Raw genomic sequence first — 72,089 nt, forward strand, 5'->3', positions numbered from 1 at the left:
AATTATGATAATTGTCTTTAAAGAAAACAACATACACAGCTTCAGAAAAACTTATACCTGGAGAACCACAACCACAAAATAGTTTAAAATATGATAAACTGACCTGTTGTACTACCTTCCTCTTCAGGTGCTTTCACGGCGTTTGTCATTATCTTATTTTTGGCAATTTTGAACAAAATGTCAACAAACCACTTGTCAATAGAATATTTGCAACTAGCTGCTATTGCTAATTAAACTTCTTTTCACAGAAGCGTTGCTTCACCTACTGTTCTCTGCAAACCGTATCAGGGTCATTAATTTTAAAAATTATAATTTTTTGTTAAATAGCCTATTAATTAAACCATAGTATCAATTTTTTTAAATGTTTCCTGCTAATAACTACAATACAGGTGTCATAATGGTAATATGTTACTAATAATGTAAAGAAAAATATGCGTAAATATTAAAGATAAAACAATAAATATAAGCGGTTTCCCTTCACCTTGCCAGCCAGCAAATTAATTCAAACTTTCCATTCGACCCTCTAACCTTCATACAACCACGTGTGACGCTCTCTCCAAATCAGCTGACGCGAAAAACGCGTCGCGCGCGTTGCGTGTCGTGGTTGTTCGTTCGCTACAACACGCGGTGGAAGCAGAACACACAAAAGCCGGCGTCATCGAAGAACGAAAGGAAAAAGGCGCATAGGGCATGAGCGAATGAATGAAAAACAACGCGGCGTGAAATTCTGCAAAAAGGTGCCGACTACGTCATAAAATATATCGCTAAGTCACGCTCAATCGTACGATAGATGGTATTGTGACGTCACACAGGTGGATGGGATGCCGCGTTTGAGCGAACACTGTTCAAAGTATGCATGACTTCTCATGCAGTCGATTTAGTATGTGTAACTGAATATAAGTAATTCTCGCGAAACGGTAAACAAGAGTACGTACTTTTAATCCGATTTTGACTTTACTTTATCCTTAAAACAAAGCATTAGTTGGAATGGCTAAGCTACTTTCGATTCCTGGTTCGGTAATCGAAACCGAATGACACGCTCGCAAAAATTCACCGTAGAAAACCGGCGGTCACCGCCTCTATTGCGTATAAATGGAAAAGTTAAAAAACGGCCAATGCAATCGTTACAAGCATACGTAATCGACTTGTGCTTACGGCAACTTCATGTGACAAACTTTAACTCAAGTGGAAATGTACAGAAAATTTAAAAACGTGAAGAATTGTCCCGCCAATCATCGACGCGCTTAGGCCCCACCCCCTCTGACGTCATGGCGATAACACGTGACGCCAATAGTGACGTGGGCGCTTAGTTGTTCGACCAGTTAAGGATTTCGCAATGTTGCAACATACCGTGCCTTTTGGTACCGCCATATGTAAAAACATTCTGTTTTTGGCTTATCTGGTGTTTGTAATAAACGTTATTTGTATTCCAATGTTTCGTTTGCAATTCGGCAAGTAACACTACATACGGGTTTGACAACATACGTGTGACTTCATTTAGTATTGACTCTAGTCTAAATTATAACATGGACAAGTAAATTCAAACATATACTTTATTTCAAACATACGAACTGTAACTAAATGCTTGCCTTTACCAAAATAATCATATTTTGCATATTTTCTTCATGAATTTCGTTAACTTAACATTTTAAAAGCCAAGTAACACTGTATGTTAATACACTGCATTATGCTACTGACAACTGCAGCTGTTTTAACCCACTGCATGACTAACAACAATGTGGTCGCAAATTTTAAACCATAACAAAAATAAAACAAAGCAGTCTCATACTTTTAATGCAAACAATGACTTTGCAATACTAATACACCTCAAGCCTACATGTACTCCCTCGGCAGCGCGTTCCCTCTATAAGCTTAGCAAACATTCAGCCGGCAAGGACAAAACGTCATGACTTACATCGTTGTTTCATCATCTGTTTGCGCACGGTACGCTCTGACGTCATTGTGACCGCGCGACCAAAGTACGCTTTCGTCGCTTGTTACGTCACAAACAGTTACATAATCGAAATGCGCGTCTACGCGAGGTGACAGACACTCCAAATCGATCTTTTCTGGACAGCAGCAATGTAAACTCGGTAGTAAAAACACTTTACAACTCTCATGCTTGTATTGCCTGAGCGTTTCGTATTTGTTTGCACTATCCGGACGAATTACATTTAAACGCTTGGCTGGGCACAGCATGTTCGTTCTTAATTGACTGAATTAAACATAATAGGCCACTTCGCTACTCAATCGCTATGAACTAGGCTTTCCGTTCTTAACGGCGTTTTATAATCGCGGTTTAGACCTTGCAGTGCCGACATATGTGTCAATCAAGTTTAAAACAGCTTGGCTATGCATTGCAGCAATTGAAATCTAATTTACACAGAATGCCTGCCATATTAGCTAACTATATACTTATATACGTACGTTTTACGAAGCGTTTAAATTAAAAATGGCGTCAAATTGAATTTTCATTGTTTACCTATAACTCTGCTTATATAGATAAATTATAAAACACGAACCCGTACTAATGTATTCCTATCTGTATTTTCTAATTTTTCCTCTTGTTCGAGATTATTTAGTGCTGCATGAACTAAAAACACGTGTCTTATGTACAAAAAATTAAAACATATTATCTTAAGTAACAACCAAAAAAAAATCAAAAAAGGTGGCGTAATATTTTTCAGTGTTGCAAAACATATTGTTTGTCATTTTCATTTCTTTTCAAAAATGGGGACAAACGAATGTCTAAGATTAATGTCGTGCAATTAGTAACGATATGGTAATTTATAAGTTCCTTATAATGTTTATAAGGTGCATGTTATACGTCACATGATGTTGTTGACTGGCACTTCCTTTTGACGACATTTCCCTGTATGAGCAACCAGTTATAAACAACAAATGAAACAACGTGCGCATGCAGGAATTAAATTACTCTTTCAGTGAAAGTATTATGCCCACGTTAAAACAATAGAAATATATCGGAAGGGACAGCGGCGCAATCGAAGAAGCCATCAATATTAGAGGCAAGTAGACCAAATTTTACAAAGTAAGAAATTATTTTTGCAGATAGCCTTTACTATAAAAGCATGGTCGTATACTTCGGTGAGGTTACATGCAATATGTAACTACAACAAGAAGAAACGATTTCTTTTAGACATTTTTAACTTTAGAAACGAACAGCAAGCTCTCTAATCTAATCTTTAATGCGGGTTTATAAAGAATGAATTATTCTATTTACATTTTTCCGTAATTTACTCAGTGCCTCTTATTTTATCCAATGGTCGTCACGACCGAAATGGATGATTCCAACGATTATGAAATTCCGATATCTTTTAAAAAAGAAGAAAATGCTCCACCAGACGATGACGCAGACTTTGTTGACGTGGAGAATTTAAAGTTATGGTCACCGGAGGTTTGGTTTACATTTTGCTGTTCGATTCTTTATATTTTAACGACATAGTTTAATACTGTGTATTCCAATTATCCTGATGGTGTTTTAAAAAAATAACAACGGTCAATATAACAGTCGTGAGGATACGGTTTTATAATTCTTTGAATGTTCTTTCTTTATTAAAATAGAATGAAAAGGTGTCCCTTCTTTTCCTACCCTATATATATTATCGTAAAACCACAGTAAGTGCTACACACCACTTAACGCAAATTTTGGCAAAATATCTTGCGCTTGTTAGAAATATAGCGCTTATGTTACTTCAGCGCAAAGACAAATCACGCTGCAAACTTTTAAAAACACAAATATAGACACTGCTCAAAGAGGTATACCTTTAGATTGCATGCGTTCAGTGGTAAAGCTATATACCAGCTGTAGCAATACGTTTCATATTATTTCCGCTGATTCAAGAGACACCATTTTACTAAGTATCAACATATTGGTCCTGAAAGTACATTAACATATCAGCACTGCTCCCTGCATTTTTCTTGGTGATGTGACTGCACTACCTATACGTAAACTTAAGATGCATTCACCGTCTATTGTAGCGTTTTGGCATTAGAAACCCTATTTAAAGTGCGAACAAGTTTATTCCTTGTATTTACCAAACCCTAAAACACAATATTCAAAACGGTCAGTGTCACAAAATTTTTCCCACAAGCAACATTACTTTGGGGGAAGATGAGACACCTTTTCATTCTATATATTTTCGTCTCATTTAGTAGTAAACAAAAAGCATTTAAAACATTATAAAACCGTATCCCCACGACTCCCATACACCGTTGTTAATAGTTTGAAACATGATTAGATTATTTGGTTATTATTACTGAAGGTATCCCATCTTCCCCCACACTACACAGCAAATTATATCCTATAACTATTACCCTATCTTTACATTGCAACTGCATCTTCATAGGATAACCCCGTTTCTAATGATCAGAAGCCAAGAAAGGGAATATCTACAAATCACATAGAGAGGCAAGGGAAGTAAGATCAATAATATGTCACAATTTAACGTGGTGTGTTTACATTAGGTTTGGTGGTACACTGCCGTCGCCCGGACGAAATTTAGAGCCCACTGTTATACCGAGATCGGTGTCATTTGCTTCAAAACTTACGGTGAGAAAACAGTGTTTACGATTTATTTTGATAAATGACTATGTTGACAGTTAGATAGAAGTTTATATTTTCGCAGAGGCAACACTGCTACATTATGGCATTCTTCTCTTGTTTTAAACAAACGGGCTAAATTATTTAAATGAATAAATTTCAATGAATTTCTATTCTCGCGTCGCAGGGCAGCGACATTCGTTATAGAAGCTGTTCTATACCTCTTCACCTCGTGCCCGTTTGTTAACTTTGTTGTGATTCTTATAAATCATATGCAAACTGTGGCACGTACATTAGCAGTACAGCATCATGTATATATTATATATCGTTACATGAAGTTATCGTTTTCTTCCAGAATAGCGTGAATCGTCCAACGAATACAGCGAAACCTGAAAGAGCGTTTGTGACGTCAACTAAACGACAAAATGACGCGTTTGCCTACGTCATCGATTCAGTTGATACTACGTCACAACCCGGAAGTATTTCGTCATGCTTTTCCGGTTCACACGGAAACCTGTTAAAATTAAAACAATCAAGAGGTATGTAGGATCTTGTACAAATCATGTAACTTGTTCATGGATACCTAATGCTTGGCATATAATAGCGCCCCATTGGGTTTCGAATACTAGCTTCCAAAATTACAAAAGCAATATTAAAGTTATTACGTATGGTTTGTCACAACCTAGAATTACAAAACCATACAGAGAGATTATGTCACAAGGTGTGCAAAACAGAACACCGGTGTTTAACAGTCGTTGTCCCGCCATGCAAGGATAAACAAGTTACATTCATGAATTCCACCAGACATTACTTCAGCGCATTTATTCTCAGAAAGGAATAAAATCAACAGAAGCAGAACAGTCGGAGAAGCTGATTATAAAAGAAAAGTGACAACGTGAGTTAGTGGTGCATGTAACTATAATATAGTAATGGGTTGGGGAAAGATGATCGAGACATCTTTTCATCCCATTTTCTCACTTCATTTGGTAGCAAATAAAGAACACTCAAAGAATTATAAAACAGTATCCTCACGATTCCCATAGACCGCTGTTAATTGTTTAAAACAGGATTAGGATATTATTTGCAAGCTATGTGCCGAAGGTGTCCCATCTTTCCCTACAGTACTATTGTAACTGTTGCTAAATAAACATAAACCTTTCTCCCTGTATTTCCCAGTTAAATGGTGTAGGTTCTTTATGGTAACAAAAATTAACACTTTAACTTGGAGATATAACTATTTGTTTTATATAGTAGGGCGGGGAAGATGGGACACATTTTCATTCTAACATCTCGTCCAATTTGCTAGTAAAGAAAGAACATACAAAGAGTTATAAAAACATATTCTTACGATTCTCATAAACCGTTGTTAATTGTTTACAACACGATCAGGATATTTGGGTGTTACGAGCTAAAGGTGTTCCATCTTCCCCCTCCCTATTATAAATTATATAATCTAAATACTTGTACTCATGCCAGATAAGCTGGGTTTTTATACATACTTCTTATTCGAATTGGAACTTGTTGTATGAAAGTTTAATTTATTTTCAGGGATTTCAGCGCAACTCGTGGTCACTCCTTCAGCTGCGCAGCGCCGTCTAACGGGAAACTAACTATAGACGATGATCTGTGTTCGTTGGAAAATAGCGAGATTTACACAGCTGTTAGTTTAGCAGGTATGGCTTCATATATTGTAGCGCTTAGATTATTCTCTTCTTGGTATGAGATACTTAATTTATAGCAAACCATAGCAAGTTCACTGGTAAAAAAGAGTCACCTACAGGTGAAATAAATAAATATTTTTATATAACAGATACCAATTTTCTGTATCCTGTATTTTTCTTTAAAATATTTCTGAATCTTTGCTGCCGTAATGGAAGAGACAAATAAAGGTTATTATTAATATTATTGTTTTGTATGTATTTTTTGGAAAAGAAACTAAGCAAAGCAAACAAATCGTAAAATGTTGAGTAAGTTTAAAAAACCTACCAAAATATAATGAAATTTAAACGTAAATAATGCTGGAAAATTTCTAAAGTGTATACAATAAAAATAATTTTATTCAGGAACACTAACTCGCAATGCTGCACCATCAAAGTTTAAATGGCGATGGAACAAATATAAGAAGTTGTACGTCATCATTGGGGTGATGGGTGTACTTCTCGTTATCTCTACCACAGCAGCGGTTGTGCTGGCAATCCTAAGATGCTGAAAGTGCATGTTTCTGACAAGCTATTGATGCAACGAACATTTTGAAGACAAGAGCGCTAATGGTTATTGATTCCTGCCTTTTAAATCCACGACTTTCTGTAAAGCGGCGACTTAGTATTAATTTGTTTTCAGGGATCGTACTTTAGACACCGAAGTGTTCAGGTTAATGGGTAAGAGGTAAGGGGTTTCTATAGATCTTTTTGAGGCGTGGTAAAGTTTATTTAACATAATGTTTCAATTCACATACGTTGCCAAGCGAAACGAAGCATGTTGTTTTAAATGTTGGAATTTTTATCAGTTTGATGTTTGCCTTTTATGTTTCGTCACGACTCATGTAATATAATCAAAACACGCATTACACGAATGCCAGCCGAAGCAGTTGTTTACCTCATCAATCATGCGATCTATAACAATCAATCATCCGTATTGTGACAGGGGGCATCATGTGTTTTTAGCACTGCTCGTTTGGTGGAGCTAGGGCGGCGTTTTAAACAACTACAGTAAAAACTTTTTCGAGAACGGCGTTTCTCCGATCAAGTTACAAAGGCAGTTTATCTTTATCGAAATAGAGACGGCTCAAACTTGGACGTATGTTAAGTGCAGTAGATATAGGCTCAGTGATAAGCTTTTCAGTAGGGATTTAAATTACTGCGGTTAACGCTGCAATTAATTCACATAGCTGATTGATAGGTAATGATAGCGAGAGTAAACACCTGAGCACCGCATGAACAAAGGTTCTGTTTAATTGATTGTTACATGGCCAGCTAATGAAGGATTTGCCCTGCTACCGAAACCACTGAGACGGTTTAATTAGTTGAACCCAACCGGGTGAGACGGAGAAGGAATTCGCTGTAAAAACGACTCGTGCTGCGCGCGCGACGTTGATTTAAAAGGCACCAGTTGTGATCAAATGGTGCTTTCGGGTAATAAATTATGCGGTAAACCGATAGGAAGTTCAGGTTAGTTCCGTATATCGAATAACGGTTTGACGTTTTGATGAATACTCGGGATTCGTAATATACGCCAATGCTGGTTTAAGGCGGTTTTGAGTTTAAATTCAATCACATTCGAAGACAATCGTTGGTATCAACTTCTATTGATTCAAGTTCTAGAATAACAGGGTGTAGTGGGCCAGCCACGTGACCTTCACGCATCACTGACCATAGTCTAACCTCGAGATTTCGGAAGCTTTTAATATTTTATTCTGTCTTATCATACGAGCTTAAGCTTCACGCCAAGCCAGTGCAATTAAGCTGTTTACTTTGAGGTATTACGTAGCTACGGTGTTTAACGCTAAATAGACAGTCCTCCAAATTCAAAGCTTAAATTCCATATTACGCCATCGAAAGGCGATACTAACCGCGAAGCTATCTATCATAGAAGAAGGGAAAGTTGACAAAGAGCTGTTGTTATAAATGGCTCCAGATTCGACAGCTAAAGATACTTTGAGTAATTGGAATGAAAAAGGGATACAGACTTATTATTATTTATAAATGATTGAGCTGTTTATAAGCGACCTATCTTATGCGGTTGCTTCTGCGCTGTACTGTTGTATAACGAAGCAGAAGACACGTTTTACAATAACTTCTACAGTTATATATTGCCGGTGAGACTTAATTAAGGGTCGCTTTGTGACGGCTATATTACAGAATGTAAAAGTCGCATATAGGTTAGGAGACGATTTATTGTTGCGAAGAGGTAGAGAATCTTTATAATACTGTGGTGTAAGATAAATACTGTTAGCACGTAATATCTCATATTTTCTAATCGTATTTTAACAATTAACAACGGTCTTTTAGAGTCGCGAGGATACGGTTATATGATTCTGTAAATATTCTTTGTTCGCTAAAAATAGGACGATAAATGATAATGAAAACATGAACCGTCTCCCCTACATACTATATTATACACCAAATAGTCGAAGTCAAGTGACGTTTTTTCTATATTTTCCCTTTTTATTAACAAAGTTCCGCATAGCTTGTTTGAATATTAAAAACATACAGTTAGTCTAATACTACAGTATGAATCCAGTAATTTGCACCTATACTACTGTGGCATTTATTGCAATGAACCGGCGTTTATATTTAACACAGTAATAAATATTAATTCCTCGTTTCGATAAAGTTTAAATTTAATTTGTCATATAGTCGATTTATCGATCCGTGTCTCATGAAAACGAGCCATTCTTGTTTTGGGTTTTATTTTGACGTTTTATCTTCACAATTTTTTGAACTTATCTGGTGCAAATGAGCCCGCGTTTCGTATATGGGTTTATAGTATAGCCACATGCCCTAAATTTAGACGGTTTTATCCATAGCTTGTTTTACTTACAATCGTTTTGTTTTTAACTCCTAAAAATTGTTTGTGTTTTTATTTTCTTTCATCGTATCATCCCGTAAAAAAAAGAAATATTTATACAACCACATAAGCGACTTTAAAAGATCGTTGTTAATTGTTAAAACACGATTAGGAAAATGACATGTCATTTGCTAACGGTAACCAACTTAACCAAACCACCTATACCTGTAACAGAAATTTTGAGGAAGTCGCGAACTTTGTAAGATTAGTGGTTTAATTTCCGATATTAATTTAATAAAGAGAAAGTTATATCTACTCTTTACACGACCGCGTGTATTACTCATCGTGTATAAACTCACGTTCGCTTTTAGTTTCTATATGGATCCATGTTCAGGTTATCTCCAATTTAGTATATGGGTTATTGAACACGTTAGTGGTCATATAGATCCTTTTTCGTCGAACAGTTGTTCTTGGCTTTGTTGCTGTTGTTGTTGTTGCTGATAGGGCGATTATTTTCCGCACTTATCTTAATTCTTAATTCTAGTTTGCTTACTTTTAAGTTTATGTATGGTAGGGTGGAAGAAGATGCGACACCTTTTCATTCTATTTTCTCGTCACGTTTTGTAGTAAACACTAACTATTTTTATTATGTTTATCAAGGTGTAGAAATATTTGTGCATAATTTGCTGCTACGATAAACTGCAGTAAAGGTCATCTAAATTAACAATCCCTGAATGGTTAAAGGCAATCTTTTAAAAGGTGGACTTTACCCAAAATTAGCCTAACAGGTAAACTTTCACACTACACTAGATGTATCTGTATATATCTTTTTTTGTGTTTTGTTTTCTGTCCATGTTTTAACAAAATGGGTCTTACCGCACAAAGTCCACATAATATAACAGTTTACATCTGCGTATCCTGGTATTTATATCTATAAAGCTATATCCCTATAAACATCAAAAGTAGAATTTCTTATTTTCCCTGTGATTCTCTTTTTTGTAAGGAATCGTTTATTGGGGGTTGAGGCCAGGTTAAATGTTAAGATTTAGATGTAGGGGTATATCTCACACTGGCCTTATTGTGAGAGCAAAAGCCTAAGTAGTCTTTCCATTTGACCTGTTCCGATTATTTTAACATTTTTACAACACCACCGGATCGTAAATGTTTAACCGTCTATTCCGTTACTTTCGTTGTCAGGCATTATATATAGATTGTATGGTATTAATTGTGGGCTCAACTGACATATGAAAAGATAATTTTATTTCTAAACCCTGATAAAGTCTTGCCGAATGCTAGAAGAAACGTTGGAATAAAATCAACATTGTATATACCAGATGAGCTCAAAAAGTACTATACAGTGGGGTGGGGGAAGATGGGACACCTTTAACACATAATATCCAAATAGCCGGATCGTGTTTTAAACAATTAACAACAGTCTATGGAAGTTGTGAAGATACGGTTTTATAATTCATTGAATGTTCTTTGTTTACTACCAAATGGAAAGAGAAAACTAAACGAAAAGGTGTCCCATCTCCCCCACCCCACTTTATTTATTGATATATTTCAGACGACCCAACGAACCACTATGCAGTCGACTCCGTTTCGTCGACTACGAAAACAAAACAGTAGTGTTAGCGGCCGAAGCCATCGGTTCCGTGTGGCTGTGTTTGGCCAAGCTGGAGTCGGTAAAACAGGTAAATTACGAACAAAATTTAGTATTCGTTTCCACAGCGTTAAGCAGGATAAACTCTAACACAAAATGCGCCATAATTTAGGGTAATTGGATGACCATTAATCTAAACGTTAATTTCGGACTCAAAACGCGATATAGTTTAGGCCTTAATTGGCTGAATAAGTCACTGTAGAAATTTCTTATGGAGTTGCCATTTCTCAAATCGATATTTCATGTTCATACTACAACATGTATTGTAAATACACTTTATATAATATAGTATTGTGTGGTAAGATGGGACAACTTTAGCGCGTAATATTGTACAAATATCCTGATCGTGTTTTAAACCATTAACAACGGTGTATTGAAGTCGTGAGAATACGGTTTTATAATTCTTTGATTATTCTTCGTTTAGTACCAAAATGGAACAAGAAAATAGAATGAAAATGTGTTCCATTTCCCCCCACCCTACTATATAATAAAATATCGTCGCTCAAATTCATTAATTTCCTGCGTATGTTGTCGTCTAACCTCAGTGAAAGGAATGTTTGTTTTTCTTGAAGGGCTATCGGGTTCGCGGCTCGCAGCCATTTTTTAGTATACTTGATTACAGATGATTTATATACAAGCTGTTCGTTATCGGCCGATGCAGCAATATATTGTTTCTGCTAAGTGTAGCGTCCACGCTTATTTTTTTCTAAATAAATGTAAACAAGTTTTTACCTGTAAGCGTGTTTTAAACAGTTGTTTTGTCGCTATATACTGTCATTTCATTTAAAACATTTCTGAATCTTCGCTTCGTAATCGAATAGACAAATGAAGTTACAGTAGGGTGGGGCAAGATGGGACACTTTTCATACTATTTTCTCGTTCCATTTGGTAGTAAACAAAAAACATTAAAAGAATTATAAAACCGTATCCCCACGACTTCCATAAACCGTTCTTTATTGTTTAAAATCCGATCAGGATATTTGAATATTAGGTGCTAAATGTGTCCCAGCATATTCCACTACAGTACTATATTGTTATATTAATATTACATTTATAAAGCAGCTTGTTATTCGAAAATGTAACGTATTCTAATCCATGTCTTACTGCCGCTTTAATGAGAGTATTTGTGCATTATGGTTGATCGTTGCGCCGTGTGCAAGATATGCATCTCAAAATAACATCCATGGCAAGCCCTATAAACTGAGTATCATATATTGGCATATAGTACAGTCGCGGTTGCGCGAATACCTTTAGCACATAATATCCCATACTTCCGCAACGTGTTTTGACAATTAACAACGCCCTTTTAGACATTTAAGAATTATGTTTTATAATTCGTAAATATTCTTTGTTTACTACCAAATGGAACGATAAAATAAAATAAAATATGAACCATATTACCCCAACCTACTATATATAGTAGGATGGGGGAAGATGGGACACTTTTAGCACTGAATATCCAAATATCCTGATCGTGTTTTAAACAATTAACAACGGTCCATGAGAGTCGTGAGGAAACGTTTTTATTATTCTTTGACTGTTCTTCGTTTACTACCATATAGGACGAGAAAATAGAATAAAAAGGTGTCCCATCTTCCCCCACCCTACTATATCTAAGCCTAGTTTATAGAATTAGGGGATTTCATATAGTAATATATCAGCAGCATGGAGTCTTCTTGTTTAAAACTCTGGTTTGCTTAACAGTAGCATAAAGTTTTTAACAACCAGCCACTTAAATATTGCCAAGACCCAATTTAAGTTTACAGGCGTGGGTTTATTGATATAAATTAGATCACGGCCATAAAATGACCAAATTAAACTATAAAAACTCCTGCGGAACAGAAAACGGGGGGAGACGTACGTAATAAAGTTTTTTTAACAACTTCAGCAGCTCAACTGTGATTGACGGAATAAATTAAAGGGTGAAAGAATAAATGTAACATGTTTATCCTCGCGTGACGGGGAAACAGCAGTCGCTATAACACTGGTGCTCTGTTTCACCATAGTACACTTCAGTATACTATGGCTCTACACACCTTGTGCTCACTTACAAGTTAAAAATAAATTCGTTTTAGTTGTGGTAATAATTGAAACGTGATAATGATCATGAAACTTTATTTATCTTCGCGTGGTCGGACTGCTCAACTGGTTTTAGTATAGTTGTTCCGTTGTACATACACCACGATGGGCTAATGTATAGTAAAGTAGGGGAAGATGGGACACCTTTAGCACATAATTTTCAGATATCCTGATCGTGTTTTGAACAATTAACAATCGGTATATGAAAGTCATGAGGACATAGTTTCATATTTAATTGAATGTTCTTTGTTTACTACTAAATGGGACGAGAAAATAGAGTTAAAAAGTGTCCCATCTTCCCCCATCCTACTGTACAATGTGTTCTTGCTTACGAGTTACGAAGTTCGAACTCTGTTTGTGAAGTAGATGACAGAACAAACATATAATTGGATTTGGATTAAGTTTCGTACTGTGTTATGTACAGTTCACAATGTCAAGTGCCTACAAGATCTTTCAATGACTCATATTAATTAGTAATCCGTGTTTACTTTAAGTTGTTTAAACTTGTACTTTACCACTGTGGGAGTCACTAATGGAAGTGGAGATAGATTCTGAACGTCGATAAATCGTCAGAGGACCCTTATCGGCTTGTATATTGAGTTTGTGGTGCGGTTACTTTCTCACTGCCGAGTGATAACAACTTAATTCGAAGCTTCTGTCGCCTCCCCAGCGGTTTAAACATTCTATTAAATCATCCGTATAAATGTTGGAGTATATGTTCACAATCATTCATACATCTTTTTATTTGGCAATCATACAATTCATATTATTAATGAATCAATGAATGTAACTTATTTACCCTCATGTGGCGGGGCAATTTATATACAGTAGGGTGGGGGAAGACGGGACTTATTTAGCACCTAATATAACAAATCTTGATCGTGTTTAAACGATTAACAACGGGAAAATAGAAGGTGTCCCATCTTTCCCCTACTTTATATATATTTATTTCATAACCATTAATCCTGACTGGAATTTAGTTACGATAATATTCAAACTTTATAAGCACCTGTAAATCAGGGCTAGATTCGTGGAATTTATTAACGTTAAACCCATAAGTCTTCTTAACTTCCTATAGACTGTTTGTAAACATTCTCTGTCCGCGGGAAAACAAAACAATTGAATATATAGGGGTTTTCAGTAAATGTAATTTGTTAAGTCTGTTCGTTTTTTACTTCCCAGCGCTTTTTTGTACCGCGCCACACCCTTTATGGATAAAACTGCAGGGTTTAGCGGCAAGCTTTCATTTGTATAAAGTCGTATTTTGGGTCATTCGCCAAGTTATATACCACCGGTATTTTCGTTCGTTGAAAGTTATTTAGAGTCAATAGTCACGGTAGGCCTGCTCTAAAACTTTCTGCAAACATAAACTTAACTTGATCAGCTGTTTCGCGGTGACTTTAAGTGGATTTTCGAGTAGCGAAGGTGCCGAGTTGGCTCCTTACTGAATTAAACGTGCCTTAAACACATTCATTTCCTAATGGAAGTGTTTACCAAACAAAATACATGTAACAATCCACAGATTTGTGGTAAGAGCGACATGATTACGGTCAATGATGTATCACTAACAGGAAAAACAGATTAAAGAAACATAAGTATAAGCGCCTATTATTTACTAACTTAGCTGAACGGCGCCATTTTATCAGGATTTTCAACTTACAGTGCCCCACAGACATATAAACAAATATTACTCAATAGAATTTGTGTTATTTTACTTAATGTAGTTACATCAGTGGCTCCTTTTTATTTGTACCATATTATAGTAGGGTGGGGTAAGGTAGGACTCCTTCAGCACATCATATCCAAATATCCTGATCGTGTTTTATACAATTAACAACAGTCTATGGAAGTCGTGAGAATACGGTTTCATAATTCTTCGAATGTTCTTTGTTTACTCATGGGCGGAGAAAATAGAACGAAAAGGTGTCCCATCTTTCCCCACCCTACTATATCACTACACAATATGGCTTCTCATTAATGTTTGCAATTACGAAAGTGTTTTTATCGATAGAAAAAGAAAACTGTCCAAATATGTATGTATATATATTAAGCCCAAAACCTTTACCCCCCACTTTATACCCTGCTGTCGGTCTTGTGTTAAATTGTGGGGTGTAGGTGGTCAGATAATGATTAGCTATATAGGTATAGCTCGGTCAAGCCGCATATAACCCCACGTTTCGGAAGTTTAAAGCATCCGACACACGACTTTACCGCAGCGTACCGTCTTACTAATGGGGTGTGACACTGCTGGTGTAAAACTGTCCAGTTAGCGGTCTACAGCATGCTTAATCTAGCGTGCCCGCAACAGTTTGACCCCTGTTATTATGTCACTTTCAGCCACTTTATGTCGTCACAATCTTGTTTCTGACACAACACAAATGTTTTCACAGCTTTCAACGTTCGCTTTGTTACAAAGAGATTCATAGGAGAATACGACCCGACATTGGGTAAGATATTTTTGCTTTAACTTGCCTTATATACTTTGTACGTTACCCGTATGACCTCAGTTTTCAGTGGTAATAGTGCGGGACAGAATACCAAAACCCGCAGTTTGAAAAATCTCGGTATTTATGTACTTTTCAGTTTGACCGAAGCCAACAGCGTGCCAACGGCAGAGACTATTTTTTACCCCCACAATTTAAAATCTTTGTTTAAAACTTAATTGGCATTTTTTTGGCCACAAAAAGAAAGACAAGCCAAAACTTATGAATGCATTTAACTGAATATATCATTTATAGTAGGGTGGGGGGAGATGGGACACATTTAGCGCAGAATATCCAAATACTCTGCTGATCGTGTTTTAAACAATTAACAACGGTCAATGGGGGTCATCAGGGTGCGGATTTATATTTATTTGAATTTTCTTTGTTTACTTCCAAATGTAACCAGTAAATAGGATGATAATGTGTCCCATTTCCCCCATCCTACTATATAATATATAGGTTTTCTGAAATCCTAAATATTCAATTATAACAAAAATTGCCGCTAAATATGACGTTTTGTAAGATTAAATTATCTATGCTATGGTACATACGGGTGGGTTGGTCCATTTTTTATTTACCTTTATTGACTCATTTGGTAAAAAATACAACTTTTTTACAGAATTAAGTATAACCGTATCCCCACGACGCTTAAAAGAGCGTTGTTGATTGTTGTTAAAACACAAATAGGGAATACGGAATGTTATATGTGCTAACAGTATCCATCTTACTCTACAGAAGACAATTATTTTTCTCAACGTATGTTTGAAGTTTGAGCAAAAATATTTAACCACCAACGCCTTATATGACGTATACCTTGCTGACGTATCGTGCATGAATATATTTGTTGTGATACGCTGTAACGTCAAGGCAATACCACCAACGTATTTCTTACGCTCAAGCCTCCATAAAAAACACCCCACCAAAAACCAATATAAAACATTTTTCGTTTTATTTTCAAACACATATTCTTTGTTGATGGAAAAGTAGAACCACCGTCGCGAGAGGTTTCGTTATTTCCTTGTTACGTCACAGAAGGTATTATTTCGTCACTCAGTAGCGGTTTTGAATGTGACGCAAAAATGCTGGTACAGTATTCGGCCCCCGTGAAACTGTTTTCAAAAAAAAATGTGAAACTGTTTTCAAATCCTTACTCCCTACTATATTACTGTTGGGGAAGACGGGACACCTATAGCACATAATATCCAAAAATTCTGATCGTATTTTAAACAATTGAGTATAGTTTATGGGAGTCGTGACGATACGGTTTTATATTTCTTTGAATGTTCATTGTTTACCACCAAATGGGACGAAAAAGTCCCCACCCTACTATATTATCTCAAAACTACAACTCGCAATTTCTGAAGAAAAATGTACCAAACAAGTTTTATAGTCTATAATTTTCAAAATAAAGTGACAACCATAAATATAATAAGCGGATAAATTTAAAAGATAAAAATACCGAAAAGCCCTATTTCATATTGCGTGTTTTGTTATGTTGTCTCCTGTATGACATTGCAGGACTACCTATATGGGGCTAATAATGATAAACAGACTGTCAAAGCTTGTCTTTATTATTGTGGGCCCATATAAAACCAACGGCATGAAATACGTCCGGTGTAGGCCTCGTACAAAATACTCAGCGAGACTTTTTGACAGCAAACACAAACAAACCATTGAATTTCGTTATTAAATTAGAGCAATCACGTTTTTCCTAGAGCTTAACTCGGGAGGTACGATTTTGTGCTTTTGTTTTTTTAGTTTTGAAATTTTCTACTGAAAATTAAAAAAAATCAACGTTTAAATGCAATTCAAATCTTGATATATACATTAAGCTTGAAGCGTATAGTTGTATATAAGATTTGTAATTACAATGACAAACCTAAAGTGTTATTTATACCTTCTAGATAGCGTCATAAATATGAAATGTAACATTTTTATTTTTATGTTTTGAAACTTTCTACTGAAAATAACGCTGGTAAATATTTGTTTGCGCGTTGTAACAGTTGGAAAGGTTCCAAACTCCGAACAGCTTTGTTTTTTTGTTCAAGTAGATCGTTTCTCAAAAGCACAACTAACACCTGCTTTTTGGTAATAACAGCGTGTTATCAAATGGCAGAAAAAATCTTTTAACTCCTAATACATGGTTTGTAAGGTTTAACTCTAATCCAATGACGCAGACGTGGTTTCTTATTCAAGGAATTCGGTACAGTGGCCCACTGATCTTTGTTTAATTTACAAGTCTGATGCCTGAACTGTACACACCACAGTATAGCATTTAAGGATTTTGTCACCATATACCGTGAACACCCAAAACACCTCTAGGGTTAAAACAGCGTGATTGACAATCCGCTATATCGCATGGTGTGGTCACATTTTCAACTGATATCCTTTACAGAGAGCATTTACCAGCGGGCTTACATTGTTCCGCCGAATTATCCGGTTTTCTACGAGATCATGGACACTCCTGGCCAGGTAGATAAGACTTAATCCTTCACCAGTGGCTGCTAAACCGTTAAATGCCAATTAATCCTGTTAAAAATGTAACCTATGTGTTCCCACACGCATACTTCACATGTTACTAACATTTTTATCAAAAAAACGTAAGTGTTATTTATACCTCTTACAATGCGATAGCGACATACATTATCAAATTTCACATTTTAATTTTAAGTAGTTTTTTCCTTAATGACATCTAACAAATATACCTTTGCTGCATATTCCATTTGATCTCTTCACTTAATTTGATCTGTACTATTGTAATCGAAGAGGTAAACTAAATTTACGTAATTTTATTTATTTTTGTTACAGGAAGAAAATAACTCTGTAATGTTGGAAAAAATCAAATGGGCAGACGCGTTCGTCATCGTTTATTCAATCACTGACCGACAAAGCTTTGCCGAAATTCCAAGGCTTAAGTTCTTGGTTTCACATACGATCTCAAACAATGGGCAGAAGGTAAATGATCTATAAATCTAATACGCCACACATGTGGATTGTGTAGTAGATAGCATATATAGTAGGATGAGGAAAGATGGGACACCTTTTTAATCTATGTTCTTGTTTTATTTGCTGGTAAACAAAGAAACTCAGAGAATTATAAAACAGTATTCTCATGGCTTCCATAAACCGTTGTTAATTGTTTAAAACACGATCAGCATATTTGGAAATAATGTGCTAAAAGTGTCCCATCTTACCCCACCATACTATATTATGCTAGATGTAATTTTTTACTGGTGGTCAAATTAAAAAAGTACAGCTGATTTTTGGCAGTATTGGGGTAATATAGGCGAACACTAGCTGCTTAAACCCTTGGTCACCCAGCGTGCCTCGCCTTAGGACCTCACCCATACAAAAAAACGACAATAGGTGTTTTGGACTTGAAACTGCATGGGCATTCTTTATGGTCCTTTCATATTTTTGTGGTTTCGGCTGCAACAGTTTTGAAAAACCTACAAAGTGGAATTCAGGCCAATAAAGATAAATTGACGAAACCTTGCAGCCATAGCACACAGATAGTCAAAGGGAGTTTTATCTCCGACCAAATAGTTGGGTTGAAAACGCGGTATGCGCTTATCTCTTTGAAGTTATAATGAAGGCATAGAGGCGAGAAAATAAATTTAAATCTACGTTGAAATGTAGATGAACAAATGCGACTATACCCGTCATAGCGTTCTATAAACATATATGCTATGAAAACATATTTGAAAAAAACACTCATAACGGATATTAGTATAGTACTGCACAAAAAGCTGGATACCTTTAGCAAATATAATAGCCATGTTTCCTAAACAGATTTTTAACAATTAACAATGCTGTTTTATAGTAGTAAGAATAAGGGTATGTAAATCTTTTACACTAGGAATATTTAAATTGGGACACCAAAAAGCCAAAACGTGAACCGTCTTAACCTTTATACATACTTAAATCTTGGGAGCATAGAATAAATGATGCTGACTGCACAATACTTTACCCCACGCGTTGATATCACGATTGTTATATTGGAGAAATATACGAAACGCATAATTAACTACTAAAAACAGCAAATGCCTCATGTGCGCTTAATTGGACGTTTTAATTCCACATAACACCTGCTGCATTCAATCTTTCTTCGATCGAGCTTTCAAAACAAATGACGTTTATCCTTGCGCTTTTGTGACGTAACTTTTAGGCAATATATTATGGCGCACATGGTGCAGTTACCTTCTGCATTACACCTGCAATTAGGCAATTAATATAACTGTTACGTAAGCTATTTGTGTGTATGTGCATGTAGACCGGGTCACTATAGGTTGTGCCCATGTTTTCATTCACTTTTATCGTCCCATTTGATAGTAAAACGACGATTTACAGAATTTTTAACGCTGAACAATCATGTAGTATAATTTTTTGTAATAAGGTACATTGTTTTGGTTGATATTATCGTTTACTTAGTAAATCAATAGGAATATTACAAGAAAAAAAAATTACTTTGTCATTTTTCAGAATACACCAATCGTAATTGTTGGCAATAAAAATGACCTCAGCAGGGATAGAATGGTGTCAAGGTCAGAAGGCGAGAAGTTAGCCTTGGAGCTGGGCTGCAGTTTTTACGAAATCTCTGGTTTGTTTTCTTTTTCACGTAATTGGTCTCGAAAAACGTGCGCTTTAACTTTTTGACTGTCGAAAATTTATCGGGAATTTCTAAATTACCGGGTGGGTGTTTTAACCGTATTTTGCACTTATTTTTAACAGTGCGTGAATCCATCGACGAAATAGCGTTCATTTTTGAGCAGCTATATCGGTCATTTCGGCAAGTCGAACCTACTCTTCTAAACAAGGGGAAAAATGAGAAATCCACCGTCGATTTACCGATCATTCCTCACGTCTTTCCATCCCTACCTGCAAAGAAACGCATTAAAAGTTACAAGCACATTGACAAAATACGACGGTTACAAGGGTCGACAAATTTGTCCGTGTCCTCGAACCAAGTTTCCTACCCAAGCAGACCAACCAGTAGCTCATTTTCTCACAACCACAGACAGCCTTACTTATGTACCACATTAGAAGAAGAGCTCTACCAAACGGATACTCAAGAATCCGACGAACAACCGGTAGATGTCGCTGACGAACAAGTTTCTGAACCCAAACCTGATCTGCCACAAGAGGCTTTTGGGACAGAGACCGAAGACATTGAATCCTCCACATGTAGTTCCAAAGAGGACGAAGAACTTTCGAAAGTCGGCTCTTCCGATCCCGGAGAGAGTGGAGCTGAGTATCAACCTGTGGATGCAAGAAGAGCTGCGGAAGAATTCGCTAAAAAGATCATTTTATTAAACATCGGATGATTCGCTTTGTATATTTTCCTTATTTATGTTGTATTCTTGCTCGTGTGTCCTTACCGTTTTCGTCTTCATTGAATAAATATTTAAAAACAAAATAAAATCAAAAGGGGAATATAGTTTAGTAACAAATACATTGACGACTTATGTTCAAAATACGTGCCAAAGAATCTGACGAAATGCAAGTTCAATCCACTGATAGTATATATGTTAGCCTCTTCTTAGATTTGGCTATAAAGAACCAATACTCTAAAGTTAAAACTAGTTACCGAAAGTTTCGTTATTACTTTTATAGCATAGATTGAAGTTGGCCCTGACCTCTTTAGTATAAATATACGAATATATTTTATCTATGTGTTAATTGCATGTTTGTCCCCTAATATGTTCAAGTACAAGAACAGCTGGATTTAGTTTTATTGCAATTAAATCTACGGTGATTTTCCTTTATTATCAGCAAGGCTAGCTTTTTATTTTAAGCTTAAAAATGTCGGGAGTTTATTTTTATTTGAAAATGCCTTTCTACTTCACAATGAGGCTTGTTCTCCCATTTTTAGTAGGCCATGGTTCCCCTAAAAATATGTTTCACAACGCGAAGATTACGTAACGGGAGAAAATCGGCAATGTTATATAGCTGGCCCCTTCGTTTGTATGCATGCTAAAGATGTTTACACTATCACCCTAAAATAGGATGATACGCAAAGGTTTATGTAAAAACGAATACCCACTTCCGCCTCGTTTTAACATATAAAATGATGAAACAACAGTAGTAGGCCTATATACGAATATATTATAATCAAGGGCAAGGCTACATGAACTTTATTTATCTTTTTAAATACAGCAACGTAAACCCTATTAATTAGAACAGCGAATACAGGAAATTAGCAGCAAAACGAAAGTTAAACACGCTACGGTAAAAACTAATTCGGTTGAAATGTCAAATAAAAGGGGGACTGCCTAACCCACATAATACCTTGGTCTTGCGTAGCATGTTATTTGAACTCTGTCGCATTGGCTGCGTCTGTTTTGATGCAAAATGTGGATTACCAACGGGTAGCGGTATAGTGGTGCATTATAAATTCCTCAATATTGTTAATAAACATATTTCTCAATATTGTTAATAAACATATTTCTCAATATTGTTAATAAACATATTTCTCAATATTGTTAATAAACAAATTTCTCAATATTGTTAATAAACATATGTGCTATGACTGTGCGTAGGCGACTCGACATTAGAACATTGATTAAAGTTTGCCCTTCTCACAACAGCGAAATATAAACCGTAAGCGCGATCAAAACCTTACCCTTTGCAGAAGTGTTAAGTTTTGGTGTGTGTTACGATTTGCTCACCGAATTTAGAGCGTTTTTTTTTAATTAGCTGAATCAAAGTAAAGTAATGCGAAAGGATTAACCACTGCATGTCCCTTCTAGGATATTCTATTGAAAGGTTATACCAAGTAGTTGCGATCACGGGTAATGCATTTACGTTCCTAGATTTCGGGGTTACAGGAATTTGTCCGGTGCCGGTACTTGGAAAATAACTTCATTTTCCGAAAAGGGCGAGTGACATAATCTGTTCCGGTAGTTCCTGTTTTCGTCAGTAAAATAAACAACACAAGTTCATATGTGAGCAAGGGACGTAGTGAAACATCGTCATGACAACCCACGAACGTAGCTGGTTTGTTTAGAGGCAAATACGTCAATCTGACGATGATCAACAAAATTGCGCTACTGGTTTTCTCGAAAACATGGTGACGATGCCGTTATATTAATAGATATTACGGAATATAAGTTAACTGCTGACTAGTACTAGCAGCAAGGCGCTAGATTAAAATCATAAATAACAGCAAAAGTCCTGAGTACATACTGTGTTAAGTGCTTTAGCAAACAACGTTTCATTTTTGCGCATTGTCGAAACGATAAACCACTGTAATAATACGATAGGAGAAACGAACGTCCCATAATGTCTTGGAATTGTCACATTAATATCACATAACGGTACAGTCGACAATCGAGTAAATTTAAAGTAGTACTCACTCTATTATTATTTGCTGCTCATAAAATGTCTCATCGTAAAATATAGTGACGTATCGTTTTTGTGAATCTGAGTTAGATTAAAGTTCTAACCACCACTATTTTTATACCTGACTGTTACCCTATACAAATTCCTCTGCTGTTGCAAAGGTCAATATCACTATGTGTGCACAAGATTCTTGCTACCGTTATAGGCGTTTTTACATTGCCTTTGTGTAGCTGCTATTACAGCATTCGTGTATGGTTTATGAATCATGGTTTAAGTACGTACGCGTGTGTTTGTTCCGTTTCGTCGCAGAAGTGGATTTTGACTTGAATATTAAACGAGGTTCTCGGAAGTTGGCTTGAGTTACCCGGTTGCCTGGTGTTTTGGTAGCTGTTTTAGTTGATATTTTGACATTTTCAACACTGCTTTCGCGCACCGCCGCGACCAGAACCACAGGGCATTTCGCCTGAACAAGTGCTGACGTTATTTAACGTGTGTGCGTAGCGTGAGCAAGACCACGCTTGCGTGTGCCTGTGCGGGCGCAACGGCGCGTCACACATAATCGCGTAGTTCCGCAAAGCTATCGAACGTCGCGCACAGAGAAAGAAGTGCCTGCTCATATATTACACTGAGTTGCTGGAATATTTGACCATGGTGTAGACCGTGTGAGATGGTAAGAGTGTCAGTTGTAAAGAAAGTTTGAGATGTAGTTACCTTACGTTATTACAAGTAATCATGAATCTATCTTTATAAAGCTGTTGTCAGTCTTAGCAGATTAAAGCTTTTCTTAAGAATGACGAATATACATTGGCGCACTTGCGTGTTAGATAGACTAAGTTTGTGGTGTGGTGTGATGCTACTCCAGCATAACAACGATGAAGTAAGCCTAAACGTCGCTGCACCAGTAGCTGTAATTGGATACCAAGCGCATAAACATGTTTCAGCTACAATCAGCTGTTCTCTGTTAAAAGCCGGCATAGTTTACATTATAAAGGCGAATACGATTTCAGACTACTTTTAGCCGCAAGCCTGTTTAAACTTGTATGAATATTTTGCATGCAGACGTACTCACACAACAGCTACTAATGGCTCGTTTCATCACGTGAATTTTCTAGCGGAAAATTGGCTCTAGAGATTAATATGAACTCGGCTAAGGTTGACAAGTGATGTGTGTACATTAGTGGTTTGATTTGTAAATGGTTTACCGACAGCAATCAAAAACGCCAAATGTACTATGGGTCCTTATATTATTGAAATTCTACCTTATTATTTTTCGTATAAATGTTTCTTTTTTTCGAATAAACACCTAATTTATAAACTACATTCAGAGCACATATTTTATTTTAGACTAACATCCATAATATTTTTTACTTAATGTTTCTATCAGCACTAGGTAATGTACTGCACTCAATGAGGTATTCTTGTAAGAAAAATATAGATTACTTAACTTTTAACAGTATGAGACTGTATTCTTATAAGCATATAATGTAAAAGTTCAAATACAATTGCCTGATAAAAACGCTGTATAATTATACAACAATAATCTATATCTATGTATTCTCCAGGTTAAACCAATTGATAGTTAATAGGGTATGTGGTAGAATTGATAGCGGTATTGAATTTACAAGATTTGGATGTGTCATGCATCGGCGATTCTGGATCATTTAGAAAATAAGCATTGTTACGTCATTAGTCTCAAATATGGAGCAATCAAGTCCATCACCAAGTAACATTGTGGCCACTGCCATGTCCACTGCTAATTTAACACCACCAACAGGTTAGCATATACAACATATGCAATGAAAAACTATAATTATAGTTTAAATAGAAGAACTTAACTGTGTCACATTCAGTTGTACATATTAAATAGAAGAACTTTACTTAGTTTTGTAATGTGGTGTATAATGTTTTTTGAAAATACATACATGTTTTAAATAGTTTAGCAGTTTGACAACAGTTTTCTAATCATCGCTTAAAAAGTTGTAACATATAATCTAATAACATTTAATAGCAGGTAGGACTTAGTTGTATTTAAAGCCAGTTTGATTACCCTAAATATTACTGAGCTACAGTCCAAATCTAAGGTACCCAGCAGGCCAGCGGTGCCATGCTGTAGACCCCCACTATGTCAAATGATGTTTTTTTTCTTAATGAGCAATATCTCACACAGCAGATTCACCTCAGCCATCTTTATCTTCTATGAAAGTAGAACCATCCTCACCACACATTACAATCACATCTCCAGCCAGCCAACCACGGTCTGGGTAAGTTTAAAGCGAAATTCACTCAACCCAGTAATGAATGAACCCCAGCCTTGCAAAAGTGCGCACATTATTGATTAGTCATTCCGCCAAACAGATTGGTGACTCATGCTGTATGTGAGTTAAAGCTGCATACTGTAAAAGTCAACCATAATTTGGCTGCATGAGCCAACACATAGGCATATTGGGCAGAGCTAACTGTACACTGTATGTGTGCCAGCCAGAGCCTGCATATTGGTGTGACATATCATGTTACATAAGCATCTCCTTTTTGCACGTCTGCAAGTCGCAGTGGAAGCATTATGCAAGCACTTTTGTTTTAATTCAATCACTCAACAACAGCGGGAAACGGGATAGGAATTACCCGATCCTACATCAAAGTAAGACGGGGAATTCATGGTCTGAATCTTTGATTACCGCCTGGCAAGCGTGGTGATAGCTATGCACTGGGAATCGGTCACATTCATTAGCAATTTCATTCAGTCCTTGAAAATCCAATTAAGAGACCCCCCAAACGCTAACAGCTGCTCCCACCATATCCCACGCCCGTGGTTTAGCAGTAGTTAAGTACTGGATTGCGGGTTTCGGTTAGGTCGCTCAACCCGTCACTCATACCGCACCGACTGCGTCCATCAGCAATATCAACGTCGCCCCCTTTGCGCCGACCGAGTCATCGATCCGACAGGTCACCCGTGACGTCATCGTGAACGAGAGTTGTGCCTTATTCGGTCACGTGACGAGGCCTCGGCGGCCCAGGAGAGTGCGCCAAGATTAGTTTTAATTCCGGGCCTCGTTTTCGGGCGGCTGTGCATAATTCATGATGTGCTGTGAAGCGGCAATTGAATTATTTTAGCCCGTCCTATCTACGTCAATATTGCCCCGGCAGATAACGGCTTAAATAGGCGGCGATTTCGCTTTCCGACTCTCCCGTTCTTTAATTCCCTCACGCTCTCGTTCCAAAGCGAAAAAACAGCAGGAAACGCCTTGTGACATCACAACCTCATTGTTACGGGCTTGGGCAAGGCTCGTTTATCGCGAGTAAAGGAACCACACGACGCGCTTTTTACAGAACGTTACGCAAGCACGAACAGCCGCACATACAAGCCCCGCAATGGTGGCGTGCCTACGCGGTTGGTAAAGTAGTTTCAACGCATGTTGCGCACACACGTTTAACTCGCTCGTTCTTTAACAACTGCTACCATACCATACACACACTAGCGTGGACGTGGAACCTAATATGAGTCATGAAAAAAAACTGATGACACAGAATATCATTACATGACGTCACCATTAGCGAGTTCTTTTACGCATTGTTTACTTTTTAAGACAGATCCTATAATTCTGATAATGTGGGGTAAGATGGTAACCATTATAACAAATTATCCCATGTTTCCCAATATGTGTTTAACAACTAACAGCACTCCAAATTGGAGTCGTGAGGACACGAGTATATATTTCTGTAAATATTTTATTTTTTCTCTAAATGAGACGATAAAATCTATGCAATGAATGAATGAATGAATGGAATAAAAACATGAACCATCTTACCCCAACCTGCCATTATTGTAGTCAGCTACGTCATATTCACTATCGACTTCCACCTACACAATGCCGTCAATGTCAACGTATCACGTGACGAAATGCGTCGTAACGATTGGCCGATCTGCCAGCGGTACCGCCGAGCGTCTCACTCTTCTCTTTATCCTCTCTTCTCTCTCTCTCTTCCTTGATGACGTCAAAGGGTAGTGTTTATTTTGAGATCACGCGCAGCCTCCCCCGCGGGCCAACCGAATCCACGCTTGACCGACAGTCGCGCTCGCTGTTGTGACGTAACACAAGTTACGCGTCCCTACGCATGCGTCACGATGCCTGTTGTAATTATAAGGGTCGAAGTCGTCGAAAGGAATAACATTTCGCCATTTCACCGCGTTACGTAACTTGGCGCAAGTGACCGCGACCGGACGCATTCCAAAGTTATTTATCATCGTACCTTCCGCTTCACTGTGTACACTATAAGGTTACGTATTCTATTATATATGGGTAAAGTCCTTATCAGAGGGCCCAGGGTTTAAGCCAGACGCATTATAACTCTATATGGGTGAGAACGTAGAATTTAAGTCATGTTGGGGCCATAGGGTTAATTCTTTATATCCTAATTATAGTAATATTTCTTTATCCCCAGGACACCAGTCACAGCCAAGGTAGAAAGCATGGAAGTCTCGGATCACCATGTTACGTCACATATTCTACATAAACAACACTCTCTTGTAAGTCCATGTTTAATATGTAACTCTCTATTTAGCTACCATAGCTTTAACTATGAAGTTGCCAGGCCAAAGCTAGCAGCTGTTGGTTAAGGCAGGTGTCCTTTCAGCAAGACAGCTGGGCCATTGCCAGTGTTCACTAATTGGTTGGTCATTTATAATAATTTGACATATAGGTAGTTGGGGTAAGATTGTGTATATTTTCAATCTATTTTATCGTCCCATTTGGTAGTAAACAAAAATGTTTACAAAATTTTATAACTGCATATTTAAGACTTTAAAATAGCGTTGGTAATTGAACTATGAGATATTATGTGCAAAAACTGCTAACGGTATCCGTCTTACCCCGTATAGTACCAATAACTAAATGATTAGTCCACGATACGATGTGTAAAATATTTCACTATACCGCTTTCTGATCAATAACATAGTGTAATATTTATATATTCACATCTTAAATAAACTAATTTCATTCAGGATTCGGATAGTCAACGTTCAAGCCCACAGCCAATGAATGTGCCTCGTTTCAGAGAAGATAGTCATGAAAAACCCGTAGTTGTTATCAACGATCAGAGGTAGTTAGTTTGCATTCTAATTTCTGCGTTATATGAGTCACTATTTCTAATCAGAAAAATTTTCGGTTTGGTTTATAAATGATTACCGTTTTATGTAAATATTCTTAAAAACTGGTCAAATCAGTTGTAACTGGAATCTCTGGTCTCCGAAAATGGGTTTATTTTCCACGTTGTTGTCACACCACATACGCGTGATATGCGGCAACTTATTTTTACCCGCCGTCCACTGCTCCGCGTAACGTTTCCACATACCGCCTCTAGCATTATCCTGCAGCTAGCTTCTGTTTCGTCGAAAGAAGTCAACATTTCCCAGTACTGGTAAATAAATATGCAACATGAATGAACGAATGAATAAATGAACGAAACTTGTTTTACTTTCGCGTGGCGGGCAACCATAGTTGTTATAACACGGATGTTCTGTTTCTACACCTCGTGCCCACTTACGAGTTACCACGTAGGTTTCTATATGGGTATTTTTAATTGTTTTCAATAAATACACATTACGTATGCAGTTCTTAACGTCACGCACCTGCAAAACTCCCTGGTTTTGCGGTTTAAAAGCCCACCCCACCAGGAACCCCTATACTTACCCAAAAGCACGTCTGTTTTTATAACGCTTGAGCGGCGTAAACCCCCGTTGCAATTTATCATGGCGTCGTATTACACATTTCTAAGTAACTCCAATTCTATTCAGCTCCAATATGCTTAACAAGGTGTTTTTTCCATTTTTTTGTATTTCTACTCTTTCAATAATTAGTCCCAACGTTAAGTTTTGCTAAGCTAAATTTGGATGAAAAGATTATTTTTGGCCAAATTTCCGCCGCTATTTTAGGCGCAATGTTTCTGTTTGACTACAGAACATTTTCGCATCGCGAAGTTTGAAATTAGACAAGCAATGTTTAATCTCCTGTCGATTGTAAAGTTTCCCGATGACCCATAAGGTCACGCGTTCAAGTCCGGATCGCCTGAATTATTAAAAAGAGCAAAAACCACAACGTTATAATAATATTCCGCTACCGCGTGTCTAACGCTGCTCCACAGCCCGATTTTAATTGGCTTGTCACCACTCATGGTTGTCATCAATAATTTACAACCCCAACGTTGAAAGCGCGACTAAACTTGTAATTAAGAATCCCTACCGTACGAATTGTAAACCCGAACCATTCTCAATTACGATATCAGATGTAATTGTTGGCCATCTACGTCACACATATCGAACAATCGTTATTGTTGCGTCATTACCACCAACATCTGGTGAATAAAATGAACTTGAAAATTGAACTTAATCCTTAACAACAGAACAACACAAACTATAAACGGGTCCAAAGTTAGCCACATTTGTCCCAAATACGAGGGTTTTAAGTTTAAAGCCCCCCTTTGACAAGCTGTCAACTAGAACATCATATTATAATGTACAGTTAAGTGTATAGTAGGTTGGTGTAACATGGTTTAATTTTTCACTCTCTTTTATTGCCCTAGTTAGTATTAAACAAAGAATATTTACAGAAGTAAATAAATAAAGTATCCCTTCGACTCTAAAATAGCGTTGTTATTTGTTTTAAACACGAATAGGAAATATTGGATATTATGTGCTAACGGTCTCCATATTTTAGAGGTGATGCAAAAGACACACGCATAGTCATGCCGCCCAACACCTTCCAACCAACAACCAACGGTGAAACAAGACTCCCACCACCGATCGTGCTTTATAATAATGAAAGGTGGGAACGAAAACTTGTACTTCACAACTTACTTCATAACATAATTTTTTGATTGATACTACTGACTGTTATTTGGTTACGGGAATCGACCAGCTTCATGGGTACTAGGTCAGGGCTAGATTCTGGGGGTTCAATGTTGAGTTGTTTTAATACAAATACATTTTAATACAAATAAGAATACAAATACCCATAAACCAGACATGCATAATCTGAATGGCAAATACAATATTATCTCCTAAACTGAACGTTCTTTTAGATTTTTAATTTTTTAAAATTCCCCTTTTCCCCCCCCTTTAACAGAGGCGAGCCAATGTGTGGGGGAATCCCAATGAACATTTTGCTTGCTAAGGATTATAAAAACGAACAAGAATTTGAAAAGTAAGTTTTTATTTCAGACATACATATATACCATAATATGGATGAGGTCCTATGGCTAGGCACGCTATAGGGACCCTAAGGTTTCGGTCAGAGTTGGCGTATTACCTTATTTAACTAGGCATAACTTATAGTTATTATTATTGTTGAGGTGATACTGTGTAATTGAATTATTTCTGTTAGGTTGTACTGAAATTTGATGAAAATACCGTCGTTCATTAACTATCAACTGGCCGTGTTTTACATAGTTTTCAAATAGTTTTCGCCGAGTCACAATAATATAAATATCAGCGCTCATTTCCAAAACAACTTAAAAGAGATTAACTTTTGCGGCAGCGGTTAGAAGTCACAGCTATATTTATTCTGTTTTACTAAGACCCACGCATAACTATTGGCTAGAAAACGCATGTTGCGTTAGCATAGTCTGTTCAACGTAACAATGCTCTATTGTGACGCAGGCCAAAGGAGGACTCCACCTACCCCATCACGTGTGGTAATAATAAAGGCGACCTGGTTTGGAAGAAGTTTGTATGTCCTGGTATCAATGCTAAATGTGTAAAGGTACGTAGTCATTAAAATAACCATGTAATGCTAAAAATAAACATAATGCTTGTAAATATAGTTCAGTTTGCCGTATGGTCTGTTGTTCTGTGGTGAAGGTATAGAAAAACCGACTCTAATTTTAACCTGCTGCGGTGCAATACGTTTGTTTTCTTATCGGAACTCTAGCGTCAAAAAGCGAGTGGTGTCCCTATTTACCTTGCGTTGTGATGTCATAATTGAATTGCGCGTGACGCGTCGCGTTACTAAAGGCGCGCGGTTGCTGTGACGTAGGGTAGACACCGGTGTGCATAATACGCACGACTTGCGGACCAGATAAAACCGGTTCATTCCGCATCAAAACATAGCCTGGTTGTGCAATCTATCGAGAAATAACATTGAGCGAATGCCAATTTTTACAATGTACGTCTGGAAATTCCTGAGTTTTTTTTATGGGATCGTAAAACTCAGAATTTCGTATGTAGTATGAAAATTAGACGTGCATGTTTGCCAATGAAGTGTTGTAGTCGCCATAGATTTCCTTTGAATTTAGTAGCTTTGTGCTAAAACGTTTGATAAATTGTTTTCCCCGCGCCTCATATGTTAACAATACCCGTTACATACATTTCCATACAATTCCATTATGCGGCTTTTATTCCCTAATTAAGCTTAAACGCACAAAACCGTGCAGCACATATTGTTTAAAGGTTAAAATTCTCTTTGGCCTGACCTATACAGCCTACCTGGCACCCGGCAACCTCATACGCAGCATATGTTACCCTTATTTACCAGTTCAAAGTAACCAAACCGTGGAGTGACCTTTGTGTTCGCATTTACCGACCTAAAGCAGTGGCTCAATTGTTTGGAAACGTTCAGCACGTTTGCTGTTTTGTATCGCTCCATGTACGTGATATGCCTTACAGGAACTGCCCATTTGCGGAAAACGTTTTCTGCGTCGAGCCTTATCGACGTAAGATCATAAACACTTCTGCAAAACGTGTTAAGGTGTAAGGAGTTTGCATAAGGTCATTTCTCATGCATAACACCAAACATATTAAAACATGACTTACTTGTGGTCACGTTCACAAAATATTTCATATGATGCCTATTGTAAAATAACTCAAATTGTCACATGAACGCTAGCGTGACTTACTGTTTCACTTGGGCCGCCTCGTATCACGTTTATTATATGAACAAAGTTATCATATAGTAGGGTGGGTGAAGATGGAACAACTTTAGCACGCAATACTTAAATATCCTGATGGTGTTTTGAACAATAAGCAACGGTCTATGGGAGCCGTGAGAATACAGTTTTAAAACTCTTTGAATGGTGTTTGTTTACTACCGAATGGGAAGAGAATATTTAATAAAAAGGTGTCCCATCTTACCCCACCCTACTATATAAACCGAATTATCAAATACCACCTAATGCCAATCATCATATGAACGTTAACATGACTTAGCCTACTGTTTTCCTTTTTCAATCTTCTATAACAATTAATAAAACACAGTGCGGAGACAACTGGTTCACACCTAAAGAATTCGTCAACTACGCTGGTAAATCAACCCTTAAAGATTGGAAGAGAGCAATCCGAATCAACGGTATAATGTTGAGGTATGTGTAATGTGTATTGTAAATGTAAACGGCTACTGACTCTAAAATTTTGTGTACAAAACTGCATATAGTAAGGTGAGGTCAGATGGCTATACGTTTCGTTCTCTTTTCCATTTTGTGTACACAAAAAATGTTAAAAATCTCGATTTGAAAATTTAGGGTAATATGTGCTAGCGGTATCTGTCTTACCACACACTACTATATGTTGCATTGTTAATAATCAAGCATAAGTGTATTTATATCTAAGTTTACCACATTCTGGTTAAACATGTATCGATTTTGTTATGCCATAATGAGGTACTGCTGTTATCATTAGGAAATTAAACCTTTTAATATACTGCCAGCAGGGCGCCTCTATTAAAAAAAATAACAATTAAAATTTGCCATTTATATCTTTGTTTTTCACAATTTTGCACCAAAATTAGCACATGGCGTTTTATTGTTATTGATTTACCCGTTAAAAGCATTGTTAATATCCGCCATTTTTTATTTAAACCCAGTAGAAATACTGGTATTACCGCTATTTTCGTGGCCTTTATTTCCGAAACCACGGCTCTATTTGCATAATGAGTGTTGTTTAAATATAGATTGACCAAAAATACATTGCCTTTTATAGCATTACCTTTCTTAGTGGGGTCGCAATTAACGTCACAACGAATACACTGGGTGATATGACTGCTATGGTTAAACGTAAATATAAATTCTATTCACGTCATACTTTCGTTTTACGTCTACATTTTCCAAAAAAACACGGAATAGTGATACATTACATTTAAACGTTTAAAATCAATCAATGTAACATTTTTTAGGCATTTTAAAAAGTGCGTTTATTTTCTTTGCGTCACTTTTTTATGACACTTATTAAATTGGATCGTTTGTTACGTCGTAGTGTGCTTCGTGCGTCACTAAGCCTCAATTGTTTCGTCACAGGAAGATGATTGAAAACGGGGAGCTCAATTATTACGATCATGATAATAATTGCTCGAACCAATGCCGGAGCAACAAAAGTTCATCTTTTGATAATTCGGAGAAATATCCGTCGTCGTTTGAATCGGATGCTCCTCGGGAGGTAAGAGGACACCCTATAATATATGTATGTAGTAGGTAGGGTTATGGCATATAAGGGCATAGTACACATAGAGGAGACATTCTATGTTGTACACAAATTGTAAAAAATGTGGTAATTTTAGGGTATTCTATGCTATATGTGTAGTAGGATGGGCAAAGATGGGACACTTTTTCGTTTAATTTTCTCGTCACATTTGGTAGTGCTAGTGCTAAATGTGTCTCATCTCCACCCACCTTACTAAATGATAGGTTGGGGTAATTTTTTGTTATAAATTGTTTGTAAAATGGTGTTGATTTTAGCGGGTATACTATTCTGATATATGCATAGGCTAATTACTCTAAAACAGCGTTGTTAATTGTTCAAAACGCAATCAGGAACTACAGGTTATCATGTGCTAACGGTAACTATCTTGCCCTACGGTACCATAGCAAAACCTGTGTAACCACGACATTTTTTCACCTAATATTAGTCTCTGTATTAATTCTCCATCTGAATAAATAGCGTCGTGTTGAACGAAACAGTGATTCATTTTACCCACGTTTCGATCCTCGGTTCTTGGACTTAAATTCGAACGAATCGATTTTCTTTGTCGAAAATTTCGTGGTCGATTCGGCTTTTGTAAATAAAGCGTGTCACGCGACATCGGTCGACGCCTATTGCGTAAACAATACTCGACAAATAGTCGATTGTGACGTAGCAATGGCGTTCTGCGCGAATTCCAAGCGCATCATGGCAACCCGGATGCACTTGACCTTTTCGTGACCTTTGTACGTCTTACGTAATTCCACAAACTAGAATGTCATCGTGTACAACATCATAGGGTGCACGTCAGATAGAATCAGAATCGCGAATTCGAAGAACTCCTTTAGTCGCTTCAACCCACGCAAACTTATGAGTTCTACGTAACTTCATACGATAGAATTTATTAACATTGGCGATACTTTAACATATGTTTACATTCTATTCATGAAGTCGTTATTTAAAAAATCATCCTATACTAGTTAGTTTCGCTTGAAGTTTTACGTTTGCTTCGTTACTTAGAATTAGTTCTAAAGGTTTTCAGTTTTGCTTTTATCTTGACCATTGCCAAGGTAAAATGGGGGAAAAAATGGAAAAAAAAGAAGAGAAAAATTTTCGACCTCACATACTCGTGCACGCTTATTACGCGGAATGCATCGTGTTTTATACAAACAACGTCATGTTTTATTTAATTTGCCAAACAAAGCCCCATTGTGAATAATTTACAAGCGCTGTAACTCGATAGTGAGTAATATGGACGCTACGAGAATGGTTTGATTATGTCGTAACAATCGCGTCTGTCGCGTTATATGAGCTATGGGCACAAACGGACGTGACACTTACGCTTGGCTGTTCCGCCTCCTGTTTACTCTCCCTACCGACATCCTGTTTGAGTGAAATTTACACCGCATGTCAAACCAAAGGTAACAGCCAGTGTGAATTTGAAACTCCATGAACATTCACAAAACCTCGATAAATTCGCTCCGGCATGCGTCACTTCCCCATTCCTAAGTCTCGACCCGCTTTGTGACGTCATAGTCGCACTGACGCTCCCGAACGTCGATGGAATTTCCTGCTCAATCCATATTCAGTAGAGGTCATAGGTGGGCAAGACAGAATGTCGCCAAACACTCGGGAAATTTGGCCAAAATCGTGTTAGTTCGTACATGTTACAACCAACAGACCGTACATCCTTTAGCATATAGCTCTAAAAAGTTCATGTTAAGAAACTACCGTGAATAGAAGCCATCCAAAACCCAGTCCTTTAAATACACGCACCTGTAAACTGAACCATATATAAATCTAACCAGTATTTGACGTCATATTTCCTTTTACAATGTTTGCCGCTTCCAAGAATATGATTGTATCCATCAGTACGTGGTATCGTGTAAAACAAGTCACTGTGGTCAAGTTATACATTAACTAAACTAAAACGCACTTTAATAGCGATCATATGACCTATTGTCGATTTAACAACGACTTTTGAAACACGCATGCGTCATATTATACCAATAAATCCAATTGTTTCATTGTAAAAGTGATCTGCTGACGCACGGACGTTGTTTTTGTTGTTTCGAATTCCTTTGCCAATAATTTTAACTTGACCTACTGGTACAGAAATCCCCACATTATGGTTGTGGGCATTGAAGCTTATCTTTGGCGTGAGGGTTGGGGGTTTTGATCCCGCAGTTTAACCACTAACGTTACGGAGCGTCTACCACAGCACGTCTTTCGCACGCAACCAAAAACAACAGACGTGAACCCCCGGCCGTTTTTCTGCGCCACAAACGCTGTAGCGTCTCAATTTCACAAGTGTGGTATTTCGTAGGTGCGCGTCTCCGTCTTTATCGACGACAAACGTCGGAACTGGATATTCTTCCATGCATATTTAGTTTCAAAGGTTTCTTTTTCGACGCCCTTCTCATCACTTATGACGCGCTGTTCAGTTTTAATTTACATTGGGGTGAAAATGTATAATTATACCATTGATAGGTTTTAATTAAATCTACTATATGTTGCTCTATGAATATATACGTATAGCTGTATTTGACTGTATAACATCAATGTATTGTTTCAATTTGTTTGTAATGTTGTTATTTTTACAGAATTCCTTGGATTTTACTCATGTTCGGTCCAGTTCCGAGGAACAAGCGTTGCTTCAAGCTAAAAGAAACGTTCTTTCAAGCATAAGCAAGTCGCAAGAAAGTAAGTTCGATAAATTATTGTGTGGATGAATGAATCTATGAAAGTTATGCATTTATCCTTGCGTGACGGGGCGACCGCTGTCGTTATAACACGGGTGTTCTGTTCCACACACCTTGTGCCCGCTTTCTGCAACTTTGTGGTGTTTATTTTTTAGATTTTCTCATTTTCAAGGCATGGCAATTGGGCATCTAGTCATGAGGCAGCGCGCTGTTCCCTGTGCCACGGCGCTACTTAAAGAAAGCCATATAGTTTTAACTTGGAGTGTATGTTACTATTCATTTGCTACCATTAAAGTCTCCATATAGTAGGGCGGGGGAGATGGGACACCTTTTCATTCTATTATTTCGTCCCATTTGGTAGTAAAAAAAACAACATTCAAATAATTATAAAACCGTACTCCCACGACCTCCATATATCGGTATTTATTGTTTAAAAATGTTTGGGTATTATGTGCTAAATGTGTCCCATTTTACCCCACAGTACTATATGTTATTACGTTTCTTCATATGTTAATACGTTGTGTTCCAGGTGGTTCAAGTTTGCAAGCTGGTGGATCACTCGAACGTTCTAGTTCGGAGGATTCAGGTTTAGCTGGCTCACCACATGTAGATAGCATGATTATGAGGGAAGCGGTTGTTTCTGTGGAGAAAGTACATGGTGAGTGTTCGAATCCCGCTTATATCATACACCCCATGCTCACTATCGAGTTATAACATGGGTATCTTCTTATACACTAAACACACATGGTTCTTTTATACACCCCATGCTCACTGTCGTGTCAGTCTAATTATTTCTTAAAACATATTAACCCCGCCATGTAATTTACTCTTCAGATCTTCATAGTTTTTGGAACGGTATAATACGTATGGATCTTTTTGATGACATCATCCGTGACGTCATCACACAGATCCGCAACCTCCAAAGCAGAACGAAGCATGTTGGTTCCATAAGCCTGGAAGGTAAGTTATATTAAAAGGTAGCTTTATTGTATTACGAACACGTAAGTTATTAAATGGTGGGGGTAAGACGGTTACCGTTAGCACACAACATTCCTTATTTGCTAATCGTGTTTTAACAATTAACAACGCTCTTTTAGAGTCGTGAGGATACGGTTATATAATTTTTTTAATATTTTTTTTTGTTTATTGCCAAATGAGTTACCACGTATGAAACGTTGGGACTATTAAAAAAATGTGTTGCCGATAATGTAGGCGACCTATATGTACCACTGTGTTGGAGAAACATATATATAGTAGGGTGGGGGAAGATGGGGGCATCTTTTCATTTTATTACTCGTCCCATTTGGTAGTGAACAAAGAACATACAAAGGATTACAAACCGTATCCTCACAACTCCCATAGACCGTTGTTAATTGTTTAAAACACGATCAGGACACTTGGATATTATGTGCTAAAGGTGTCCCATCCTTCCCCACCCTACTATATTATAATAATAGCTTGTGTTATTTTATAGACTTAGAACCGTGACACATGCCCAACATACAAACTCTGGTAATAAAGTTGTTAAGGTTTTTATAATACGATTAACTCACAGACGCAGCTACAATGTCCAACCTCGTCAACTCTCTTGAAATGATTCCATCCATCGTGAGGAACATGTCTCACCACAAGGAGGCGGTAGAGAAACAGGCTGAGGAGTCGACGCACGCAATACATGGTAAATAAAAATAAATATGTAGAAATACGTGGTAAATCAATTTTACATGAGTGACTGAACGAAATCTTACGTCACGTACCGAAATTTACCCTTAAACTCGTGCAACTAGTAAGTAGTCTGACAATATTAATTTAAATATAGTGGGGTTCGGGAAGACACCTTTAGCACATAATATTCAAATAACCTGAACGTTGTTTTAAACAATTAACGACAGTCTATAGGAGTCGTGGGGATACTGTTTTATAATTCTTTAAATGTTCTTTGTTTACTGTCAAATGGGACGAGAGAATAGAATGATAAGGTGTTCCATCTTCCCCACCATACTATATATGTTCAAAAGATAAGCATAATAACACAGTGTTTTGAACATGTTAAAAATCGTTCTAAAAGTAGTCTTGCCTTATAAACTTCACATTTTTCAAGATAAATCAGTATACTTCCATAGTTTCATACAATAACGTACAACTAGAAAAGGGTCATGTCATAAAACTTGATTTAAAAAATATCATTTTGGTTTTCTTTACTTCATTATTGTATTCAGAACTCGAGAAGAAGTTAGCTGAGCAACGAAAGTATGAGCAAGACTTGAAACGAAAGTCTCAACATCTTGATACAGTCATGTCACTCACACCGAACGAGAAACGAAAAAGGACAATGTTGCGATTTGTTCGACAGAAAGCAGTGGATCGGGTGCCACCTGGTACGCGTAAGTTCTTTTCTATATTTCTGTTGTTTTGTGCTTGTTTTTAATTTGTATTTATCACTCATTTATTATATGCGGAGCTTTTTTCTTGTTTGATATTTTGTTTCATGAATATGTTAACTTGTACGAAGTATTTTATTGTTTTCGTTTAAGTTAATGAGTGCAAAAATACTTTTCGCCTAGCGGACAACGACAGTCGTTATAACATGTTTTTTTTAACTTGTGTTCGCAAGTTATCACATATCTAACTTTTCGTATGAATGATAGATTTTTAATATGCTTTAGTATATAGTAGGGCGGGGGAAGACAGGACACCTTATCATTCTATTTACTCGTCTTATTTGGTAGTAAACAAAGAACATTCAAATATTTATAAAACCATATCCTCACGACTCCCATAGATAGACCGTTGATAATTGTTTAAAACAAGATCAGGATTTTCGGATATTACGTGCTGAAGGTGTCCCATCTTCCCCTACAGTACTATATATCGGCCAGTGTTAAATATACAGTTTTTATTTTACTTTTGTTTAATACCTCCAGCGTCTAATTGTAAGCTCCCACAGGCACTTCAACTCCGCCCATGTCACAACGTATGCCCGAAAACGTGATGCTCTCTGCACAAGGCGGTCGTCTCACCCAGAGAGAATTGTGGCCTCAAGCCATACAGGTGGTGAGAGACACCTTTGCATCATGTAGTATATCTGCTTTTTAATCGTTGACCAAATTTACTCTGCCTATACTTTATCTAAACATGACCTACTTATACACTGAGTAGCTATGTCCTTAATTACTTCGATTTTGCAATTTATAAACTGCTATATTACGTCACAAAGGAATGACGTCAATTTCAACGTTATATGAGACAACTCTCTTTATTTTAACACACTCAGTTCGTATTGAGACAATATACGCTGCAGTGTAAATCAAGCTTTGGTAGAAAACTGTACCGTTCTGTAGTGGTCAGTTACTGTTAATAATTTCGATTCTGCCTAATATGCTGCACTGTCTTAATTAGACTTGCTTTAGATCGTAGCTTATAGCCGTAGCGTTAATGTAACTTTATGACTTCATCAATTCGTTCACGATTTCACCCCGTACCCTCACGCAGGCTGCCTCGTCCCAGATGGCTCGCATGAACGTATCAGGTGCGGGTATTCCCCCGATGTTCTTCACTACCCACCCCACGGGCATAGAGGGTTACCCCTCGTCCCTCCACCAGTTCATACCCACCTCCCAACCCGTGCCCCTACAGCATCCAACTGCCAACCGTGACGCTACACAGTCGCCTTCGAAAAAGTGATTTTCTCCCTGCCCGAACGCGCATGCGCACAACTATGGGACTTTTTAACTCATCGCAGAGGTTGCAGCTTTTAACCGGGTTTTACACTGCAGTGTACTTGTCTTTGTGTTGCGAAAGAACAAACAAAAATCATTTAAATCAGAAAAAAATCCTAAAATATATATTTAGTTTGTGCTTTCACATAACACACAGGCGAACTACTCTGCAGTGTAAACCCCGCATTAGTTTCATTTCTTTAGTTGTTTTTACTTTTACTGGCTGCCCGCTCTCATTGCGTTGCGTCGCGTCAATCGAATTATTTGTTCCAGAATTCTTGTAAATCTTCTCTTAAATTATCTCTTTATTATAGAATCGTATTTTATTGTCCTCTTTTGTGACGTCACACTTGTGTATTTGCACCCAGTTTCATGTAAAGTTCACCTTTCTTGCAGTGCGTTGTGACGACATACCGTCCCAAGCCGAACGCGGGATGACGTCACGATGCCGTGACGTCACCAACCGCGGTCATCCATTTTTTTAAGTTCGATAACTACAGCAAGGTGTGCGTTCGTCATTTTTAATCCCTGTAAGCACGGGACAATATTTTGTTTCCATCTCCTAATGATTATAAGCACTTTCAATTTTAATGTAGTGTCCTCTTTTAAATAGCCTGCATTTTACACCGTCGAATTTCAAAACACTAACACATTAACTCAAAATTAAAATTGAACTTTGTACACGAGCACAAAACTCGCTTTGCAATTTATGAGACTTGCGTGGTCTAGTTTCTACTTTAGATTCAAGCAGAATTATTGTTGGGGAATTATGTGTTGGGGTAAGATGGTCAACTTTTAGTCCAGCGTCGTGGCTTAGTGGTTTAGTCGTCACATCGATACCAAAGCGTCCCCGGTTCGATGCTCGACGGCGATACTAACACTGATCGGCCTATGTGTCCTTGGGCAAGACACTTAACGGAGATTGCTCCAACCCAGCGGCCACTAATGGGTTGTCCAAATTGTAAGTCATACCATACACAAAGTTAAAAAGTGTGGTAACTCGTAAGCACACGAGGTTAAAAAATGTTGCCAATATAATACGCGTCTGACTGCACCGGTCGCAAGAAGGACTTACATGGGCTTTTCCGGCGTTGGGGTAATGAGCCAAATATGGCCTAAATCCCAGGTCCTCACCCATAAACTTAAAAAAAGACGGTCAATGTTTTCATTGTGTTTGATCTTCTCATTTGATGTAATCAAAGAATATTTACAGAACTATTTAACCGAATCCTCCCGACTATAAAGAAATACTATTAGTTGGTAAAACATGATTAGGAGATGAAGGGTCTTATGTTCTAAAGGCACCCATCTTACTCTAAAATGTATGTTTATTAAAATAATAATGACCTTTATAACTTGTATGAGTGACTAGCGACACCTTAAGATAGTTAATCATTTAAATTTTGTTTGGAAAAGTGAATGGTGCTCACTTTAATTTGATTAGTCATTGACATTTATGTGTAGCAAACATTGGTAAGCGGTTGTTCAGTAACTCTTTGCGGTGTCATGTTGCACCATAGATATTTTATACAGGTTAGAGACTTGGGATTTCGGCTAGAATTGGTTCGTTCTGAATTCTGCAACTTTATAGTAGAAATACGCTAAAGCCTACGCCCTACGTTTAAAACAGTCTTTACTTGATGAGTTGTACTGTCTGACGACTGCAACATATGAATGGTCGTTAGGTGGTAGCACTGAGTTACAATTAAATTAAGGTAAAAGTCGGCATGAATAAGGGAGACGGTTTCGTTTCAACAGAAAGAATGTAAGTGTTAGCCCTGTAATTAAGCGATATTTTCCGAGATGAAAATAAAATCATTCATCCTGGTTCGTTTAAATTTAAACTTTGCCTATTGTTCGCGTAACATGATTACACAGTGTTCTTTCAAATGCTATGAATACTTAGGAAGAACGATTCAATAGTGGCTATGACGTACTATAAATAGCGTGGGTTTGTATGAGTACATAGATAGACTACCTGTTTAATTAAGTTGTCTTTATCATCCCAATCGCATTGTTGACATCTCCTTAGTTAGTTAGATGCACTGAACTGTAGCCTATATACAGCTCAGTAGTTAGATGTAAATAAACAAAGGTTAAAATTCTTAAACACTGTATTGGGTAGTTCTTAATTGTATTTGAGAAAATCGTGCGGTAGTAGACTTACAATTTACCCTGGTTAGTATGGAAATCTTGAGATACATTTTGCATAAAATCCGAAATACTGTGGCATCAGAATATCTTTACAAGCATTGGTAGCTAATACGATCAGATGAGACTTTGGGACTATTTGTTTGACAGTTTCAAGCTTGGCTAAAAATGTGTTAGATTTAATTAGAGATACATAAACAATGTTTATGTATCTCTGATTTAATGTTAAATGCAATCAAACACATTGCTTTCCAGCAACACATTACGAGGTTGACAAAGCGTAGCGAAACTTCCTCATATTTTTCCCACGTTCGCCGGTTGGTTCCGAATGACTGGTTTCTAAGAAAGGCGGTCCCGCGACTTGGACCTTTAGTTTCGTGACAATCGTGCTTCGATTCTCGGACAAGTTTGAGCATGATTTTGAAATGAAAGGTAAAGTTTACGCCGCTCAAGACGTGTATATTATGTTACTCACCATAGCTATTCCATTTTAAAGGTAGTAGATTCCCTATTATAGCTTTAGAATGATTTATTTCAGTTGATTATCCAAGTACCTGTATGGTTTACATTGTCGACATATTGTTTTGTTGTCGTTGGTTTTCGTTACTTGATAAAGATTACAAACACAGATTTTGTGCAGTATTAAGTCATTTAGTTCGTTAAGATTTAGTTATTACTAAGAATAACGTTGTGGGTTAAACCTTTACAAACTTACAAAAAAATAGTTTTTTCATTGTTCGTATACTTTGTGTCTTGTACATGAATAGTTGTATTGCAGATTACTCTTTATTAAGTAGGTTAATCTTTTTTACACTCACTGAAGGATTACAATACTTATTGCAACATTTATTATTGAAGTATGCATTCAGAATGTTAAATACATATTACCCTGCTCTATACCTAAAGACCCTTATTTCTAAATAGTATGGCATATAGTTATACAAAAAAAAACAATAATATAAGTTAGTTAGGCCTATGTATATGTCATTTCTTGAACAGTTTCATAAGTCTGAACAGTGAATCATACAACATATGTTATGCATAATGCATACATAAGTTAGTCTGGTGATTTTAAATCTATGTTTTAAAGCTACATATGTCAATACACCAACATTTATAAATGCTAGTCCATTAACAAATGCTTTTTGCAGCAACAGTGTTAAAGTTAAATTCTAAAAGTTTAAGTAACTATGACATCTGACATGTGAATTGGCTATTTATTTCTTTTGTTTACAAGTTTAAAGTTTAACATTTAACTTTTGTGACTGTTTGTTACCCAAATTTTAAAATGAATAAATTTATGTTCAATATTTATGTTTGGTGTAAACGAAAATTTATACATGTTCACCATTTCCAATAAGATGAATTTGCTGTATAGTTCGATGTAGAACAGTAAAAGACATGCTTTATTTTGCCTCAATGTTTTTTTCGAAATATTGGGTTTGTATGCAATCTATTTTAAAATAGTTAAATTTAATTCGGTTTTAACCATTTTAGTTTTCTTGTTGTTTTGGGCTTTAAAGATTTCTATGGTGCTTTATATGCTTGTTTTGGATTAGAATTTAGTAGAATTTGCGGCTTTTCTTTGATCTTATTACGTTCAAATATTTCTTGTAAGTCATTTTTAAATACCCATTCTTTACATTCTAAAGTCATTCATTGATTAATCTGTGTCATAATATATCAAAGTATATTGACATAATACAAATCCTCACATAGTGGGCTTTTCCCAAAGTTCCATGTGCTATCTATGAAATAAATTCCATTGTTTAATTTAAGATAAAACATTTTGAAATATTTGTAAACATTAAGTTAAACTTTAAAAGTAATACGAAACATTAAATTAACATGTATTTAAGATTTGGTGCTTTAGATGTGTGTTTTGTATAAATGGTATGTTTTGCATAGTCAAGTTACTGATATATTCCTATTTCCAAAGTACGTTTGTCATACACAGTTTAATACCACCAGTAACTTCTATTGTACCCATATAGTAAATTTCAATGGCAATTTTAACTGTCTGGGTCTTTACTTCTTTTATGTCGTTCGTGCCCGTAGTATAGGTATAAGCTGACAGGATTAAAACACAGTTTGGACCAAGACTAAATTACTACCAATGTACGTCCATTTTATGGGTGGTCCAAATCCCACAGAGCTATAAGTGGTGCGAGGATCGTTGCTCACGTAATAGCGGCATGGCTTCCTCGAAAATGAGACGTTACTAAAATCACTACTTCCACGACCCCCCACTCATAGCCACACTAATGTACACAGAAAAAGATCTTGTCAATTAATTGATAAAATGAGCAGTGTAAATGTGTAAGCGCGATGGTGTAAAGCACCTGGCAGTATTTAATATCACGGAATCGAAATCTCAACCGTTGCCCGTCTCGCTTCATCGATCTTGAAAACCAGTCACACCCACAACGACCGTCAATTATGATGTCACAGTGCCTTGTTTAAATGGCCACCGTCGAACGTCAGCGAATGTAGCTGCAAGCGAAAGATTAGTCGCGAATTTCGAAATTTCCAATTTTCAATAAACTGTGCGTTGCTAACAAGTAAAGTCCGCATAAATGCTTGTCTCATGCCACGACTTACTTTAAAACCATAGCTCAGCTCTGCTCGTGTTTCTAATTGACTCACAAACGCATTGTACATTTATGCGAGACGTAAAACTGGCGCCGAACGTCGCCGTCGCTATTTCGGTTATTTGTTCAGCGTTTTAATTTCTCTGTCAGGAGATTTTCGGAGCTAAACGACCGTTTAAATCCAGTTTTAACTTGCCGATTAGCTGAACAGATCGCTATACAGATAATTATGTTGATGCTTAAACAGGTAAAAAAAACTGTTATATTATCTGTAGATCAAATTCTAATGCTTCGTTTAAAGATTGTTGCAGCCGAAATTTTGACCTTCCTTTGGGCTATAGTTGGCAATCAATTCTAAATCCGTTTTCTATAGTGTATCTCTTGTATCAAAATCCCGTTTCTTCAGTTTGATATATCCCGATTTAACCGATTTTATTATCTCGCTGTCCTAAATCGTGTTCGATAAAGTCACGCCAATCACTTAGATTTAGACTATTGCTATATACTGTCACGGCAATAAGACTGTTTGACTGGGATAGTATAAGTAAAGTATGATACAAGCTCTATATAGTAGGGTGGGGGAGAATGCGATACCCTTTCATTCTACTTTCTCGTCCAATTTTGTAGTAAACAAAGAACATTCGAAGTATTGTTAAACCGTATCCTCGCGACTCCTATAGACCGTTGTTAATTGTTTAAAACACGATCAGGATATTTGGATATTATGTGCTAAAGGTGCCCACTGTCCAGTCTCCCCCCTCCCTAATACATATATCAAACTCAGGAGTGAAAGAAATGTTGTATTGGTGTTCTATCTCTCAATATATGAACCACGTTTACGTGTCCGTATATTTTCGCCGAAGTAAAAACAGCCAGACGTATACACTTAAAAATACGGCCAAGTTATGAAAAGTATGATTAAGCGACACATAACAACGTTCATGGAGTCTATGTTACTTTTATTTTCGTAGGTTTACTGATTAGCAATATAGATCATTCTACAGATTTTTATGATGGTGTTTAAACATATAAATAAACATTTTTATATGACCTGTAGTTTTACTGCTTCGTTTAAGATCACTATAGTATATAAACGGTGTCCAAGACGATCGCTTTACATTGCCGCCGTTCACTTTCTTGTGTTCGGCCCACTATTGTAATATGGCGCGCGCCTTTATCCCTATGACGCGCCTCTGCGGTATGTAGGGCGTCGTTTACCACAAACCAACCACTCATGAATATTCCTGCGTGTGCTACGCGCTTCTATATATCGTACATTGAGTCATTTCTTAGATGCAATACGCCGTCGTGACCACCGCGAAACCGGCCACTGTTTTACGTCGGAGTCTAATTATAAAGCATGCGCTTATATATAATCCAGGCCGTCCGTCTTGTAACGTTATTTAACAGTAGCTTGTTCTGTGAATCAGGTCGAGTAGCCAGCTTACCAGCTTAGAGCTTTTACCAGAGTTTCATTTAACCCGTTGTACATTATCTGCTTCCATAGGAGAAATGAGTGAAGTAAATTGTCTTGATTCATTTTGTTTGTGAACTAGTGAATTGTAAAATCACTTTATTAAATCAGTATAGTGAGTGTTTTAACTTAGTAAACTTGGTTCAATGTGGTGTACGTAACGAATTTAATGTTGACTTGTTGAGTGAATAAAGTATAACGTGACAAACAACACGATTTAACTGACTGAAAGCATGGGACAAAACTCCCTAGTTGTATATTTATTTCAGCACATACTGCCTCATTATGTAGAAATATTTATATCATTACAAAGTTGTTACAAAAATAAGTTACGCGGAGTTAGCACCAAAGTTAGACCTTACATCCGTCAGCCGAATAATTGGTGGAAGTTACACCGACACGAGTGAACCATCACGCTCTGTTTGATTTATAGACCGCGTGTTTCTTTCGCTGTCCAACATGCTGGCTGTATTGTGACGTGAGTATTGTAGCTGCTTACAATTCAATTTCACCTTTATGGAAAAAACAGCGTATTTAAAGACATTTTTTTTCGCAAAAAATTGTGATGCCATTTTATGCGAAATATATATCTCTTATATTACACTATTCGTTGGATTTTTTGTTTGTTACGTATTTCGTAGCACTTTATCCTGGCAGAGAACGTAGAGATGTTTGGAAATGGTTGAAAATCTGCTGTTTTCTAAGTATATAATTACGTGCCTCGTATAGTTTTATGTCCTATTTTTCTTGTGGCGTATAAGCCAACCATGTTTGCCAAGAAATGAGTCTTTTCAAAGTATTTTGTAAAATTGATTAATATGCTGTTGTAATGTGATGAAGTCATTTCAGAGAAGAATTGAGAATATGAAAAACAAAACAGATAAGGAAATATATCCACAAAACGTTATCATGTTATAACTTATACCAAGTTCTTAGTCTACGCAACCGTGTTTTAATTGGTGATCTACATTATCTAAGAATTTAATTTACTATTTCTACGTAAGCGTCAACGTCATAATCACATGTGTACGTCAGCTCTACGTGATACAGACCAAGTTCACCAAGGATTTTCCTATGGAGAATAGCTTATGTTTTCGCCACATATGGCTCTTACTAACAGACGCACCAAATCTTGTTTCGTCAACCTGGTATGACGTCACACGGCGTGAGGTCATTCTATGAAACGTCGACGTCAGTTGCCGCAGGGTATTCCGTACATCGGAAGGCTTTGGCATGCTTTCTGTCAACAGTTCTGAGCAGTTTTTCCGTTCCATGTAAACTGATAGCTTACTGGTAGCCATTTTTATCAGCACTTGCACTTGGCGGTTTTGTAGCATGCTCGTGCTTCAATGCTAGTGCAGCTTATTTCCTGCGGTTAGGTAACTATTAGCTCCAGGCTGACGTGCAACTTAAAGAGAAAAAGTATGGAATAAAGTCGTTGCATAACCTGCTGTTTACCGAGTATAAAATCCACTGTCGAATTTTATCGCGTCATTAGGTTAACTGTATATTGCATTATGTCAAGATGTTTGAGATAGATGGCCGGTACATATTCTTCCAGCGCCTAAGAAGGTATTCTTTTCATTTCTTTTGTAAGTTTTTGTATAACGTAATAAGTTATTGTATAACGTAACACAGACTGCCTTGTATACTTAACCAATGTATGCACTAGTTACTAACTGCAGTTTCGTTAAGTCGTAATCAAAGTTACAGATGGTGTATAGCTATTTAATGCTGTATAATACCACAGTTTTAAATCTTTTTTTTATTAAAAGAAAATCGTGCAAAATTTTAATATAAATCAGTAGCATATTTTCCAAACCTATGCTAAATTTAACTTTATGTACCCATTCCCAACGATATGGTATATTAGTGTCGTATGATTTATGAGCAAGTTACTTAGCATTGTTTCCTGTTGCTACGGTGTCTTATGCTGATGTATATGAAGCGTTTAAGTGTCTTGCCCGACCACTTTTCAAATTGTCGCACCAACGTCTGCATTTTTGAACAAAGGTTTTATTTCACCAATGTTTGCCACCATGAGGTGCATAACACAGCAAAGAGTTAAGCAACCATTACATACATTTCATACACCTAAAGTTTCGAATTTCGATAACACATATTTACACTATAGCTGTTACAATATTGTATATATATTGCTAAATTTTTTCACGAATTTTTTAATGAACATATGATGCCATGCTAGTTATTTAAATAATGCTATTGTTTCACGAATTTTAACCACAAAATCGTCTTATGTTTAAACTGGAGAGGCTAACTAAGATTATTTATACCCTATAGACGAAAATGTTTGACCGTATAGACGAAAATGTTTGAACTGAGTTGCAAATTCATTTAACTGTTATTGTGCCAACTATGATCCATCTATCACCAGTGATGATATAGATTACATGCCCCCATAACTCGTAACACGGTTTTTAATAACCTCATGTCCCCTTGCAAGCCGGCTGGGAAATCAATAATGGTTAATGCAATAGAGAGCGAAACGAAAAAATGTCGCGACCTTGGATCGATAACAGGAGCATCGATCGACCGGGTTAGAACGCTAGTATTCCCGCAGGGCATGGCGAAACCTCCCGATCCCGACCGCCGTTGGAGCTGATATTTTTTCGCTCCCGGAAACCAAAAAGCTGATTAGACTGTCGTAGGCTTCGCTTTTCATGGTATTCGATAGTTTACAAAATGACCGATTTAGCTGTCGCTTATGAGAATTTATGTTTAAACCTGATATCTTACAGTCAGCGTAAACCGTCCTAACTGCTTTACATTTTCATGCATTATCTAACCATTCGTCTCCCGAACACTCAGCCCGCTTTATGGTAACAATGTCTGGTGTACACGTCTACAAAAAAACATACGCAATCTGAATTGCACGTTATAATAGTTTTCATAATATATACGCATTTGAGCGTAATTTGAAAAGGTATTACATCAAAATAGTGCAATTTATACATATGGTATAATGTAACTCGTGTGCGCCGTAATAACGCTCAAGGCTTACAAGCAGCGTAATCTACGCTACAGCCGCGCAAAGCTGTATAATAACCACTTACCCGGCAGACAACACGTTTTATTTTTCAAAAATTCTTTACAAAGTGCAGTAAAACCTCACCAACTTTTCACTAAATACAAAGACTTTTAATTAATTGTATAGATCAAGGTGTTTTCATTATCTTTTTTCCCTAAATTGATCATAAAAAAGCTCTGTTTGTTAAAACACGATTAGAAAATATGGAATATAATGTGCTATAATGTTAACTGTATCTGTATCTTACACCACAGTACTATATTATTACAGCTAAGACAAAACTGTTGTTATGTTTTATGAATTTAAATTACATTCGTTGATATTGAAATTGGCAATAGGAGCATGTTAGTAAAGTACAAACTCACAAGAATTGGTAATTTATTTACATATTCTTATAAGTAACGTTTTTTTCGATAAAGGAAAAGAAAAGTTCATATTTACATATCACGTAACCAACGCACACGTGTGTACGTTTTCGTTTTAATTATAAGCATCTATTTGTGTCGTAAACTGAAGTTGCAGTTCTGCTCGCTTCTCGTTTCAAACGTTTCCTTTCAAGAGGTTTAATAATTAACACGTGATCCAAATCCCCTTCCTAATTGCTTCGTTTTATTCAGTTGAGCAGTCGAATCGTTTGACAAACTATTTCTCCATACTGTATTCATTGTTTTTGAAAAAAAACAACGAATTCAAAATTCAATAATAGCAACTATAACCTGAGAATCTGTTACTAAAATAGCTCAAGCTGTAACACATCATTTTTCGGAACGTAAACTATAAAATTTAATAACAACATTGCTATTTTGTTGTTTGTATATGCGCCATAGCATGTGTTGTTACATTCATTCCATTAACCTAAAAGCTATTTATTTTGGTAACCTGATTCCTAAGTTTCAAATATACAACGCTACGCAGCTGCAAACTTTCGAAACCCCAAATAAACAGATCCAGGCAGCTGCCAGGCGAAGGTCGGTTTTGAATTGTTTAATAAAACGAAGAACGCACCGTTTTTAACTTATAAAAACTTCCCTTTTCCGCTTCCCCCAGCCACATGGTATGTATATTTTACTTGGAGAGTATAATCAATCACTTGAATGATTTGTTTTTGTTAACTTGCCATTTTAACACAATGTGCGTTTCTATTTCAGTCAGTGAGAAAACTACTTGCTTTAACACAAACTAAAACCATCAGGTATTGTTATGTCAGTTTAGAAGCCAGACTTTAAACCAGTTAATAAATCCAAATGAACGCTATTCTCTTTTAAAGTCTGTATATTTTGACCCGTTTATTCTGTGCTTGTCTTTATTTTTAGCCAGAATAAACCTTCGTTTAGTATTTAGTTTGGTAAGGCTGTGACAGAGGTTACTTATTCGGGCAGTATCGGCCAGACAACTTTGCCCTTAGCGTAACTTGCCTTGTCTTTACATTTACCATTAGTCAGCCAACCTTTGGAGCCGTGAATTATATTCTTGAGTATTCCACCAAACGGACGAACGACCGCATAAAATCCACCGATTATACGCACAGTTTGGGTGAAAAGTCTTGCGGCTCTAACTGCGCGTGACGCACCGCTTGATTCGCAACCGTTTCAATTCCAATGTAACGATTTAATCTCAGACATTGTATATTCAAATTACACTGTATAGGTTGTTTACCAAGCGTGTGTATTTGAGCCGTGATAAGTTCAATTCAATTCGTAAATGTGAATGAACCGGCTATGTGAATGAACCGGCGTTTTAGCAGCCTGTGTGCTACCACAGAGGCCGTGTAATGTTCACAAGCGTGAAAGCCGGTGTTACGGTTGCATTGCAGCTCGCTAAGTCGCCAACCACGCACCCACCACTGTCCAGCCATTATAATGGGCATGGCAGCGACACAGCGTCTGGCGTTCCACTTCTTTCTCGTTCTTTTATTCTTTCCTCACTCCGTTATCTCAAGGGAGTGACCCCCGTCGCGAGTGCACGCACACACACGCCTTTGTTACGCCACAAACCTCTCTCTTCTATGCTCCTACGTTTAAGGTAACGTTTCAAAACGGCACTCGAAACAGACGCGGCGTGTAATCGGAAAACGGTGGTGTTTTTGTGTTTTATTCAATAACAACCCGCAAATTATACCTATGTAAAAATACCAACGTTTTGGGGTTGAATGGTCGGTTAACATTAAATTAATTCATTAAGTTTTTGCGTATTCTGTACCCAGCCATGTAAATCCGTCGTGGCGGTCTTTTTGCGTTGAGAATGCGACTTGTCGATTTCGAGACGATACCTTACCTTTCCTGTGAGCACTAAGAGCAGGAGATTCTTTGTCCGCTTGTCGACATTTTCTGCAAGCGGGCGTCCGATCGTTGTGGTGGAAGCGTACGTTGCCGCCGCAGCATGTCGAATCTTTCGAGATTTTTGTCGCACTTAGCTCCGTAGGAAGATAGGACAAGATTTTCTGTGAAATGCCACCGAGTTAGCGCCACAGCGAGCTGTATTGCAGCTGGTTTTGCAAGCGGTTTATCGCAGGTTATTGAAACCTTCAACTTTACCTAACCGAGCAGCCTCTTAACCCATACGGTATGCGGCATACCATTTATAGAGTTCTTAGTACGTGCTTACCGTAGCTCAGGTGACAGAATATGAAGGCGTGTATTATCTTGTAGAAAAGTGCCGAGGTAGTGTACTTCCGCTTGAAATGGTATCACGCAATGTCGAGCAGCAGTTGCAATACAGCACCAAAACTGCTTTACTTTTCATGTGCTTGTTTATGTTTAAAGGGCTGTAGTAGTAGATGTATATTGCCAAAGTAGTGAGATCGATATATAAAAACCATGCAAACGTACCAACCGTCGCTATCGTTCATGTCCGCTTTGAACGATATTATTCAAAAAGCTTGTCAAAATAAGTTTTCAGTTTCCGCTATTTTGAGCTTTAGTTTAAATTGTGTTTTTAATGCACAAGTTCTTCCATTTCAGTACTTTAGTTACTTATTTCAATGGCGCCCGAACTATAACACAAGGTCTTTATACCGTTTCATTTTACGACATATGTTGCTGTAACGGGTATTGCGTCTGCTTTCTGGATTATGGCCACAGTACGACCTTGCGGCACGCAACGGTTGTATGCAGTAAGGCTGATCTGCACTTAACGTCGCTGCTGTTTATTTATGCGCGATTTAATTTTAAACCATGCAAGATTGCGCATCCAACTAGGCATTATGCACAACGTTTAATATAGCAGGTTTCGGGCATAAAAATGGAATTTTCTATTGTTGTCAATTGAACCTAAGCAGCCTCGTCAGTCTTATGCATTTTTAATAAGCTACCACGAAGTGGCCAGGGTAATTATTTGCCAAACCAAGAACTTTTTACGTGACCCATTTTCGATCAGTGCTAAAGGTTACAGGGTGTATTTTAAACACACGAGTGATAATATGTCAACTAATTGCAGTAGCAGGCCATATTGACTAGAAAAAGATAATTTATTGCTCCTGTTCTATTTTTAGCTTATTCAAATAGTAGTTTTACAGAAGCCTATTCAACAATTTTCTACGATACGGTAAATAGGAATTGATTATAAAAGAACGACTGTATTGTAATGCAGTGTATTAACCATTGTCCATATAATAGAAAATCTATTTTACTTGTTTACTCTGTGTTTAAAATTAGGGTTCAAAGAATCTATCAGCTTGACATATAAGCGTTCGTTTGACAGAAGGCAGTTACGTCACAATACGCTTTGTTTAGCAGACCACGAAAGGCGTTTAACTTGCACGTAACCCAAAATCGCGCAAGTGAATAGAACACGACTTTTGGCTAATAATGTTAGCAGCAGTGATATGGTTCAATACTCCGTTTTACTTAAGAGTGTAATTCTGTCCCTTGCACTTTGATAATAATTAACTTGTGTGTATGTTGTAATTAAATTAAGCACACCTGAGTAAATGTGAGGTTTATTTAATCTATCGTTCACGGGCAACAGGTGCTTTTGGTTAAACGCAGCATTCTACTTTAACCTTCCCGTACCACAGTATGTGTATTGGTTCATATTTACACCTAGCGAAATTAGTCATAAATCAATTGCTTGCAAATTTTTGGAATAGTTTCCGCCACCTTTTGTTGAATTCTTAGCATTTTAAATCCGATCTTGAGTGGCAGCTTAGCTAGCCGCATGTGCGTCACGACACATTACAACAGCGATTTTTATCTTGGTTTATTTATTTAAACTAATCAAACGTGCTCAACTGATTGCACGAAGCAAAGGCTAAAAATCATAACCTGCTTTCGCTAAACGTGTTTGCAAAATTAGTTTATTGAAAATCTTATTTTTGTGTTACCTGGTATTTCGAGTTACTCATACAAGAACATAAATAGATTCCTACTTTGCCTTGCCTCGTGGCCTGCTTTTGCAATATGGCGACGCTAAAAAATGTAACGTGATATATGCACGGTCGCTTCACGAATATTTTCACGGCTTTTAACAAGCAATGAAGGATCATTATGAATTTATTGCACCACGACTTTGTACGGTATTTATCAAATCCGAAATTTAGCAATATTAAAGCCGTGGATAATGTTACACTTTAGTATGAAACTCTAAGCAGTCTGACGAGTAAAATATAAGCCTTGTTTTCTTGTGTTCTATTCAGTGTGGGTGGAGTGGTACGACATGTCACTGTCAGGGTAGCGTTTTTTTGCCAGAGTTGACACATTACCCCAATACCCAATGTTCGGTCGTTGGTTCTTAAAATTTAAAATTACGATCAAAATCGTATTTGTAATGTTTAAGTTTCAGATTTGCTTGTTTGTTTGCTTGCCATGTACAGTGACAGCTGTCTGATGAAATACTTTTCGTATATTTCGCTTGCCTTCCCTGCAAAAGTGTTGGGCGGCACCGTTTGATGCCGGGCATTATGACGTCACAGAAACCGCTATTCGCGTGTGTGCGACGCCGGGCGTGCGCTGTCTCCTTTCCGAACAGATGGCCGGAGAATTCCGGAGTTGGTGGTTCGTGTGTACCTTACCAGCATTAATTGATCCGGCGTTCCGCACGGAAAACGCACGCGGAAACCATCTACGTACTTCCACCAGATACTACACTGTTAGTGCTGGCATCGGCCGCCATTAAAATGACGTCTCACGACCGCAATTTGTGACTCAGGTTTACGAAGATTGCCCGCTATGACGCTAGTGACTGTTACGTAACAAGTATCGTCCCCGCTTAAGTAGCTTGCCACTTTGGAACGTTTCAGACTTTTTACGGCAGCATAATTTTAATACATTCGTAAATACGTTATTTACTATTTTCCTGCCTTTCGATAAATCATTGGCTCTAATAAGGGGCGGACCTTCGTCAAATAGTATTGTGACGTAACAGAAAGCACGGCGCAATCTTTTTCCGTCGTCACGTTCTATCATTGTGCTCATTTTAGTTCATGGATAAATTAGTACAACCGATTCTATGTATGTTTCGTACAGCTGTTTGATTACGTCTGTATAAAAGGAAGAAAAGGGAAAAGTTAATTTATTTTCAATCTTTTTAACAGGATCATCTAGGCGTGTGGTGTATTTAATTTATTTATATAAACGTGTGTATGGATATTTAGGCAATTTTTTCCTCTCCAGTCCAGTTATAAAACGACGTTCTTGGATCTAAGCAAGAGGTATGTATATGTGTTAAAGTTAAAATATCTAGTTTATACGTTAAAGTTTTGGTACATTTTTTTGCTAAAAAATCATTGAAACTGTATTCAGAAAAATGGCGTGTTATTTTGTTATTTTTTTCGGCCGAAAACTGGTGTCAACGAAAAGAGCATTTAAGTGCTACTATTTGGCTGTTAAAATGTTCATAATTAGCATTATTTATTAATAGGGTACTGGGTACAGTTTTGTCTCGTTCTTGAGACTTGCCACGTAATATTGTTTATTTACACACGTCAATGCTGGCAGATTTAAACCGCGCACGAGATAAAGAAATGGCTGAACTTTCGGTGAGAAAAAGGCACCGAGACCAACCTAGAAATGGGGTTTGTCGAAGACGGTAAGATTTTCCTTTATTAATTGGCCCTAAATTAATTGGGTGGACTGGTCTACCTTGTGCCGAAATTTTAGCTACCTTTGTTCCTTATATATTTAAAATAAATCAACGAGTAATTTTCTATTAACAAATTTGAGTAATTTTGCTGGAGTATAAATATGTACATTAAACACCATACACTTATATCCAGGTTAACGCACCGAATGAACGACACACCCAATTACCCCACCAACCCCCTACCCCCTTCTACCTCGAACCAAACCCCCGACAATACCTCCCCTCTTACCCCCACCGCAAATTCCTACGTCACACCTTCTTACGTCACGAACACGTCATCAAACGTCACCGAAGCCACTCCAGCGTGCCTAGAACCCTTAGATCTATGCAAGGATGGACAACAACAGCCCTCAAGCCCTCTACTTCCGTTGCTACGCGACAAACTCGACGTCTCTAGCACCGCAAGCGACGACGAGATGAACGTCGACAGCCCTGACTCCGGGTTCGAGTCAGCGACACCTAGCGGAATCTCAAACTCCGACTTTTTTGATGAATCTTCGAAAAGCGATGATTTCTCACGAGCTCCTAAAACTCCTGTTTCCCGCACCTCCTCCCTCGACTGTGACATCATAGAAGACACCCGCCTTTGTTTGACCCCTCCACCCAAACCTGAAGTGAAACCAAAACCACAAGCAGGTCAGTTATTTACACAAATTCTGCTAAATATACTAAATTTGCCTTAAATATCTGGTTCCATGACTTGCTCTACGATACGATGTAGGACCTCACCCATGCAAAATATAATTTACGTATATAGTGCTTGGGTAATGAAAAACTCTAGCCTAAATTCCAGGTCTCTTTGCATACCCAACCATATAGAATAGAATATTTGTGCCAATCTCTCACAAACAACTGTATGTAGGTCAGTAGTCAACCTCTAATCTCTTCCACATAAAACTAAATATCAGCCTTGTTAAATATCAACAGCTTCATGCCTACAGTAACTGCTCCATACCAAACTCCCAGTCTATTAACCAACTAAACCCCACAGAGCGTATCGTCCACCGTTGTGCATGGGATGCCTGCTCATCCGTGTTCATTACGTCACGTGACCTTCACGACCACATTTGTAGTGTACACGTCGATACAACAACGAAAAGGTAATTTCCCTAACCAAATACCACTTATGAAAGATGTCTGAAAAACGTATTTCTTTATTATTTAAAACTGAAAAGGTGATTTTCTTAAATAAATACATCTTATAAGAGATGTATGAAAACGTATTTTGTTTTTTAGCTCAATTTAGATTCTAGTCACCATTTGCAAAATTTGCTTCAATGCCTTATATGGTAGATCAATAATATAAACTAGAATAACATATATTTGAAAAACTTCAAATTAGCAACGGATTTAGCACCTTTAGTGTAGTAAATTATGTAAATCTGGCCATGGCCTACTAGAGATACGGCCGGATAAATCGCCTATTGTAGGTACTAAGAAACCCCATTGTTATCCATTGTTCTGATGTCAACAAATCGAAATGGTATAGTAAAAGTAGGGTGGGGGAAAATTGGACACCTTTAGCACCTGATATCGAAATATCATAATCGTGTTTAAAACAAGTAACAACGGNCTATGGGAGTTGTAAAGATAAAGTTTTATAATTCTTATAATTGTCTTTGTTTACTACCAAATGAGACGAAAATAAAATGATCAGGTGTCCCATCTNTCCCCAACCTACTGTATGTCTAGTAGGCCGTGATCTAGCCATGATCTTAATGCTCAAGAAGTTGGACGATTCTCGTAACAAAAAAACATTCAGGATCAAATACTACGAAAAAAGCCGTATTATGCAGTACTTTAAGTATGGTTTAGATGTCTATCTTTTAGCCCAAACACCTTCGTTTGTAGGTTTTGCTGCTTATGGTCAGGTTGCAAGGTGTACAACACACCCGCACGTAGCGTGGAATGGCTGAAGCAACACGTTGGTCGGCATACTGGTACCAAGAGGTTTCGTGTAAGTTATTCATATGTTGTAGTACTGTAGGGTAAGATGTATACTGTTAGTGCATGATATGGCATATTTTCTAATCGTGTTTTGAACAATTATCAATGCTTTTAGAGTCGTGAGGAAATGGTATAGGATTCTGTAAATACCCTTTGTTTAATACTAAATAATGGGCCTAATTATATAATGCATTTACTTTGTACCATGCAGCTTAAGCTACTAGCTGATTAAGTGAATTGGTAGTAACATTATCTTAAGCTTCAAGTTACGCTTCCGTTCTTAGTTAATTAAATAATGTAGCATGACTGCACTGCTGTATACGAGCACCATAATATTTACATTCAAATGCCGCGGCGCGCGTATGCAGTTTACTCACAACGAAAGAATGCCCGTTATGACGTAACTATGACGTCAGACGAAACTTTTTTCGTTATGTAACAAGGTGTAGACGGGGTGTGTATAAGGTGATTTGTTAAGATATTGTTAAGACAAATTAGTGGTCTACTTTGGCAGTCGCATATGTCGAAAAACCACTGCATACCGTAACACGATAAACACATTAGCATTAGTGTATTGTAGGCTTATCGTTGCACCATACTGTACATACGACGACGAAAACGATTTTTCTCAGTATTGTTTAGGATTTATATTCTAGGATGTTTACATTAGATTTACAAAATTTCTTAATGCTTTTAATTTATTTTCACCACGAAATGGTATTACCTTTTTTTTATTTATCCCAAGTTTTTCATTTTGACGCTACATTTACCCACAGTGCCTGCTCGACGGATGTGACGCAAGCTTCAACTCACAAAACGGTTTGGCTCGTCACGTGCCGTCACACTTCAGTGACGTCAACCTGCCAAAAGCGAGAGTTCCCGGATACGAGAGAAAAGTTCTGGTTAAACGAAGGAAAATTAAAGACAAGAAAAAGGCACTCGGTAACCTCTCTTCTATTACCCTGCCCTGGTTTTGCACCCAGTTCATGCATTAAGCATCAAACATTCCACTAATAGTAAATGATCTACTATTTAACAGTTGTATACCTAAATCACCCATAAAGGTTTTGCTAACTATGATTTGCATACAAAGTAATAATTACTCCCACAAACCACTAGTCAAACATCAACATGCACCAACCTTTGCTTCTATGTACCAAACCAAGTCCCTACTTTTATTACTTTCAATACCCTTACCTACGTTTTACAATACCAATTAAATTACACAAGGTAGGGCAAGACTTCATGTAAAAAAAGAAATACAGCATTGCCAACTCATTTTAGCTTTATCTGTTATCTAAGCATAAATTCATACAAATTGTTGAATTTTTTAATTTACTTCTTGCACTAAATAAATTGACTGCAATAACATATATTATTACACACAGCTAATATCCACGACTATTTGGACCAATACACCTCTGAGGTAATGGTCTCGCAACTCGTCACCATGCTACGTCATCCGGTGACGTCACTACCCACGCACACAAACGATTCAGTGACGTCACAAGACAATAAAGAAGCACAGGTACATTTTTTTGCAATATTTTTTTTCTAGTCAATTTTCTGCAAAATGCATTGAAGATAACGTAAATATGTGTTTGTTTGTATGTACTTTGTTTTTACAATGAATTATCCTCCAAAGGTGATCTGCAAGCGTACCAGCGGCAACGAGGTGTGGCATCTTACCACCAACCAAACGTAAGTGACGCCCCAGGGCCCATTGTGACGTAGATAATGAAAGAATTTGAAAATAAACACACTTACCGTTGTGCAGATGGGTACGCACGGGCATGGTCAAACAACCAACTCTGTACTTTGCAACCCCAAGCCCTCATAGACGAAAATATAAGGTTTGTATTTCACTATAAAACTGTTGGCTGCATGATACTGTTTTTAACTGTAAGCGTGTTTTAACAACTTGTTTTGTCGCTATTTCTAAATCTTTGCTACCGAAACCGAAGAGGCAAATAAAAGTTATTATTATTATTATTATGCTGTAGTGCGGTTCAGAAAGAAATGCAATTGTAGATGTATACGTTGTGTGGCTATATTAACCTACATACGTGGTAACTCGGCAGCGGGCATGAGGTGTATGAAACAGATTAACACCCGTGTTTTAACGATTGTCGTTACCCTGCCACGCGAGGATAAAAGTCACGTTCATTCATCTATCGAAAACCGATCAATCTAATCTTTTACTGTGTTTTGTTTATTGCAGGCAGTGGTCGCTGATGTACGTAGCAATAATTAAGTGTTTGAGATTGAAGTTAGATGAAACTGGTAAACCAATCCTGTGCTTGGAGTTAAAGTCGCAATGTTTCAATTGTGTCAAAGTCGATAATTGAACCGACCGTAAATCCTCCACTTTGGCTCTTTTTACCCTCTAGCGTCCACCATTACTGTGAAGTCGGCCTTAATACATTCCGCTAGATGTTGATAGTGAGCACGAACAGCATAAACTTATTTGTACGTCCAAAATTTCCTTTAATAGCCTTCTGTTTTACCAATATACGTACATGGCAAAACACATAATTTTTCCCCCCAAAATACTAAGATCCTGGCTATTTCTTTTCCTGTTGTTTGTATATTACTTTTCCTTCTTCGTTTGTTGTTGTTTGTTCTTACTTGTTTTTCCCTTCTCCCCAAGCATATCGAACGGATATGAAACGCTCTTCGGGGCGGTGACGAACGCGTGCTGCTTTCATTCTGTTGTAGGCCTACATGGCGCAAATACAAAGACAAATTTTTACACCTTGGTTTTGTGGGTATGTAAAAAGAAATTAACATTTTATTTTTCCGGCGGTCCGATTAAGGCAAGCGGTGAAACTGCAGATCCTTCCTTTTTGTAAAAGGTGTAGACTACGATTAGGACTCAATGAGAGTCATATACTGTATATGCGTGAGGTCCTCGGCGAGGCACGCCTGAAAACTTAAGACGTTGGTCTATTTTTACTCTAACACGGCGGTTCCTAACCAGTGGGCAATGGGAACATTTTGAGATGGGGTATAGACCAATATAAAATAGCTATATTTAACTGTGTCAATATATATAATTTTAGCAGCATCAAGTATTTCGCTAATGCACGGTTGAATAAATAATCTACCTAGAAATAAGCTCTGCTGTGTTTTGTTCTAACTAAACTGCTTTTATATTTTTTTCTTTTAAAAAAATTATTGGGCCACAGAACTTTTATGGTAACAAAAGTGACCTTCATAAGAAAAAAAAATGCTGAGAAGCACTGTTCCGACACCGGTTATATAGTGGAAATAAGATAACTTCCATCCACCATATCGAAACGAGCACTGCAATATTCTTTAATAAACTACATATACCAACCAATATTCTGTCCCCCTTTTATAAGATTGGAATTTAAAACCCATTGACAATTTTCATTTTATGGCTTAATTTCAGCTGCTATTTTTTTAAATAAATGCAGTTTTATTTCCCTTTGATCAATATAGCTTGTTGTTCCCGTCTTTTTATAACTTCGGTTTAATTTAGGTGTAGGTGTCCAGGCAATAGCCAAATCTGGCCTTAAGAAGGACTTTAAAAAAGGACTTTACACATAGTGAACAAAATAGTTTAACAACGGACAGGTATAACTTAAATAAAGATTAATGCCCTCCGAGATCGTTTTTTACATCGCATATGGTGACTTTGTAACTAAAGTCGATTGCATTAAAAATCAGCAAAAACGATGTGTATATATGGTTTTAAATGTTTTAAATTGACTATTATAAGGACTCTTAAACTATTTTACTGAAATTTAATCTCACGCTGTTAACACAGGCCTATTTTTACTGTCAAATCATTTTTTTCGTGACATGTATTAAAACCGTTCCGGTTTTTAAATTAACAAAGCCGTGTCATGGCTTGGACGTTCTATAGTTTGATATCCCAATATAGACTCATGTATTATGCATCGATACTTTGTGTAATTAGGGCGGCTCTCCGACAGTGTACGTTAGATTGGTCGTGACGCTGCTAAAGCGAACTGGAGCTAAATTGCAGTTGAAAAAATAACTGGAAACACCAGCTTGAAAATTATTGGTCAGTTTTTTTTAAGTCGTTGCAGGTGCTAGGCCAGAAACGCAGAATTTTTGTTTGTGTAGCGCAGATATAAAAGTATAGAAAATTGTTTGTTAATTCCGATAATTTTTTTGGTATCATGGAATGTTATTAACTTTCGCATTTAAGCAGCAACAACTTTCTTTGCATTTTATGTTAAATATAGCGGGGTGGGGTAAGATGGGACACCTTTTTGTTCTATATTCTTCCATTTAGTAGTAAACAAAAACATTCAAAGTATTATAAAACCGTATATCCTTACGACTCTCATATACCGTTGTTAATTGTTAACACGATTAGTATATTTAGATATCATGTGCTAAAGGTGTCCTATTTCTCCCCACAATACTATACGAAACAAGTGCAGGCCTTGGCGGTTTCACTACAAAATTTAATACGCTTAATATCACAAGTGTGTTTTCAGCTGCAACATTTGGCTGTTGGCTGCGGATACCACAGTGTGGTCTGATAGCTTTTCCGCTGCACAGTACAGAAATGCAGTGGATTTTGCGTAGGCGGGTAGTTTATGCATCCCGTTCTTATTCGAGGCCTTGCCTAAAGTGTTTATGTTGGCATAGTCGAGTAGAGCAATATAGGTCGCATTAGTGAAGAAAGGCATGAAGGTTTGCGGACCTAGTCAGGAATTAATCATGATATGCTTACAGAATTGTTAACAAAAAAATGCCTTCAAACTTTTTATAACACATATAACACAGCAAGGAATGTAATGCAGCATATGGTAGTTAGGTTTGATTTGTATTTTACAATAGTGCTTCTTGTTAATCACGATTAGCTTTGTCAGCTAAGTAACTTAATAAGCCCTGTTTACTAGCAATTTAGTTAGCCTGGTACAGCCGTGGGCATTGAGGCAATTTATTTGTATAGGCTTTTTTTAAGCTAAACAAAAAATGTACTTAATCAAAAGCTATATATATGCCTACGTGATTGCTTTATTCTTAGAACTTATGCGTATAGTTCAAGGAATTAATATAGACAAATTTACGCTGTCAAAGTACGTCAGTGATGTAGTAGTGGCAGAAGGCAATGAAATCTTTTAAGCTGCTGATTTGATTCATATGCGATTATGAATGGATCGGAGCTCTTAGGCGGACATCTGTCAAGCGCTGAGTCTTAACGGGTGGTCAGCAAACAGACTATTTTTGGAGTGTTGGCAAAACATACGTGTTTAACAAGATGAATGTATCAGCTGGCGTATCAGACATGGGCAGTGACGTTTCAAGTATGAACTATTGATTTCCACTGAACTGTTGGAACACACTGTACTTAAAAATGCGTCAGTATTTTTTGCATGTGGTAGCTGATGTTTTAAAACAAGGTAGGCTCGTTTTTTGTAAGAGTATTTAAATATATACGTTTTTTACGTTATGCTTGAACTAAAACAATATGTTTTTAATTTTTAAAAAGCAATGGTCTTTGTGTGAGACAGGCCTAATTTATTACACGAGAAGCCCTCGCCTCTAAACAGGCTGCGGTAGCCACGCTAACACCTTGTAGAAACACATTAAGGAGAGCATTTCTCATTCAGACAGCGACTATGTTGTTTTAGCGCTTTATTTGCGTAGCGTTGTGTATATACGGATACAGATATTAGAGCCAGAGCTATTTTAATTTTTGTTAACAGAGGCTTAAGGATAACGTGGAAAAATGATTGGATATCAGGACGATTGGTACACAAATTTATAGTAATATTGCGTGTCTGATTTAACAGAGTTACCCCGAAGTTAAGTATATGAACCAGGATTAAACTAGTTATTTACCCGATCCAATTTTTACTTTTAAAACGCGCCACTCCGCGGATAACAGCTGTTTTGAGCAGTCACTCATGTGTTCAGTAACCCGTTAAAATGTAAACAAACTTCGTCGCAACGTAGCATGGACCTGAAATCCGTGATATATATCGAAAATCTACATTGTACTAGGCTTTACTTGAGTCACGACACGCGTTTCCGGGTTAGTATAGTAATATAGGCAGTTTTCTACCTCTGGTATGCTACGTACACAATGATCAGGTTATACGGGTCTAAATAACCGCTCTCTGTTCGTATATATATCCATACTGATACGATGAGCATGCTAGGGCTACGCCGTTAATTAAACTGCACAGTAATGTATTATTAGTGGTTCATGCTACATCATATATATGTTTAAATACATACAGTGTACAGTAGTATTTATTGGAGTAAAAGGTTTTTTAATAATTTTTACTATAATAACAATAATAAGTTATTTTCTTATTTAGCCTTTTACAGTTGGAAAGGAAATTTTAAAAATGTGCATGTTCCATTTTCTTTAAGTGTTGTTTTAACTGCTTAAAAATATGCCTGGCAAAAAGAAAAGAAAGGAAAAGAATTTATTCACTACCAATTCCGTGGATTCCATTAAAGTATGTGAAAACAACCTTGAAAAACACACACAGCGTAAATCAAGCATACCGTTGGTACAAAGTACTGGGCAAACTTACAACATAAACAACAATGGGATTGGTAATGGAAGAAAACATTACAAACGCTTAACAAGTGAAAATGAAGCATTATTAACACCTAATGGTAAGGAATCTAATTGTACACAAATTACAAAAAAAGCTTTAAACCAGGTTTGGGCTAACTCGGGCCTAAATTTCTCGTCCCATAGTGTATTACAGTTTTTAAAACAATTCGTTAGAATATGTAATGTATATTTCTTAATATAGTAGTCTATGTGTGGTAGCTTAAACTGTATTTTCCTGGTTAAATTGGGTATCAAAAACTGACAAGATGGTTTATCTAATATAGTGGTTGAGGTATTTTGGTAGTACTTACGTGTTGTATTTATGATTCACAATACGTTTGTTTCCTCATTGTCCTTGTATGAATCAAAGCTCCATAATAAGAATTTATTTGTGACTAAAGGCCAGAAGAACTTTAGTTTTATGAATTGAAATGAATGTTTAAATTTACAAAGAAAGTTTGGTATGTATACTATAAGTTCAAGATTTATAATGACTTGTGCGTAGTAGAAAACTGTTTTGTTTTAATATGAAGTATTTTATTGGAATAATTTTGTAACACAGGTAATTTTTCATAGCAGACTGACAATTTCAGTCATTTGAGCATTATTTATTTATAATAGTCAGACATTCTGCCAATTGCCCGTGGGAAAACTAACCTGGTCTATGTAATAGTAGTTATTTTAAAATAGATTACTTTACAAATTACCTTAATTTCCCAAATATTTTAGAGATCATTGGGAAAAAAATTAGTTAGAAATATAAAGCAAAATAAATTATTTAGTAATGCGGTAATAGTAATGCAAGATAAAAGAAAAAACTTTGGCGTCATATAAAAGCAAATCAATTTTTTTCTCTTTCCTGTATATCGCTTTAATGAAGTCACTGTGAACTTTATTTACTGTATTTCAATACTGATGATTCAACTGTTTTGGTTTAACATTTTCTGAGTTGATAGCTGCTGAAACGACGCTTATAAATGTGCTGGTGCTCTTTTTTTTCAGAGGCCAGTTGTACCCACTCTGGTGCAGCTAGATCTAAGCGAGGAAGCACTGAGAGTTGGGAAAGTATCGGTAACTGTGGGGGAGAGATGTCCAAGCAAGTTTCTGCTGAAATGGGTAAATTTATCTTTTTTTTATGTCTTTAATAAAATATATATATATATATAAACTGGCTCCTTCTGTATTAATTTGTTAATTTTAAAAATATTATACAAGCACTTTGTGTGCCATACGACAAGACTTCATCAGGGTATGATATATAATATGCCTGGTGGCAAAAGCAGTATGTTCTGGTTTTTGTTTCAAAATGAAAGTGTATGGCTTGAAATTAAACCGCACTTCTGCAAACATTTTACTTTCCGCATGGTTGGGCAAGGCTTTCAGTCTACAGCTTATCATATGTTTTGCTTTGTACTTAACAATTATTTCCTCACAATCCTTTTAATTTTAGTTCAGATTTTATTACAATGACTATTAAAACAAACAGTTTACTAATTTTCCAAATAAGTATTGATTAATTGAAAATGCAGTACTGATGATACTGTAATATAATTACCTAGCACAAATTTTAGGATCAATATTTAATAATGAGATACCACTTAACATACACCCTACATTTGTAATACAATTTCATATCATATTCATGCACACTAAATCACAGAATAATGTTATAAATGACGGTATTCTAGGAAAAGGCATTATTTGGGTTTAAACCATTTATAACTATATATGTATATATATATGTAATAAAATTTTGGTAATAAACTGTTCAAAAAATATAATAAAACATGTGATGCTCTTTGTCTGTACGTATAAAATTTAATACAAATACACAACACAAGGCAACCAAACTGTTAAAAAGACATTCAATTTTATATTACCGCATCAAGAATGACAAGACAGAAAACTTAACTGTGTTTATCATCTTATAATGAAGTGAACAGATCTTCTAAATCCCTAAATTAGTAGTTACTGTGGATTAGTTGGTATAACTGAGTTTAAATGGAAACACCTGTTAAGCAGTCTATTATGTGCCATAGTTACAGCATAACATACGTACTATAGTTTTTAGTTATAATAATATAGGAATATTTATTTGTCTGTTCGATTACTGTAGCGAAGATTTAGAAATATTTTAAACAAAAAGATAGGCTATAGTGACAAAACAACAGTTGTTATTTAGCTTTTTGTAAACAATAGCGTAGGCCTTAAAATATGGTAGTAAAACAACCAAAAGAAGGAAATCATGAGAAAAACCACAGTCGTTTCACCCCTGTTTAAAAAAAAGCAAACTTACGTTTGTTAAAAAAAAAAGCAAACGTACATTTGTTAAAACACGCTATGGGTAAAAAGTGTTAGAAAGAGCTTCATTTAGAAAGCGCGGCTATTGAATCCAAAAATTAGCCTATTTAAACCTAAAAATACCTCCTTAAAAAAATATACTGTTACACTTAATTTAATTTTAATTCCTACAGATTGTGATATCAGGTTACCAGCTGAATATATCTTGATGGAAAATAATATCCATAACAAAAGAAGGGTTTCAAGTCACAGACTTTCATACAGGTGACTTTGGTTGCTTTGTTTCGATGCAATGTTAGTGTTTGTTTGTATAAACCATATATTTATGTGGCTTATGTGCTACCAAATATATAACTTCCAAAATCCAAATCCAATGAACTGTTTTATGTTTGATATGTTTTGCCCATAATGGCATCATCAGTCTCTTATTTAAATGTCTATGAAATTTAGCAGAATTTAATGCATTTTTTATGCGGCACACCATTAGTATTATGATTGTCTAAATTGTGTTATGTTATTGCTATCTAAATACCTATAAAAATAACAGTTGTTGGGCAAATTTACATTTATAGACACACAATATAAATCCATTTTCACAGAAAAAAACAAACCAATATAATTTTGCTGTCCAGCAAAATGTTTGGTTTATGTTAGAAAAATATAGTTAAATTATTTTTTTATTCTAGTATTTAGATAATATCATACCAGTATCAGACGTGATATAAATCTATTACTTGCCAGTCATAGAAGGTTGATTTTAATTAATTAGAATATCAAAACAGTTTGTTAATTTCTAAACCACATAATGTGCATACATTTGAATTCAATTACTGTATAACCATACCAGAATACCGTAATGCTGTTAAAATGTATTTCAAACAGTCTCTGTATTAGAAACGTGGGCAGTGATTTCTGATATAAGGTCAAATGTTTGACCGCAAATTTCTTCTGTTTCCTTTGTTGTTTTTTAGGTAAATTGTAAGGTTCTTATAGTGGAGTGCCTGCACGCTTACTTAACCACAGATACGGTTTGGGTTTTGGGTGAGTGAAGAATAGTTTGAAGCCGAGTGGAGACGAGTTACCGTGTGTAAATATAACAGGAAGCGAGCTACGTTTGTCTGTTGTTTATCTCATATATAGTATGATGAGGAAAGATAGGACCCTTTTATTTTATTTTCCCGTCCCATTTAGTAGTAAACAACGAACATTTAAAGAATTATAAAACTTTATGCTCACGATTCTCATGGACCTTTGTTAATTGTTTAAAACACGACCAGGATATCAGGATATTATGTACTAAAGTTGTCCCATCTTACCCCACGGTACTATATGTTCTTGCAGTTTGTGGCGTGTTAACATATATGCATAAAAACGAACTTGTCAGATTTGTAAAAATATTTTTGAGATTCAGACAGTCTAGTAAGGTACGGTGTGCAAGAAACCGAGACCATGTTTTTAGCACGTTGCAAAACATGCGCATACCTATGACAAAAAGATAAATATGATCATGTCAAACTGGCTACAGTGATACAGTGCAAGCGGGGACGTACATCATACGTTTTCCGTTGCAGAGGTATAGTTGCTATAGTTAGTGCTTCGTTTAATAAGCAGTTTCCTTAATACAACACTTACAATTTGCGCAGACGTAGGTTATACCGCCTTTGGCTCGGTGACTATGCTGTTACAGTGAGAATAGACTATGCTGTAAAACACCTTTATAAATAAATTATACTTTTCGTTCAATTTTGTTTGAAATTCGACAGCTTTGCATAAGTGGTTTATAATGGGACAGCAAAATACGCCCATTTGTCCAGGTATGGATACGTAGTTTAATGTTCAAACCCAGAAGCGTTAGAAACTTTTCAGAATAAAAATGTACATGTTATATGGTATTCTTGGTTAAGCTAAATGCAGTTAGCGCAGAATATCCAATATATTTTAATCCTATTTTGTGAGAATATAGTTTATAATTTTGCAAATATTTTTTGTTTACTAAATGTGATGGTAAAAGAAAATGAAAAAATGACCTTACCCCAACTTCTTTATATATCTACACTCATTGTAAAAAGCAGTGTGAAGGAAATAAAGTGCTTAAAGAGAAAGTGTTGAAGTTGTGCAAATTTGAGGTGAGATAAACCGAGAGGCCTAACAAAGTCATATGTAAGCACATCATAATATCCGATATACGTCAATGGAAGATACGATTAGCCCCCGGCAGCACCGAGTTAAAACCAACACGCATATTTGGTTTGGCAGGAGTGTTGCGTTACTTTAGATTGGTGTGAATATAACATAGCAGATTTAATCAGGAAGGAAATATTTAAGTTTAAAATGTATTCGTTTCTGTATAAAAACACAATAATACTGGTTATTTGCATTGAAGGTAAAATTGTTACTTTTTTATTTTTGTTAGCTAATCGACAACAACTGTTTGAGGCTGTTAAGGCGGATGTTCGCGTGAAATAAAACGACTAAGTGTTTACTACGAAGCTATATAGTGGGGTGGGGAAAGATGGGACACCTTTAGCACAAAATATATAAATATCCTGGATAAATATCCTGGTGTTTTAAACAAATAACAATGGTTTGTAAAAGTCGCGACGACAAGGTTTTATAATTCTTTAAATGTTCTTTGTTTACTACCAAAATGTACGAGAAAATAGAATGAAAAGTTGTCCCATCTTCCCCCATTCTACTATACATATTGTTCATTAGTAAGTCTCATTGCAAACATGTTTGTAGATAGTACTGTGGGTTACAGCGGAATCCCTTTATCAATCCTATTTTTTGATCGTTTTTGAACAGTTAACTACGCTCTTTCAGAGGCGTTGAGGGTACGGTTATATAATTCTGTAAATGTTCTTTGTTTACAAAATCGGACGATAAAAAAGTAAAGGCACGGACCATTTTGCCCCAACCTGCTATAGATAAAAAATATAAAGCTGTTATTCTAATACCGTTTTTATAAAACACGTGTAGGCTAGTATTGTGGGGCAAGATGGGGCGCATTAAGCACGTTTTATCCAAATACCCTGACCGTGTTTTAAACAATTAACAATGGTCTAGAAAAGTCTTGGGGATACGGTTTTATAATTCTTTAAATGTTCTTTCTTTTACGGCGAAATGGTACGAGAAAATAAAATAAATGAGTCTCCCATCTTCCCCCTCTACTATAAATAATTTTATAAAGTAGTTTCACGCGCATTCCTAAAATATACTGTAGGATGGGGGAAGATGGGACACTTTTTAACTCTATTTTCTCATCCCATTTAGTAGTAAACAAAGAACATTCAAAGAAATATGTATGTCCTTGTGACTCTCATAGACCGTTGTTAATTGTTTAAAACACGATCAGGATATCTGGTTATTATGTGCTAAAGGTGTCCCATCTTCCCCCACCCTACTATATATATATATGTATCGTGCACGATTCATACAACGCCTGAATAATGTATACTGTTTCTGAACAGAATGTCACCCATAACCCTACATATCGTTCTTATCATATCATATCTCCTGTGAACAGAAATGTACCAGTATTATATTCCTATATGACTATGTAACGTATTACCCTATCCGAAACCGCTTCTTTATATATATATATCCTAATCCACAATGATCAAAGGGCTACCGTCTATGGTGACCATATAGGCAAGCCCTGGTTGTTCAGCTATTCTAATTTCATTCGTATTACGTTTAGGCCTAATGTTTCCATGAATAACTGTGTTAGAAGCGTACGCATCATAGCGTAGTTAGTCAGAGAACACAGTAACTAACGAGAGATGAGAAAGGCTATACCATATATATTACCTACTGTTGTTACTATAACTTACCAGCGAGTTTGCTTTTTACTTTTAAATGTTTATAGAGTAAATATGGAAGTTATAAAAACAGTTATACAGGAACTTCTACCTGTACATTGTACCTGGTTTTAGTAGAAACGTTTAATTTACATATTGGCTTCAGGAACCCATCATGTTATCTTTTGTATAGCCATACGCGTATAGGTATAAACTATAGATGGTAATAATATAAGTTAACTGTTTTGCAAGTCGGGCAATATATTGTGGTGGTCTTGAAACGGATATAATCAAACGACCATGCCGCATCTTAAAACAACGAAACGGTAAGTACTTGTGATGGTTTACACTAAAGAGTAAGATAGTGAATCATATACTGGCTTCAGATCAGAATTAAGGCACAAGCACACACACAGGATGTTTCAATGAATAGGACGGCTATATTAAAGCACCAACGTTTAGTTTCATGTCGTTTATTTTAAGCAAATCGTGTAAAGGAAATTGCTGTGCAGTAGCAACTATGCTGTAGCTGAGTATATATATAGTAGGGTGGGGAAAGGTGGGACACCTAATTATTTTCTCGTATCTTTTGGTAGTAAACAAAGAATTTTAAAACCATATCCTCACGACTAGCACGGATTGTTGTTAATTGTTTAAAACACGGTCAGAATATTTGGATATTATGTGCTCAAGGTGTCCCGTCTTACCCCACCTCACCATACATCAATGTATAGACCTACACACCGCATTTTATTAAGTTCTAAATGTCACAAACCATTGTGCCTTTTCTAGTTGTAAAGTCAGTTCGAAACAATATCTACGTTTATGTTGTCGTTCCCGCTTGCAATGCAATACACAGTAGCTACGTCATTTACACACGATAAAACAACATGCTAATGTTTGTTTACACCATACGACATATATATTAGTACAGTCCACCAAAACGGAATTGAAGCTACCACAGGGAAACGTTCATTAAAAACGCATTGCTTTCAGTCTAAAGTTATATGGTCTAAAACCGAACTGAAGGTATAGTAGGTTGGGGTAAGATGGCCAATGTTTCACTCGCCTTTATCGACGCATTTGGTATTTAACGAAGCATATTTACAAAACAAAATCATAAAACCGTATCCTAGCGACTTTAAAATACAATATTAATTGTTAAATTAAAAATACGGGATATTATATGCAAACGGTTTCTATCTTAGCTCATAGTACTTTATTTATACAATTTCTTTGTCTCGCCATGAAATAGCGTAAGAAATGTTATTTTCACTTTCATCCTGTGATGATGTATTTCCTTAGTTATTCACACCGAAACCAACGTCACTGCTAAACTAATATCTTGATTCGAAATAGGAGAGTACTAAATACCATATGTATGATGTTACACACACGATGTAATCTATTTCTGTCGTACACTCGCTGTATACTAATATGTGTCCCAACTTGTAATTTAAAGGAAATATAGGGTGGTCGAAGATATGACACCTTTTCGTTTAGTTTTCCCATTTTCATTTGGTAGTAAACAAAGAACATTCAATGAATTATAAAACCGTATCTTCACGACTTCCACAGACCGTTGTTAATTGTTTAAAACACGATCAGGCTATTTGGATATTATGTGTTAAAGGTGTCCCATCTTCCCCCACTTTACTATATTGAAATAAAGTGCTAATGGTATAGAATACCCATTGCCCTACAGTACAATAATACTAAATTTTAGTAACTCAAATCCTTGGGAAGACAGAGATTTAAAAAAAACGATTGTATGTCAAAGTTACTAGCAGGTTTTCATTTACCATCACACATTAATCACGTATGGTATTGAATTTCAGTCTCGACTGTCGAGATTTGGTATCCAGTGACCGGAAAATTCCGATAGCATCGATTTTTCAAAGAAAATCGCTAGTTCTACTAAAATAAACGTCACCATTTTCTGTCTAATCTTACTAATAGCTTAACAGAGAGAAAGAGAAAAAAGTAAAAAGTTCTATGTGTGCCAAAGCCAAACAGAATTGTCTTTAATAATCTATCGTTTACGAGCGATTGTCAAATATTCCGACACTCATACATAGATGAAACATGCCGCTTTACTACATGGGTATTATTAATTGAAATCCTTATTTTATCATCTTACAACACAAGTTAATATTCTACATTCAGTTTGACTTAAAAGATATTTAACCTGTTTTAAATAATAGTTTGGATTCGCTTCTAACTTTGCATTATACAACCAAAATCACTGCATTTTAATAAGATGTTCATAGAAGGCGCATTTTCGCGCTGAAAAAGATATATAGTACTGTGGGGTAAGATGGGTATACACGTAATTTATCGCATGTTTCCTAATCGTGTTTTTAACAATTAATAACGCTATTTTAGTTTGGAATACTGTTATATAATTCTGTAAACATTTTTTGTTTACTACCAAATTATACGATGAAAGAGAATGAAAATATGTTCTAACTTAATTTTACCTACTATGTTTAGCATATGCGCAGCGAATATCTAATTGTAACCAAGTGAAAACAAATAACCCGCAATTAAGTTTTAAATTAGCTCATTTTAAAACGTCAATAATAATCAACAACGGTCGCAACAACAACAGTTAGTTCTTAATGGC

General features: G+C 36.6%; 6 protein-coding genes, 1 long non-coding RNA gene and 1 other non-coding gene across 15 annotated transcripts in view; 6 read left to right on the top strand and 2 right to left on the bottom strand.

Moving 5' to 3' along the window:
• Positions 1–304, bottom strand: part of LOC100185190 (clustered mitochondria protein homolog) — a 21,041-nt gene extending 20,737 nt beyond the window's left edge. For both annotated transcript variants that reach the window (XM_002126931.4, XM_026837675.1), the window contains exon 1: positions 104–304. In XM_002126931.4, coding sequence (XP_002126967.1) covers positions 104–149 — 46 coding nt within the window. In that variant the 5' untranslated portion in view covers positions 150–304. The remainder of the gene's footprint in view (positions 1–103) is intronic.
• A 577-nt stretch (positions 305–881) lies between these two features.
• On the top strand, positions 882–7,147 carry LOC100181317. The gene is made up of 8 exons (XM_002121340.4): positions 882–3,026; positions 3,263–3,415; positions 4,368–4,429; positions 4,486–4,570; positions 4,917–5,100; positions 5,393–5,456; positions 6,110–6,234; positions 6,625–7,147. Exons 2-8 carry the CDS (start codon positions 3,281–3,283, stop codon positions 6,768–6,770), a joined length of 801 nt encoding a protein of 266 aa, XP_002121376.2. The 5' UTR covers positions 882–3,026; positions 3,263–3,280; the 3' UTR covers positions 6,771–7,147.
• A 2,583-nt stretch (positions 7,148–9,730) lies between these two features.
• Positions 9,731–20,719, top strand: LOC113474833 (ras-like protein 1). Its single transcript, XM_026837444.1, has 7 exons — positions 9,731–9,855; positions 10,635–10,761; positions 15,200–15,256; positions 17,688–17,764; positions 18,101–18,247; positions 19,775–19,892; positions 20,024–20,719. The coding sequence occupies exons 2-7, from the start codon at positions 10,653–10,655 to the stop codon at positions 20,614–20,616; spliced, it is 1,101 nt and encodes a 366-aa protein (XP_026693245.1). The 5' UTR covers positions 9,731–9,855; positions 10,635–10,652; the 3' UTR covers positions 20,617–20,719.
• Positions 16,256–16,330, top strand: mir4149 (microRNA 4149). The gene has a single exon (NR_034545.1). It is a non-coding gene; the product is annotated as a microRNA 4149 (primary transcript).
• LOC113474834 lies at positions 20,488–23,008 on the bottom strand. The gene is made up of 3 exons (XR_003396538.1): positions 22,648–23,008; positions 21,581–21,628; positions 20,488–20,551 (listed from the first exon to the last, which is right to left on the bottom strand). It is a non-coding gene; the product is annotated as an uncharacterized LOC113474834 (long non-coding RNA).
• Positions 23,009–24,194: 1,186 nt separating this feature from the next.
• LOC100180481 (glucocorticoid modulatory element-binding protein 2) lies at positions 24,195–40,186 on the top strand. Of its 5 annotated transcripts, none has more exons than XM_026837439.1 (16): positions 24,195–24,407; positions 24,801–24,894; positions 27,074–27,158; positions 27,633–27,730; positions 29,344–29,451; positions 29,752–29,829; positions 30,285–30,387; positions 31,878–31,981; positions 32,912–33,050; positions 35,675–35,774; positions 36,303–36,431; positions 36,608–36,733; positions 37,329–37,451; positions 37,993–38,157; positions 38,721–38,827; positions 39,266–40,186. In XM_026837439.1, the coding sequence occupies exons 1-16, from the start codon at positions 24,332–24,334 to the stop codon at positions 39,455–39,457; spliced, it is 1,827 nt and encodes a 608-aa protein (XP_026693240.1). In that variant the 5' UTR covers positions 24,195–24,331; the 3' UTR covers positions 39,458–40,186. The 5 variants fall into 5 exon arrangements, with proteins under 5 accessions (XP_026693240.1, XP_026693241.1, XP_026693243.1 ...); XM_026837440.1 differs by having other exon boundaries at positions 38,721–38,824; XM_026837442.1 differs by having other exon boundaries at positions 37,993–38,151.
• A 14,101-nt stretch (positions 40,187–54,287) lies between these two features.
• On the top strand, positions 54,288–59,536 carry zf(c2h2)-34 (zinc finger protein). Of its 2 annotated transcripts, NM_001078505.1 has the most exon segments (10): positions 54,288–54,404; positions 54,691–54,781; positions 54,969–55,471; positions 55,827–55,935; positions 56,687–56,792; positions 57,559–57,724; positions 58,171–58,310; positions 58,428–58,483; positions 58,560–58,635; positions 59,004–59,534. In NM_001078505.1, coding segments are annotated over 9 exon segments (1,254 nt in total). In that variant the 5' UTR covers positions 54,288–54,404; positions 54,691–54,716; the 3' UTR covers positions 59,037–59,534.
• A 3,576-nt stretch (positions 59,537–63,112) lies between these two features.
• Positions 63,113–72,089, top strand: part of LOC100176648 (diacylglycerol kinase zeta-like) — a 35,898-nt gene continuing 26,921 nt past the window's right edge. The window contains exons 1-3 of one of the 2 annotated variants that reach the window (XM_002121467.5): positions 63,113–63,421; positions 64,365–64,478; positions 65,837–65,927. In XM_002121467.5, the coding sequence (XP_002121503.2) occupies positions 63,193–63,421; positions 64,365–64,478; positions 65,837–65,927 (434 nt within the window). In that variant the 5' untranslated portion in view covers positions 63,113–63,192. Of the gene's footprint in view, positions 63,422–64,364; positions 64,479–65,836; positions 65,928–69,614; positions 69,790–72,089 lie in introns of those variants that run through there. The other variant, XM_018814880.2, reaches the window with a different exon arrangement.

Source organism: Ciona intestinalis, chromosome 14 (genome assembly GCF_000224145.3).
Source record: "Ciona intestinalis chromosome 14, KH, whole genome shotgun sequence".
Taxonomy (NCBI): domain Eukaryota; kingdom Metazoa; phylum Chordata; class Ascidiacea; order Phlebobranchia; family Cionidae; genus Ciona; species Ciona intestinalis.

Bases quoted from the DNA above. Each gene is read 5' to 3' on its own strand.
- LOC100181317 (XM_002121340.4), top strand. From the start codon at position 3,281: ATGGTCGTCACGACCGAAATGGATGATTCCAACGATTATGAAATTCCG. The intron at 3,416-4,367 runs GTTTGGTTTACA...GCATCTTCATAG, and splicing joins TAAAGTTATGGTCACCGGAG to GATAACCCCGTTTCTAATGA. The intron at 4,571-4,916 runs GTGAGAAAACAG...GTTTTCTTCCAG, and splicing joins CATTTGCTTCAAAACTTACG to AATAGCGTGAATCGTCCAAC.
- LOC113474833 (XM_026837444.1), top strand. From the start codon at position 10,653: ATGCAGTCGACTCCGTTTCGTCGACTACGAAAACAAAACAGTAGTGTT. The intron at 17,765-18,100 runs GTAGATAAGACT...TTTTTGTTACAG, and splicing joins TCATGGACACTCCTGGCCAG to GAAGAAAATAACTCTGTAAT. The intron at 19,893-20,023 runs GTTTGTTTTCTT...TATTTTTAACAG, and splicing joins CAGTTTTTACGAAATCTCTG to TGCGTGAATCCATCGACGAA.
- LOC100180481 (XM_026837439.1), top strand. From the start codon at position 24,332: ATGGAGCAATCAAGTCCATCACCAAGTAACATTGTGGCCACTGCCATG. The intron at 27,731-29,343 runs GTAGTTAGTTTG...TCCATATTTTAG, and splicing joins GTTGTTATCAACGATCAGAG to AGGTGATGCAAAAGACACAC. The intron at 37,452-37,992 runs GTAAATAAAAAT...TATTGTATTCAG, and splicing joins GTCGACGCACGCAATACATG to AACTCGAGAAGAAGTTAGCT.